General features: G+C 45.3%; 1 protein-coding gene across 1 annotated transcript; it reads left to right on the top strand.

The window, feature by feature from the left end:
* Positions 1 to 34,700: 34,700 nt before the first annotated feature.
* Positions 34,701 to 39,992, top strand: LOC308141089 (protein rogdi homolog; the record flags this gene model as incomplete). The annotated part of the gene is made up of 7 exons (XM_080511092.1): positions 34,701 to 34,709; positions 35,099 to 35,194; positions 35,277 to 35,375; positions 37,555 to 37,665; positions 37,755 to 37,804; positions 38,084 to 38,210; positions 39,972 to 39,992. The coding sequence occupies 7 exons, from the start codon at positions 34,701 to 34,703 to the stop codon at positions 39,990 to 39,992; spliced, it is 513 nt and encodes a 170-aa protein (XP_080367218.1).
* Positions 39,993 to 72,089: the final 32,097 nt, after the last annotated feature.

Below are 72,089 nucleotides of genomic sequence, written 5' to 3'. Positions count from 1 at the left end.
TGCCTCTCGTCTCGTTCATATTTGATTTTGAATGGAACAGCAGCATATGGTGGTGAGTAAAAATGTATGAAAGGTTCTTTGCAACATTATAGTTCTAGTGAAGAAAATGTTCCATTTTAGCATTGATGCCTCCCGTGAAGATGGCTCACTGGGCCGACTGGTTAATGATGACGACAAGTCCCTAAGCTGCAAAATGAAAAAGTTGAGAGTTCAGGGTAAACCTCATCTGTGCCTATTTGCTGTTGAAGACATCCAAGCAGAAAGGGAAATAACATACAACTATGGAGATTCTCAGTGGCCATGGCGAGCTCAGGTAAGACGTTACAACTTTCTTTGACAACAACTGGAGACATTAAAAGTCGTGTACATAGATTTTACATGTGTCCAGTTGTCATGTCCTCATATTGTCTGACCCAATAACTGTACTGTCTCACACACACACTCTACAGTCGTTTGGTCAGACAATACGAGGACATGACGACTGGAATCATAGATTCTACATGAGTCCAGTCCATGTGTTCTCACATTGTCTGGAACACACACTCTACAGCTGTTTGGTCAATGTCGTCATATTCCTGGGTGGCAGATACTGCAATGTAAACACTTCATATAGAGTTGGACGTAATGTGTCCATGTGCTCATTTGATAGATTTTTCCACCAATACATTGAAACAAAACAACAGTGTCCTGTCAGATAACATGTATTATTAGGCCGTAAGGTGAAGCAACAAAAGTCTTTCAGAAATTGAATTCCGTTCCGACGTCTGCGAACTACACAATCTTTGGTTCATAAAAAGAAGGAGTTATGTGAAGCTTACAGCTAAAAGTTCGTCGCAAAAAATCCTGCCGATTATTTACGGCGAGGCATTTTATACAGAACTAGCGTCTTCACGGCGTAATAACATTTTAGTCCGCGAGAGGTGCCACGGTTGACACGTGATTGTTCTAGACCAATAGGAAAGCTGAATTTGATCAACACAAGCCAAGATGGCAGCGTCCGGAGTTTCGTCGAGTAGTACGGAAGAAGAGGAAAACTTACCAGAAAGTGGTAAAAAAGCAAATTCTTCGGGACATAAACGGTGCTATATGCACATAGCATCAGTGAAACATGAAAAAAGTCAGGATTTCACAATCGCACGCTGGGATACTTACAGGAACAGCCTACGACGGTGGCTCGAGTTGAGGGGTGAGTGCCAAGACGTAGCTGAAAACCACAAACATTGCCTTGATTTGGATTTTGAAAACATTCCCGAGGACGCTGCCTTCCACCCTACTTGTTGTCGAAGGTTTATTGACAAGAATGCGATTGTAAAAGTGGAAAGGCGTCTCGCGAGAGAGAGAGAGGAGATGACACGGAAAGCTCCTTAAGAAGCGAGGCCACCCCATCGACATGGAGCAGAACGACTCCGAGCCCTACAAATCCCACAAAAAGACTTAGATCCAGGTCAGACCTCCCCGTCTCCAGCTCTGGCCCCGTCCTTCCTGCCCTGTGCATTATATGCAAGAAGAAGGAAATATACAAAGTCAAAGCAGGAAGACGACAAAGGGAAGTAGTTGAATGACTAGCCTCACTGCTCCTGAACACGAAGCGTGTTATAATCAAACTAAACTATACTACAAACTACACTGCACACAATTATATCTTTGACTTTTGCATTTGGGTAGTATGTATGTTTGTATGGATGGATGTCATAGGGTAGTATGTACTGTATGTTTGTGTGGATGTCATATGTCTGTGCATTGATGTTACTTGATGCTACTGGACGGCTTCATTTCCTTCGGGATAAATAAAGTATATCTATCTATCTATCTATTCATTCTACAAGGCAAGTTGCAGAAAGCTGCTGAGTCAAAGGACGACCACAGCATTCTTATTCACATCAAAGACAAAGACTGTGTGGCTCTGGAGGTGCAGTAGCACAAGAGCTGTTACCTACAGTACACCAGGTTTTTGAGTGAGCCTGCCAGACCAGAGAAAGAACAGTAAGTCATTTATTTTCTTTACATAAATAAACATGGAGTTCAATGTATTTTTCTGTATTTTGTATGTGAACACAATCAATCATAATATGTTGATTGTCTTCAAAATGATTCTTTCTTTCTTTAGGAATGAACCAACGTTTGACATCAGCTACAAGATTTTGTGTGAGAGGATCCTCCGTCAAAGGCTGCTTGTCAACCAGGAGGTGCTGAGAATGGGGCAGCTGAGGAAGACCTTCATTGAACTGGTGAAGACAAGTGAAGGTCTTGATGCTTCAAACTACAGGTCATTTCCAGGCAATTTATTAGTATTTGTAACATGCAAGGCCAATTTGACATGAAAGGTGTGTGACTACTCAGCTTGCTGTCCGTACAGACATGTACTATTTGGCAACAAGGAAAAGAAACAGCTGATGGTGTGGTTTGGGATGTGTGCTTTTCTTGGCCGTCTTTGGTGTGAAATCTGTTACAGCCTGTAATGTTTAGTATCCCCTATACCACTCTGTGTTGTTTTGTGAAAATGGCTATACCAGCCACAACCATCATGAAGCCCACCTTTTGCCTATGTTGTTGATGGTACTCTGGTGTAATTGTTGGTGTTTTGTTGTGTTGTGTTGCAGACAGGATACACTGAAGAGGAGACTGTGCCGTGATTTCCCCCAGCTTGTGTTTCACACCCCCACCAAGCGTAACATCTCTGAACTGGTTTTTGCTGAGACTCTGTAGTTTCAGCACCTGATGGATAAGGTAGCATGTCCAAGAGTGTTTCTGTTGACAGAGTCTAGCGAGATGAGTCAGACGGACAGCGAGACTGAGAAAATGAAAACAACGTTCCAAACATCAGAGGACACAAGGACACTGTATACAGCAGCGCTACGGTTAAAAAGACTGCTAAGTGACACTCCTGGCATGTCGTGCCCATGGCCTCCCACTGCAGGAGATTTAAATGTCACTGAAGCGCAAGCTGTTGTTCCCCTTGAACTCTACAACTTAGTTAGCTGAGTACCTTAAGGCTTTTAAAAATCTGGGTTCTGACTTTAACTTGGACCACTCAACTTTAGCACAACTTTGCAAATATGTATGCCACCTGTATGATCAGCCAGCTGCTGAAAATGTCAATGAGGCCAGGTACAAGGCTTTCTGTATGGCATCATCGGCCTTGCCAGAATGATCTATTCCCCCTACAAGCGATGCCCTCCATCAGCACTGCAAAAGGACAAATGATCAGGCTGCAATCATGAGGTCTTGTGTCAAGCAAAAGACAGGTGCTCCATCACCCGCTGGACATGGTTGGCATCTGGAAGATGGAAACCTACAAGTCACATGGATGACAAGAAATCCAGCCCCTGACAGTGTTTTGCATGTGATACATTGCAGTTGCAAAGAGAGTGCCTGTGAGACGGGCAGATGTTCATGTGTCTCTGCAGGACTCTGTTGCACAGACTTATGCAGGTGTTGCCACTGCTCAAATCAAAAAGAAATGGAGGAGAGGGAAGATGACAACTGTCCTGACACTGACAGTGAGGACTAGCATGTAGGCAATTGTCTGAGAATTGTAGGCTATTGCATTGATTACATTGGTAACATTAGCATTCATTTTCGTATGCTGTTATATATATTGTAAATATGTTTTCCATGCAGATTATTTTATGCTTAATCATTTTTGTATTTAGTTATGAGTGAATAAATGAAGGAATTAATAAATGAATGGTCCTCGTCATTGATCTACAATTATTGCCCTTTATTGATCAAAACGACATGAACATTAAAATTTCACCTTATTGTCTATTTGCCTCATTGTTCTTCTTGGAGGCGGTTATGTATAAAGCACTGTTTAGTATCCATTTGACCCGCTTTAGAAGACTTTTGGTAGAATCCCTCTATATATATATATATATATATATTTAATTTTTTTATTATTGAATACATTTTACAAAACGAACAAGGTATACGTTCCTGTGCAACAGCACATCAAGTACAAAGGGACAGCACAACAATACAGTAATATATCGAATACAGCTTGAAAATAACAAAATAATAACACTACTGTAGTAGTAGGAAGAATAAATAAATAAAAATAAGCCAGCAATAGGTACAACAAGGATGATACATCAAATAAAATAATAGAATTCCTCTATATCGGTGATGTTGACTAAAGCTAGCGACGTCGCCATGTTTCCGGGCTGTGGTCATAATGGAGCTACGCGATTGGTCTAGCACGATCACGTGACGAGTCGTACCACCAAAATCTTATTACGCTCTGAAGAAACTAGTTCCACATGAAATGCCTCACCGTAAATAATCGGCCGGTTTTTTTGCGACGAACTTTTGGTTGTATACTTAACAGAAGTCGTTCTTTTTTATGAGCTAAAGATTGTGTAGTTCGCAGACGTCGGAGCGAGATGAAACGATAACAGGGTTCACCTTACGGCCTATATAGAGCCTAAATAGTTAAGACATGGAGCGACCAGATCCTCATTCAACCATCTGCAGACCAAGAAGTGAGGGAGACCTCATCATACTCACAACAGGTAAATATACATGGACTGTGTCTATTTTGATTGAAACAGGTTTGTCAGTTGGGTCAATAATAACTTTCAGTGTATTCAAATAATAGGTTTGTGTTAAATGTTCACAATATCATCATTACCATTATTTCTGTGTGAATAACTTCGCAGATAGATTTTATGTTTGAAGTGGTAAAAAAAGGTGAAGCTAGTTTCTAAGTATAATCTCCTGAAAGTCCATGCTTTTTGATCATTTGCTGAGGTTTCTGGTCAGAAGGTTAAATGGTCAGTTTGCATGTTTGGTTTTCTGGGAAGTAGATCCAGATAGGCGAGAGTGGGCTTCAGAGCTTTCTTTGACAACAACAGTAGGAGACAGGAACAGATTCTTCATGTGTCCAGTCGCCATGTATTATAATTATATATTCTGATTTTATTTCAGGTATGTCAGCCCTTTGGAGATGTTCCTTTCCATCAGTGACTTACTGCAGAACAGGTAAGACAGCAGACTTCTTCACCTTCATTTCTATTTTTCTATTTCTTTATTTAAAAGGGGACAGTGCAATTTCATATAACACATGGTTAAAATTAAAAACTACAGCCCCCTGTAGTTCATCCAGTAGTTGATGTTCTATGGCAGTGTATGTCTAAAAAAAAAAAAAGTGACGTATTTTACAATTTCAAATAAGACTAAGGTTCTTTATGTGATTTTTTTTTAATTTGGACACTTAAGAGTAATGCGCCGTGTGCAAAATCTGAAGCGGCACCCTCTTAAGTGTCCAAATGAAAAAAATTGTAAGTTGCTAATCCCCAGACAGTACAGGAAATGATGTCACTACTTGGACTTTTCAATTTTCATTGATCACATGTTCCAGACTTTGTGACTCTCACTGACCCACTTAGACAACTCATGGCTACAAAGACTTAAAAGCACCACTAACTTGGACAATGGAAGCTGAATTAGCTTTCATAAAAACAAAAACAGCGATTGGCCAAAGTGCATCATTGGAAACCCCGGACTACTGCAAACCATTCTTCCTGGAAGTTGTTGAACAAAACGGTGTTGTTAACGCAGTTTTGTTTCAACAGAGAGGGAATGGTAAGGCTGTAAATGACAGAGGCTGCCAGTGTCCTACAGGATCCATTTCAAAATTCTGGTTTTAACCTTCAGAGCTTTGCACGGTCAGGCTCCATCTTATATCAGAGACCTGATCCAGCCTTACGCCCCAGCCAGGGCTCTGAGGTCTGTGGATCAGAACCTCCTGATGGTTCCACGTACTCTGTTCCAGACCAGAGGAGACAGGTCCTTCCAGGCTGTTGCTCCCAAGCTTTGGAACGATCTCCCGCTCTCTCTGCGTTCTCTTAAATCTGTTGATTCCTTCAAGGGTCAACTAAAGACCTATTTATTTCTTCAGGCTTTCGCTTAGTTCTTTTAGGGATGTTTTATTTTTATTTATTTTTTGATTTTTTGATTTGACAGGAACAATGTAGTCATACATGAAAGATGCAGCTGATGCGACACATACAGAGTGTGTAGCTAATGCTAATTTTCAACTCCTGTCCCTGGTTGAGCTTTTCCCTGTAGTACATACAAATTATACAGAATGAATAAAATACACAACCCTAAAACACATTTACAACAGTGGTCTCTACGCACACACGCACACACACTACACATTATTTACAGACTCAGAGGTGGGTACATCTTTGGTTTGTTTTAAGCCACAACTTTAGCTTTGATGTGAACTCACACTAGGAGACCCATGATTTTTCAGACTTCCTCTAAGTCAAATGACTATTTACAAAAGAAAGGACATTACCTGAGTGAAAATGAGAATCTGACTTGCAGAGAGAGAGGTCCCAACATGGGGGAGGTGCATTGGAGTTTTTCACACCTTGGATGTTTTGGAGTGTTTGGGGATGGGCAAAGCTCAGAGCTTCTTTTAGCACACTCAATACATCTCAGCAATAAATTGTAGAATATTTGCGTGTGTGATAACCTATAATGTGTCCCAGGAATAACTACAGTCTGAGGTCTAAAGACTTGTTTTTACACACAGTTCCGACCATCCATTATAAACTGGGCAAAAAAGCCTTTATGTATTCTGCTCCATGTTTATGGAATGCTGTACAGAAAAAATTTAAAACTCAGTTTGTCATGCTGGGCGAATTTAGGGCCGTTTTACAGCACATGTAAACACAAACCTAACCTTGTTCTTGTTTTAGCTAACTTATATTTAAGTATTTGGTGGCTTTTATAGTTTTGTCTCTCTGCGACTGTACTTTTTATTGTTTCCATCTATTTGTCTTTTGTGCTATTTATTTGTTTTAAGAATATTTTTGTATTTAGAATTAGTATAAGACACAGCAAACTTTTTATGTACTAAAAGAGGTGAGTAATCTCAATGTGGTTCTCCTGATTTCAATAAAGGCTAATCAAATGGTAACAAAAAAAATGCAGTTTTCTATTGTTTGTGGCTCAATTGACTGATCGCAGCACAAAAAGAGATGGTTGATTAGCCTATTGTATGTGGCTTGCTCTCAAATTAGACCTATCTCAGCATCTTTTGTGTTGAGTTAGATAAATACCTCACTCACAGCCTACCACTTCATTGACCTCAAAACATTTGTGGTGGATGAACCTCCTCTCCAAGGAATAAAGATGCAGAGAAGACTCAACACTCAACAGGCGTTGGAAATGATCCTGAACGGAGCAAAAGATTCTCACTCGGATGAAGACGACGTAATCCTTCAGCCGAGTTCGGACTCTGAGCTGTCAGGTTAGATTTCCCAAACATCCTATTTTCAATTCATATTATTTCCTATTTCAGATTCCATTTCAAACATTTTGCTTCCGAGTGTGGGCCTTCTTCCAGTTGTTTGGTTCTACTTTTCCATCTGAAGCGCAAGATATTTTTTCTGCTGTTGCATCTTTTTATTTAGGAAGACATTTTAGATAATATTCAGATCCAGAAGAAGTGTATTTCAGATGTATTGGAATTATTATTAGCATCTATGCATGAATTTGTGATATCATTTGACTTTCCCATTGCTCATAATTTGAATTTGTTCACAGTGCAGATGAGGAGACTGCTCCGCTACCACAAAAGAGAGCTCGGATGGGGAGTGAGCCGACCGAGACGGCAAAAGACGGCACAGTGTGGCGTGAAGAACAGGTGGGGACACCTCTCAACTTCACCTCAATAAAACCGTACGCTGCAGATGGAGAGCCAACGGCTAAGGCCAGAAAAAGTATCGGGAGCCGCCTTCAGAGCTTCATCTGGTACGAAGCATGTCCAGAGTGATAAAACATTCAAGAATGGACTATTCAGCATGCACGGCAAACAGAGCAGGTGGATTGGTTCATGGCCCTCCCTGAACTAATGGCATTTATTGCCATCATGATTTTGCGGGGGGGTTGACCAAGGTTCCATCACTGTGTGACAGCTGGTCAGCAAACCTGCGAAATCCACGCATCATTGCAATTATGCCCCGAAACCGCTTCCAAGACATCATGCGACCCCTACGCTTTGATGACGTGTTCACGCGGAGTGAACGAGCGGAGACTGATAAGTTTGCTGCAATTTCCAATGTGTGGGGATCGTTTGTCACCAACTGCATAGCATCCTACAACCCTGGTCGACACGTCACTATAGATGAACAACTTTTCCCATCAAAGACTCGCTGCTCTTTTCTGCAGTATATTGCAACAAAACCTGACAAGTTTGGGATCAAATTTTGGGTGGCTTGTGACTTGAAATCCAAGTACATCTGCAATGTCCTCCCATATCTTGGCAAGGACCCCAGTCGACCAAGTGGGGAGAGACTGTCCGAGAGTGTAGTGATGAGGCTGATGGAACCATTCATGGACAAGGGCAGAGCTGTTACCACTGACAATGTCTTTACATCACTGTCACTTGCAAGACGACTGCTTAGCCGGAAAACCACCATCCTCGGCACAGTCAACAAGATTCGCCGGGAAATTCCTCAGTCAGCGAGACAGACGGATCGCAATGAATTCACCACTCAGGTATGTTGCAGGTCTTTGTTTCACCAACACCTCCAAGTGTGTAAAAGTGCTGTGGAAATGACAATTTATTTTTATTTTTAGGTGTTTTCAACCTCTGGTGCCACGCTGACAGTATATGCACCAAAACGGAAGAAGACCGTCTACGTTCTCAGCAGCATGCACAGCATGGTTGAGACTGAGGATACCACCAAAAGGAAGCCAAACACCATCACCCAATACAACACCACAAAGTGCGGCGTGGATGTGATGGACCAGATGGTCAGAGAGTACAGTGTGCGCACAGGAACACGGAGATGGCCAGTCGCCGTGTTCTACAACATGATTGACATGGCTGCACTAAATGCACACGTGCTTTATCAAGAATGCTCCGGGAGGGAGGAGAGACGGGTTGACTTCCTGGTGCAGCTAGCAACAGAGTTGGCTAACTCTCATGTGGGTGCAAAGAAAGCATGCAAGGAGCAACAACCTCCCACACCTAGCCCTGGTAAAAGGGCTCAGTGTCAGGTCAACCATCGATGCAAGAACAATCTCGCCACTGTACGATGTGTTGAATGCTACAAATACACATGTGGCCAATGTAAAAGGGAGATACCATGGCAATGCCAGGTATGTGCCGACCAAGCAGACTCCTGAATGAGTGATGAAATGCCAGTCACGCTCAACACACACACACACACACACACACGATCCAAATAATGCATGCTTTTTAAAATTGTAAATATGTGTGGCATTTATTTTATTTGTTTTGTTTAGCTAAAGTACAATAAAAGCATTGTAAATAAATCAGTTGTTTTTTTGTATATTAGTCATGGCACATACAACAAACCTCAGCAAAGAAAAAAACAAAACATGCCCTACTGATCGGCCCCTGGCTCCCCCTCCTGTGGTGCTCCAGTATTAGCCTTGTTTACATAACAAACAGCTGAGGGTGAGGTGTTAGCTGAAAGTCTGTGAGTCAATTGACTGTTCTTTGGTATCTAGAGGAAGAAAAGTCAAATGACTTCTCCATGGTATTGCATGGTAAAGGAGCAGAGGCCCGTTGTTGCCACCGAGCTGGGCCTGACAGGGAGCGCCGGCAGAAATGCTGAAGTGGGAAAGAGGGTGAGTTGTCTGCTCCTACATGTTGGACATACAAATTCATTACTCATGTGTGTGTGTGTGCTGACAGTGTGTTGTCCTCTGTCCACAGTGGAAGTTGTTATCCAAAGCGCATCAGGAGAGATACTATGAGGCAGCCAGGGCGGAAGCGCAGCTCCATGAGGCTAAATATCCAGGCTGGTCGACCTCAAATAAACATGTATGAACTCTCCTCACCTTAAACTCATTAATGTTCACAAGACGTCACTAAAACTGCTCAAAAGTTTGTTTAAAAAAAAAAAATCAACGTAGTTATTAATGCATTTTCTGTTTTTAGGGGAGGAAAAGACCACGGAAACGAGGTCGGAGCAGGAATGAGGGTCAAAACGCTCCACAGGCCCAAAGCCCACTTGAATACCCCTCCTGTCCCCCCAGACATAGGTCCCTGCCTCTGCCTCACCTGTAAATAAATAAAAATGAAAAAACAAAAATCACTCTCATTCTATCATTTTGTTTAATTACCATATGAGGAGTAGCATTATTTTATATTTTATTGTGGCGAGCACCTGGGCGGAGGTTCTTGCAATGGAGTGGCTGTGTCAGTGACGGGGAGGTGTTAAAAGAGGACGTCCAGTCACGCAGGTGAAAACGTTTGACAGGTGAACCGTCCTGCCGCTGGAGGCAATAAAGGAAAGCAGACTGGACTCCTTCCTTCCTCCTTCCTTCCTCATCTACTTTCCTATTTGCATTTGAATGCAGCATCATTTCTGCTTGGTAAACAACCTTCAATAGATATGGGATGAACCTTGGTCCAGCAGGAAGTGAATTTGAATTCTTTAAATGTTTAAAATTAGTCCGAGGGGGGGTGCTTGAGTGTGGGTACACAGGACCGCATGGAGAGCCTGGTTCTGGACCCGGAGCATGTGGGGGCGTGTGGCTGGAGGCCGTGATCCGAGGGGAGTGTGCAGAGACCAGGTTCAGTTAAGTGAGAAGTCTGGGTGTGAGGATGGAGCTTGAGTGGGTGAGTTTCTGGATGAATTAGTCTGAAAATACAGAGATCACTCTGTATTTTCAGACTAATTCATCCAGAAACTGGGCTTGGTGTGTTTGTGAAAGCAGCATGTGAGTCCGGAGCTCAGAACGGGCTCCAGAGGGGGTTATTATATGTTATTATATATATTATATGTTTGACACCGGTGGCTGAATGCCTCGCCACAAGCACGGTGTTTGTCCTCTGTGTGGTAAGGAGCTCTAGGTTGTCTCGAAGCATCTGCGGGAAACAAAGTAAAGAATCTGAGGGAGCGGGACATTTTAAACAACTTGTCTTCCAGTCGGGTGGTACTCGGTGAAGGCAGGTGCCTGGTTAACGACTAATTTACGGGTCAGGCACATCGAGAAACACTTGAAGACGCACAGGGAATTGACCGAGGAGCAACGGACTGCTTATTTGGGGTCGCTTAAACGGAGCCGGACCCTGGTGCTGCTGGCGGAGCTGAGGGCCACACCTCCCCATCCGCAGATGGTGAGCCTGTTGGACCTGGGCGTGGATGCCTCTGGGCCGGACCAAGACCGGCCGTCACCTGCTCGGCTTGAGGATGCATGTAGCAGCCCCGATGACGATGTACTGCAGGCAAAGCTCCAGCCATTCACTGCGGGCAGAGAGAAAGCCAATGTCATGAAGATGATCACATTCTCGGAATCCATAGGTGCGTACAACCGGGGTTGAGGTTGTTTCTCGGGGCTCGTGGCCGGGGGTAGTGAGAGGGAAGATGGCCATGAACGAAATATAACTTTTTTTCCCTGTCTCCCTCCTCCAACAGACGTTTACCTGGAGGAGTACGGAGCCACGCTGCTTGTCCGCAACGGTACGGAAAAGATGAGGCAGAACAATGTCTCAAAAGTGAGTCGTGTTAAGCTGTACTTGAAGTACATGAGTCTGGGAACCTGTGGAGCGGCAGTTTGGACCTGGGAGTTCCTATGGAATGTCAAGCTCCAGCATTTGTGAGAAATTGTGTAAATCAGTCCCAGAAAAGCTCATCGTCTCGGGCTAAAATGTGTTAATGCTCTCCTTTTTTCCCCTGCACTGTCCAAGGTACCCGCAGGTGCTGGAGAAGCTGGTGTGGGCTCCCACCACGGTGCGCATACACCTGTCCAACGTGGTGTCCTTCCTGAGTATTTCCGGGAGACCCCCCCCCCCAGCACTGCAAGCTGACTGCAACCAGGTTGCTTGCTGTTCACCGCGACACCAAGCGAATTCAGCATGCATCCAGTCGGGCGTTGGTTGGTTATCAGGCCTTGGTGAAAGAGAAGAAGATGGCCGGTCTGGTGACAAAGGACTCCCTGGCTAAGTGCTTGAAGTTGGCTGAGACACGTATCCCTGGTCTACTCGGTGGGTGTGTGTGTGTGTGTGCACATTCATACTAGGTCTGTGCTCACCATTTCTGGGTAATTGCTAATAATTTCCCCCGGTCACATTAGACGACCTGAAGGAGGAGCCCCTGGATGCATACGCCCGAGGCATGTTCTATGGCTACATTGCCGCATATCTGTGTGACATTTACGGCCACAGATCGTGTGTTCTCACAAGGATGGTGGTTGATGAAGTCACATGCGCGAAGGGTGACGACGTGAGCGGTTATCTGGTCAATGTAAAAGAACACAAGACTGAGGAAGTTCCGCCTGGCCCAGGTTTACCTGTATGCCCACGAGTTCGAGTGGTTCCAGCGCTGGCTGGAGATCCGGAAGGAATCCCTTGGCTCAACCAGGTACTTCTTCGGGACCCATGACAACAGAAGCGGAGGGCGGCGTTCTTTACGCCAGTGGAGCAGGAAGTTCTAATGCAGTCATATGGAGAATATAAACATGTTTTAAGAACGAAATGCAGCAGCTGCTAAAGACAGGGAGGCGGCGTGGAAGAAGATTGCTGCTCAAGTGAATGTGTAAGTTCAAACGTCTTTGTCATCGCAATGTTATTGCAATGGAATACTGCTTGATGGGAGCTTATTAATTTATTTCTTTTAGGTTTAGGTGAGGAGAAGCGCTCTTGGCAGCAGCTGAAAGTGAAATATAAAAACATTGTCCAATCGGGTAAGACCGCTGCCAATTTAATTGTTAAATACATTTCTAAACGTAATTTCGATCATGTGTGACATTGTACAGTAAATATCAAGTGGCCATTGGACTGTGAGGTGTTTTATTCCAACATAATGCTGTTTTCAAACACATAAATGTCTCACCCATATCATGTGCTGTCAAATAACTAAGGCTAAACTAACGCAGACTTTACTCCAACAGAAAGAAGGCAGATGTAAAACGGGTGGTGGCCCAGCACCTCCACCTTTCAGAGAGGCAGAGGAGCCCTAAGCCAGAACGTTGGGAGGCCAGTGGCTGAGGGAATCCCTGGAGGAGCTCCTCTTCAGACCTCACCCCTCAAGATACCACTTCCTTCATAATATACAATATGCCGAGGCCTATATAATCTCTTTAAGCTTACTTTTGTTAATCTTTATTTCTCCTCAAATCTCCACTTCAAATAAAATGTTTTAGAGTTTTGAAGACGAAAACTCCACAATGGTGTTTAATCGTAGATGTAACACCGAGCTGTCCAGATCGCTACAGACTGAGGACAGGGGGATTTCCAGAGGGTTCCCCATCATCTACATCCCTAAAGAGAGGTAGGGCGCCATGTCAGTGTGGATAAGGAGAAACGCCCCGTAATTGAAGGCTCTCTACAACTCTTCCCCCCCAGAAGCATAAAGATAAATTGATTCACTGCTCTCCTGACTTTCTGCGAGCTTTCTTATAACCTTCTCAAAGGAAACATCCCTTCATCACCCCCACAATTTAAAAAGCTGAAGTGACCGAAAAAAAAAAAAAACAACGAACTACTCGCGCATAAAAAAAAATGCTATAAACGTCTCGTTCTTAAACACCAGATGGGCGGCTTCATTCTCCCTCTCCTCACAGCAGCCGTCCCGTTGCTCGGGAATATTTTAACCGGCGCCGTCAGTAGATTAAATCTCTGAAGACGGCAGACAAGATGATTTAATGAAAAACCTCATCTGCTTTTAAAAAAGTCCGCCACATGTGTTCAGTTGTTTGTAAATTAGCTGGTTGACGCTTCAACCATCCAAACAGCATAGCTTTAACTCTTTCAGCACAATCTGGGTGTTTATTCATGATTTGTCACTTCCAAAGATCTTGTTTGAAGCACTGATTCCAGAATCGGTATGCGTCTGTCATTACATTTGACTCCATCATAGTTTTCAGATCAGGAGTTGTCCAGTCAACTGGTTTCCAGCTTGATAAGCACTCAGACATGTAGTTCTCATCCCAAGCAGAGAAATGACCAGACGGCTGAGAAGCTCTGCCAAATCCAATAAACAGTCCAGAAATGACCCTTCCACAGGCCAAGGACCTCCAGTTCTCAGAGGAACCAACACAGTGAACGGAACCACATGATGCCATCCTTTAGTTCTACCAATCAGCCCTGAAGACGTGGATCGGCTGCATTTCTTCTCCAAAACCTCCTGTGGATCTGCTGCGTCATTACTGAGTGTGTGTGCGTCATTACTGAGTGTCTTTATGTGACTTATGGGCTGGATTTGAACCCACAACCTTCTCACAGAGGCCAGAGCGCCTTTCAATATATTGTGTAGGTTCATAGTCTTTCCAACCAAAGTTGAACTGTAGAACTTCGTAGAGGATTTGGGCCCAATTTCTCCGTCATGGTTCACAGCAGTTAGAGGCTCTGAGCAGCAACCAGTGTGATCGTCTGCACCTGGTGGCTGCTTGAACTCCTGCACGTCTATCTACACCAGTGGCGTACTTTTGAGCATGTAAAAAACATCCCAATTCCACAATATAAAAGGGTCAACACCAAATGTGCCAGTGTCTTTTCACATGCATAAAATAAGACTCGTTTTCTCATCTTTCCACTCATTTGGATCTTTGCTCCTCATTTTACAAGCTCTGACCAAGTCATGTGGAGACCTTTCAGTAAACCAGAGGTCCGTTTCACGAAGCAGGTTAAGGATTACCCCAGGTTAATGAACACCGAGTTGAGGGAAATGCGGGGTTTTCCGTTTCACGACGGGAGGTAACTCCAACCGGAGGAAGAGGGGTAACTCCAGCCTGTTTCACCAAGCGGTGTAACGTCAACTCTCGGTCAGTTACCGGGGCAACAGACACTCTAGAACTAACCTGGTCGGAAGCAGGTTTTTGTCAGTGAACCTGGAGTTTTGCTCTGGCTCCGCCCCCTTTCCGACAGACACGGGATTTCATTTCCTCATTCAGCGGGGGAGTTTTGGCGAAACAGTTCGCAGTGCCTTATTCCAGAGGCAAATTAGACGTGAACTTTATTCCCTCACTATGGCATGTCCTTTTGTGAACGATCCGGTCGATGAAGGTCGATTACTCCGCCGAGAATGTCATATTCGCCGCCAGATCATCATCAGACATAGATGTACTGGCATATCCAGACACCTTCTTGTTTGAGCGGTACCGTTTTACTGCCGAGACAATTATATACATCGGCAGTTTAATCGGTCCGTACATTGGCAACGTCACCAGCCGCAGCCTTGCCCTGACGTCCCACCAGATACTGTGTGTTGCTCTGCGTTTCCTCACAAATGGCAGTTTTCTGTATAATGTTGGAGACGCAGAGCACCTCAGTAAGGCCACTGTATGCAGGGCAATCAGAAAAGTGTGCCTGGCCCTAAAAAGGTTTTTGCCAACCTTTGTGGTTTTCCCTGGAGTGAATGTGGAGGCCAAGTGGCCTGGGTCTGTACACGACTCACGGATGTACCGCGAGTCACACCTCAGCACCAGACTGCAGCGTGGTAAGTAGCCTCAGGATTTGCACAATATAATTCACCTCTCTCCCTCATGCATATCATTTAATGTGTCCACTTGACATTACAGGAGAGTTTGATGGCCTTCTGCTGGGTGACAGGGGTTACCATGCCAACCCCGGCTGCTGACCCCTGACCCAGACCCTGAACCAGGCCCCCAGCAGAACTTCAACCGGGCTCACTGCAGGACAAGAGCCCGGGTGGAACAGAAAAGCAGTGTGAAATCCAGCGACAGACGGGCCGACCAGAGCACAGACTTGTACAGGAGGTGGACACCGGCTGGAACAGCACATTCTCAATGCTCCAGCGGCGGTATGAGCTGACGGAGCCTCTGGGTGCAGCACTCAGCAGCCTCAACACCCCACTCTTGCCGTTTTCCACAGAGGATTATGAAAGCATGAATCAATGCATCACAGTCCTCTCTTCCTTCCACCAGGCCACAGAAGAAATGTCCACTGAGAAGAGGGTCTCTGGATCAAAAGTCATCCCAAGTGTAAAAATGCTGAAGCACCAGATTTCCAGACAGTGTGCTTCAGTAACACACCACACCGCCAGGAACCTCGTCCAGAACATAAACACAAACCTGCCAGAGAAATGTGCCATGCTGGAAAAAGTTTCTTCACCAACGCTTGCAACATTACTTGACCCTAGACTTAAAGAGGAGGGATTGTGTAGCACATCAAACTGTCAGGCAGCGGTGGAAAGGCTCACCAGGGAATGTGCTAATGTGATGCCTGAGCCAGCTCTGCCACTGCCGCCTGCAGAGGGTCCGTCCAGTCAAAGCAACAGGGACCTGCTGGACGCCACATGGAGGCACAGCGGCCATCAAACTGCACCGCCAGAGGTAAACATTTTTTACTTTTTATATTCATCTCTTGCTGAAATGATACCGTTATATTTGTTCTTTACTTATCCAGATATCTGAAGGACAAACTGCTGCCCAGAGCAGAGGACCCAGTAAAACATTGGCTGCTCCAATAAACTGCACACCCACACCTTTTCACAGTGGCGATGCAATATCTTTCCCCGCCAGCATCCTCAGTGCCATGTGAGAGAATCTTTTCTAAGGCTGGCGAGATCGTCAGCCAAAGAAGAAGCCGCTTAAAGCCGAGCACAATCGAAAAGATTTTGTTTTTGAATAAAAACCAAAAAAAAAGTCCCCAAGCACATTTCCCTTATGCACACATGATAATAATAATTCCCTTGTAGCACAAGCCCATATATTCACCAATGTACATTGTTGCATTTGAAACAAACCCAGTCCCACTTTTAAGTCATTACAGGCGACACATTTAACATTTTATTAGTCAATTGACAATATACAGTAACACTTTCATGTGAGAACAATGATTCTTCGAATGAAGACACAACTGCTTAGTCGTGACTTTATTGCATTTGTGTTGGAACTGGAATCGATGCGTGAATCATTGCTGCTATAATTGTAGTAGACCACTAGATGTCACTGGTTTGGCCTTTGAATCTTTTTTCGGTACAATCAGGAAGAAGCCTCAAAAGGTTCACAAGGCTTCATTTGCCCATCTCGACAAAAACTGAAATGAAAACAGAGGTCAACTTGACATCTGAATGAAAAAGATCAAATACAAACAAAGAGGTCAACTTGACATCTGAATGAAAAAGATAAAATACAAACATAAACAGAGGTCAACTTGACATCTGAATTAAAAAGATAAAATACAAACATAAACAGAGGTCAACTTGACATCTGAATGACAGAAACAGAAAGAACAACCCTCTTTGCCCCATTTCAACACAGTGCAGCAGCCAGAGACGTCGACGCACTGAGAGGCAGTGAAGCAGCAGCAGCTTTTAAAGCCTCCAGCTGCTGAAGAGCTGCAGGTGAGACTGATGAGCCTCAACGAGCAGGACAGTGTGTGTGTGTGTGTGTGTGTGTGTGTGTGTGTGTGTGTGTGTGTGTGTGTGTGTGTGTGTGTGTGTGTGTGTGTGTATGACTTAAAAATATGACTTACCAGGTTCTTCCTGTACGTTACTGCAACATCTTTTATTCAGGAATTTGAAAACTTTTGTTCTATATTGTATTGAATTATTTGTTTTTATTATTTTTTTTTTACAACGAGTTCAATAAATACAATAACTCTGTATTTGATTAAGACCCTGACATATTGCACAGGATTGTGGGAGATGACACACCAAACTATATTGAAAATATTTGACATATTTACCACAACCAACCAAACAACATGAGTTTGGTTTTATTTAAATGTAATGATGATTTATTCAAATCAAACCATGTTATTGGTTTACTCATTTCTGCTGGTTGACTCACCTCCAAAAGCTCCTGCAAACTTTCCCCGTCACAAAATAATATATTAGCATCATCAGCAAATAAGACACATTTTAAGATGTTTGACCCCCTACATATATCATTAATGTACAAAATAAATGTTTTCAGACCCAAAGTATAACAAGTTATATTTAAACATGTTGAATTGCAAAGCCCTATTTGCACAAACTGATTTCTGTTACTTATGGAGCTTCTCATCCACTTCAGTTCAACCCCTCTGATTCCATATCTTTCCAATTTATTTGTTAAATAATGATCGATTGTGTCAAATGCTTTTTTCAAATCTATGAATACACCAACTGCAAATGTCTTATTGTCTCTGGAAGCGATAATTCAGTTAATTCCATTAATGCCATGATGTTTGACCTGAATCCATCCTGACTCTCACCCAGCAGTCCAGACTTCTCTATAAAGTTATCGAATCTATTGACAAACACTTTTTAAAATATTTCAGAGAGCTGGGAGAGTAAAGACACCGGTCTATAATTAGTCAATTGATTTCTGTCTCCATCTTTGTCTAGTGGTATGACTTTAGTGGTTTTCATTTTACACGGAAAAAACACCAGTTTTGAAGGATAAATAAGGAATATAATTGAAGGTTTTACAATTCCACCATTGGCTGCATTAATTAGAGCCATATCAACGTCATCCAGTCGCTCCACCTTTTTGTTCTTACATTTGCTTATAATGTCAATAATTTACATTTCATCAACTGCTTTCATAAACATTGCGTTTGCGTTACTAGCTAATGTTGTGTTTTTTCATTTGTTGTTGTTTTTTTCAATTTGTTGTTATGTTTAGTGATTTGTTGTTGTGTTTTTCAATTTGCAGTTGTGTTTTCCAATTTGTTGTTGTGTTTAGTGATTTGTTGTTGTGGTTTGCACTTCAGGGCCACCGTAGTTTTCAGCTCCGTCTTGTCAAATGCACCACGTACGTTACAAAACAAGTTCACCAAGTAACTGTAAACATCCTAGAAAGCGAAATAGAGGCGAGCTGAAGAAAACCTGAGGAGTACTGAAGAGAGCAAGGTGTGTGAGAGTGGGGCACAGCTCTGGCTGCAGAGACGTGTCGGGGGGCGGCTCTGTGTGTGACTGGCCAATCACAGAGCCTGAAGACACTCACTGACCAAATGAGCATTTTCCTTCAGGACAGCACGATATTGACCAGTTTTACTCGTATCACGCTCGTACTCATCAAAAATGCCTTATCCTTATACTGGTCTGAAAGGAGTATCCTGCACAACACTATGACTTAACTCAGATAATCTTTATTCCATATTATTTGCATGAATTGGAGGACTTACCTCCATTATCAAAATTGATTTCCACAATATTGAGCTTTCACTATTGGCTTATTGGTCTTTTTGTTTTAATCAACTTAGTGACAGATACTTTATTAATCTTAGGAAGATTTAGTTATATTCCCTGACCGGGAATCGAACCTGGGCCACTGTGGTGAAAGCGCAGAATCCTAACCACTAGACAACCAGGGAGCTGTTATGGTATCTTTTCTTGGAGGCCTTACCTCTGTTTTCTTTTTTGGGGGGGGGGGGGGATTTCTACGACTGGACAAGTCGCTCTCTCAGGACAAACACGGAAGTTACGGCTGCAAAATGTAACAGTTAACTAAACAACAAGTGCAAAGTGGAGGATGTAAACAACAACAGAGGATTCATAAGATCCAGATCTGCAGCCAAGCTGAGACGACTGTTGTAACGTCACATATCTGCAGAGCTCTTAAGCCCCGCCCACTTTTAAAGCTCCTCTCTGCAGTGGAAACAGGTACCAGACCCACTGTACTGCTCTGTTCCTGCACTTTAGTGTGGTGGAAATGGGGCTTTAGTGAGAGATTTTTTAAAGTTGTATTCCCTGACCGGGAATCGAACCCGGGCCTCGGCGGTGAGAGCGCCGAATCCTAACCACTAGACAACCAGGGAGCTGTGGTTTGATGGGATTGATAGAACATTCTACAATGTGTATGATTTGGAGGTCTCACTATAGCCCTACCTCAACACTGGTGGTGATGGAAACGTGTGCAGTGAATTTCATTCTGAAGAGACGGTCCCTCCTTCGGAGCACTTCCTGTGACCCACTTCCTGTCGTCTCTGGGCCAATCCCAGTGGAGGATTCCTGACCGCAGTCATCCTCTCTTCAAGGGGGGGCTCAAGAGGCTCTTCCTCTCGGTTCTCATCCTTTAGGTGGACGTCACTCACTGGGTCCATGTTTACGTTACAAAAACCTTTGTGTGAAAACCTGAAGCGAAACGTCAGAGCAGCACATGGAGACGCTCAGGTCACAAGAGCTTCCAATCAAACAAGGAGGACTTGGCATCCCAAATTTCAAATTTCATCATTGGGCTGCACGACTAAAATTCATGGCAGAGTGGGTTAAAAAAAGCCAATTCTGTTTCCCAGATGTAGAAGGTCTAGGTTTGGATAGGGTTCAGTTAGAACACCTTCCGTTTTTATGTTTTACTGAAATATATACCAACATTAAGAAAAATTATATATTGAAAAATATCTGTAGATCTCTCAGTGCTATTTGTAAATATTTTGGGCTTGACAAATATTCATTCTTGGCTCCTGTTGCTAATAATCCAGATTTTAGACATTCCTGTACTGATGCTGGGTTTAACGAGTGGAGAGAAGCTGGCATCATAAGAAGTTTGGATGTTTATGCAGACGATGCTCTTAAGTCTTTTCAACAATTAAAGCACGAGTTTAATATTTCTCAAGCCCACTTCTTTCGATATCTACAAATGAGAAGTTACCTTAGTTCTATTGAATACTACAAACAAGGTGGAAAAACCAATGTGCTAGATAACATCTTATTAAAGGCAGCTGCATTGAAAAGTAAAACAATGACACACATTTATGATCAAATTACAGCAAACAACAAAGGTTTAATAAGTATTAAACAAAGCTGGGAACTTGATCCTGGTGTTCAACTGGAAGACCAGATATGGAGCAAAGTATTAGACCATGCAAGACCAATGACTAAATCAAACCAATCACATGAAGTACAATATAAAATCATTAACAAGCTGCATGTGACTCCTTTAACTCGGAGTAAATATGATGACACATGTACAACATTTTGTTTGAAATGTAAAAAGGACACAGGAACTTACTTCCACTTAATGTGGACTTGTCCTCTAGTTGCATCATTCTGGTCTTCGGTTGTTCAGGAATTGAAAGATCTTTGGGGATTAAAGTGCCACTGGATCCCAAATTGTGTATTCTGGATGTAAATAATTGTGTTCCGGAAACAAAAACAATGTCTACAATGCTGAATGCCGCTCGCCTTTCCATACTCCAAGTCTGGATCAAAGAACACTCTCCTACTTTAACTCTTTGGTGCGAGAAACTCTTGACACTGTTGCATATGAAAGACTGCATAATGCACTGGATGGAACCCTGGACACCTTCGTAAATGACTGGTCTCCCCTTAAAGACTGTTGTGGACGTGAATGTCAGACAATAACATGTCTTAATATGGACTGAAAACAAGCTGTGAACAATTATTGGAGCCCCCCCCCCCCATGAATATGGTCTGTGGTCTGATGATGCTTAAACTGCAAAAAGTGTTCATTAATAACAAGCAAAAACAAAACAAATACAACAAATAATAGATAATTGATGTATTTTAAGCAAAAACAAATAAATAAATAATAAATAATAATAATAATAATAATAAATTAGGCTAAATGACCTTGGGTCCGTTTCACGAAGCAGGTTTAAGGATTACCCCAGGTTAATGAACACCGAGTTGAGGGAAATGCGGGATTTTCCGTTTCACGACGGGAGGTAACTCCAACCAGAGGAAGCGGGGTAACTCAAGCCTGTTTCACGAAGCGGTGTAACGTCAACTCCCGGTCAGTTACCATGGCAACAGACGCTCTAGAACTAACCTGGTCGGGAGCAGGTTTTTGTCAGTGAACCTGGAGTTTTGCTCTGGCTCCGCCCCCTTTCAGACGGACACGGGATTTCATTTCCTCATTCAGCGGGGGAGTTTTGCTCTGGCTCCGCCCCCTTTCAGACGGACACGGGATTTCATTGCCTCATTCAGCGGGGGAGTTTTGCTCTGGCTCCGCCCCCTTTCAGACGGACACGGGATTTCATCTCCTCATTCAGCGGGGGAGTTTTGGTGAAACAGTTCTGCAGTGCCTTATTCCAGAGGCAAATTAGACGTCAACTTTATTCCCTCAATATGGAATGTGCTTTTGATAATGATCCGATTGATGAAGGCGCAGCATTACTTCGCCGAGAATTTAATATTCGCAGATAATATTCGCATCATCAGACCATAGATGTACTGGCATTTGCAGACACCTACCTGTTTGAGCAGTACCGTTTTACTGCCGAGACCATTATGTACATCCACAGTTTAATCGCTCTGTACATTAGCAACATCACCAGCTGAGCCTTGCCCTGACGTCATAGCAGATATTGTGTGTTGTGCTGCGTTTCCTCGTAAATGGCAGAGCTGTCAGAGACACCATATGCCATCATCACTTCGGGGTCTGATCACCACCACCACCACCAACACCACCACCACCACCACCACCACCAAATAAAGACATGATGCACAATTCATTTGGTCTTTTTTATTTCCTACAAATACAAGCGCTAGTTTAGTTAATGTAGTTAGTAGTTAGCATAATTCACCTGGGACTGTACACCCACCCTTAACTTGTGCTCCAGTTTTTTCCATCTTCTGGAGCAGGTGGAGTCTATAGATCTGTTTTACAGATAACTGGGAGGACATAAGGAGGACATTCAATTATTACAGTTGGACATGAATTCCCCAGAATGAACCTCTGGTGTTTACTGAACATCTGTCTCACTGTCAGTCCTTGCAGTGGATGTTGAGGTACCCTCCTGCTGCTGCCCAGCCAGGCCCTGTTAAAAATACTGTGTCAATACTTCAGTGTAGACAAAATATCACTCTTTATTCCACCACAATGTTTCAGAAATGTAAACAGGATGAGAACTATCATACCTCTACAGGCCTTTGTGGATCCTCCTCTGTAAAGGCAGCAGACAGGGTTTCCTGTACTCTTCATCCTACATGAATATGTTTCAGTATATTTAAACTACCATTTAGCAAGATCTTTGGAGTGTTGCCTACTTACAAGGTCTGTTGTGGCATGAGGGGGTCCAGCAGGCAGAGAGCACCATCACAATCTGTTGGGTGACAAAACAAAGACATGATGGGGAAATAAAGATGAACAAAAGGAGGCTTAAAGAGATATATAGGCCTCGGCATATTCTATATTATGAAGGAAGTGGTATCTTGAGGGGTGAGGTCTGAAGAGGAGCTCCTCCAGGGATTCCCTCAGCCACTGGCCTCCCAACATTCTGGCTTAGGGCTCCTCTGCCTCTATTAAAGGTGGAGGTGCTGGGCCACCACCCGTTTTACATCTGCCTTCTTTCTGTTGGAGTAAAGTCTGCGTTAGTTTAGCCTTAGTTATTTGACAACACATGATATGGGTGAGAAGACATTTATGTGTTTGAAAACAGCATTATGTTGGAATAAAACACCTCACAGTCAAATGGCCACTTGATATTTACTGTACAATGTCACACATGATCGAAATTACGTTAAGAAATGTATTGATAAACAATTAAATTAGCAGCGGTCTTACCCGATTGGACAATGTTTTATTTCTGTCAGGAGTCACACACCTCGCTCCAGCACCGGATCCTCTCTGGCACTCCTGCAGGCAATCAGCTAATTGATTGTCAAGCAGTCTTAAGCCCTGCAGGGAGGAGGGTCCGGGGCCAGAGGATTGCTAGTCTTCACTCCGTGTGGAGGTGCGTCGGTGTTGTCTCCCCGGGGGGGTGAGTGTCCTCCCCGGGGTGGTTCCCGTTCCCGTTCCTGTTCCGACGCCGGCTCCAAGAAGTTCCCCGTCCGGGTTCCGTCCCTAGAAGTTCCCCGTCCGGGTCCCGTCCCGGTTCCGTTCCAAGAAGTTCCCCATCCGGGTCCCGTCCCGGCTCCAAGAAGTTCCCCGTCCGGGTCCCGTCCCGGTTCCGTCCCAAGAAGTTCCCCGTCCCGGTTCCATCCCAAGATGTTCCCCGTCCGGGTCCCGTCCCGGTTCCAAGAGGGCCCCCTGAGATTCCCCCCGGGTCCCGTCCCGGTTCCAAGAGGGCCCCCTGAGATTCCCCCCGGGTCCCGTCACCGTTCCAGCTCCCCTTTCCCCGTTTCCTCAATAAACCTGATGTTTGCAAACAACTTTCTGCTTGAGGTCTGCTTCTGGGTTCAGGACACTCCACACGCCGGCGCCCAGCCGTGACAATTTCACTTTCAGCTGCTGCCAAGAGGCTTCTCCCCCGCGGAATTGCACCCAAAAGAAATAAATTAATAAGCTACCATCAAGCAGTATTCCCTTGCAATAATATCGCGATGACAAAGACGTTTGAACTTACACAATCACTTGAGCAGCGATCGTCTTCCACGCCGCCTCCCTCTCTTTAGCAGCCGCTGCGCTGTTGCATTTTTTTTTTTTATATGTTGATATTCACCATATGATGGGATCAATACTTCCTGCTCCACTGGCGTCAAAAACTCCGCCCTCCGCGTCTCAGTTTTTCATGGTGACTCGTTGAATCGGGGCTCCATTGATGCGGTCTTTTTAGAGTCGTGGTGCACGCGCTTAACTCCAGGTGAAACTACACCGAGTTCATCAAACTGATCAAAATCCGGCGTCGTGAAACCGAAAACTCCGCGTTTTCTGTCTCAGTGTAACTCAATTCAGAGCTCGGGGTTAAGCCCATGGCTTCTTAAACCTGCTTCGTGAAACGGACCCCTGGTGCCACTGATAGCTCACCATGTTAAAGTGGGATCTACAATAATAAGTGATGAGTGGCGGGCTTATAGAAATGCTCTACCTCAGCTTGGCTACACCCATTTCACTGTCAATCACAGTGTGTCATATGTCGATGCCCAAACAGGTGCACGTACCCAGCATATAGAGAGGGCCTGGAGAACGGTCAAGGACAATGTGTGGAGACTCGGGGGGGGGGGGGGGGGGGGGGGGGAATCGTACAGAGGAGTTACTGGTAGACCATCTCAAAGTTATTGAATGGCATGTGTGGCTTGTCCGTAAGCATCGCAAAGGGCCTTTAGGACGGATAATCCATGACACTGCTGCAATGTTTGGAGATTAAGTGTCCTATATTATATAACCTATAAGGGCTATATTGTTGTATATTGTTGTATATTGTTCTATATTCTATATTGTTTATTGTTTTTGTTTCAAAACATTAAACACAATTGTTTTATTGATAACAATTTCACTTGTGTTTTTTTTTTTTTGGGGGGGGGGGGTAAATACAGCACACACAAAAGCCAGTGGGTGGAACAAGGCTGAGGTACAATAATGTGATATTTTGCTGTTCCACAAAGTATATTATTATTAGTAGATAGTTAACAAACTATTAATAACTGGTCTGTAAAGTGTGAGTTAATATATTAGTTAAGTATCAGTTAATACTTTATATACATTATTAGGACGTTATTCTAAAGTTGCAACTATTCCTCATTTACTAACTGTTAGTAAATGAGTATTAATGGATGAAATTGGTGAAAGTTGAAACTTTCTGAACAGCGTTCAGAATCAATGAGAAGCTTAATGTGACACTTTCAATAGTGCAATGTCCACATTCCTGTCTGCCAGACAGATACTAAACTAAGATTTCAAATAGATATAAGACAAATAATAATAGCCTTTCATAATCATGGTAGGTCTTTCACAATCTGAATCACTGAGTCATGTTCAATGTAAATAACACTTGAAAACAGATATCTCTGTAAATGCCACTCACTGCTAATACATAACTTGGTGGTTTATTTCATGTGTTTTTATTTTTCAGGAAGATGAGTTAGTCCACATGTTCAGGAAGAAGCAGACTGCCTCTGCTGTCACAATAATATAGTGATAATGTCAATAGTACCTGCTGTGCTTAAACAGTACTTCACAGAAACACTTGTTGCCAGTGTAGGTTTAGCAGCATGACGTCTTTACAAACCGCCTGCGTCTCGTCAAGTTTACCATCTTTCTTGTAAAAGCCAAAGTCCTCCTAAACGCCTGATTTTAAGTGTTTCGGTGCGTCAAAGATCTCATATTTATGCTTTATGCTGTTCTCGTGGACCTCCGTGCTGCGGCACGAGCTTGACGGAGAAAAGTGCGTGCCGGCTGATGGTGCATTCAAGGCACCCCGGAAACACAGGATATCATTAAATACAACGTGGAAAAAAATACAATGTACAAAACAATTTTACACGGTGTATTTTTGGAAAAAGTACAACGTAAAAGAATCGATTTCACAGTATATTGTACCAATGCACAGTGAAGGGATCGATACACTCATATTTCGCACTTTTGTGTCTTGATACCAATTCATATCGATTAATTTACACATGCTTGGTGTAAACCTGAAAAGAAGTTGGGAAGTTCCATTGTTGTTGGGGGCGTGGTTTAATTTGCATATGCTAATGAGAACCTAGTTTGCATATGTCAGAACAAAGGCGATACGCGAGATCAAAGGACAAACTTTGGCTTTGATTGTAACTTGCATATAAATGGTGCTTGTCCCTTCAACCTTTGTCCGTTCAACCCTCTGGCGCGATCGACTCCCTTCTACCTTCACCTGCGTTCTTCCGTCACCTGCGTTCTTCCGAGACTTTCCATACCCACGACATCGCTGGAAATCATGTCATTCACTGACTTTCAGTCCGCTGAATGCTGGTTCCCCCAGGCTGAATTCTGGGCCCCCCAGTCTGAACTCTGGGTCCCCCAGTCTGAATTCTGGGGCCCCCAGCCTGAGTGCTGGGTGCCCCAGTCTGAATTCTGGGTCCCCCAGTGTGAATTCTGGGTCCCCCAGTTTCAATTCTGGGTCCCTGACTCTGAGAGCTGGATGCCCCAGTCTGAATTCTGGGTTCCCCAGTCTGAATTCTGGGTGCCCCAGTCTGAGTACTGGGTGCCCCAGTCTGAATTCTGGGACCCCCAGTTTGAATTCTGGGTTCCTCAGTCTGCTCAGCAGTGGGAGGCGGTTGAAGCTCCTTCTGATGCTCCACAGGTAAGTGCTGTTTAGACTTTTAATAGTAGAGAATAGACAGTCATCAACCCATGACAACCCTGGAAACCATGACTTTCTCTTACTTTCAGTGTGCTGAATACTGGCTACCCCAGTGTGAGTGGTGGGTCCCCCAGTCCGAAGTCTGGGAGTCCCAGTCTGAGTACTGGGTCCCCCAGTCTGAAGTCTGGGTCCCCCAGTCTGCTGAGGGCTCATGCCCAGATTCTGCTCTGCAGTGGATCTCAGAGGAGGCTCAGTCTCGTGTCCCGCAGGTAAGTGCTGTTTAGATGTTTAGTAGTATAGAATAGACAGTCAACAACACATGACAACCCTGGAAACCATGACTTTCTTTTACTTTCAGTGTGTTGAATGCTGGGTCCCCCAGTGTGAGTGGTGGGTCCCCCAGTCCGAAGTCTGGGTGTCCCAGTCTGAGTACTGGGTCCCCCAGTCTGAAGTCTGGGTCCCCCAGTCTGCTGAGGGCTCGTGCGCAGATTCTGGTGAGGAGAGAGTCACAAATGAAGCAGAGTCTCATGTTCCTCAGGTAAGTGCTGTTTAGAATTTCAATAGTATAGAATAGACAGTCAACAACCCATGACAATGTTGGTAACCATGACTTTCTCTTACTTTCAGTCTGCTGAATGCTGCATCCCCGAGTCTGCTGAGCAATTGTCCTCGCATTCCGCTCAGCAGAAGGTCACGGAGGAAGCACAGTCTCCCGCTCCACTGGTAAGTTCTGTTTAGAATTTGAATAATGACCAGGAATTACAACTCATGACAAGTATGTTAGCTCAAGACAGAATGTAGACCAGTATTATAAATGCTTAAATGAACATTTCATACATCCTTAAATAAATGATGGGGTATCATAAAACATGCTGTGCTAATTAGAACTTTATAAAATAAAATGAAGTAAAAAAAAGCCCAAGCCAGGCCTTCCCTTGATTTTGAAGGTGATCGCTGTGACTTCTTCCTCTCTGTGTCCTTCTGTGGACATTAACGGTGTCTTTCCTCTCATTTTCTACCTCAAATAGCAGGAGACGTTCCAGTCATACTCCGTGAAGGACCAGGGGGCCGAGCAGCTTCAAGTGGCCAAAGACAAGAAGGCCGAGGAGCATGAGATCTGTGATCGCGCCAACAACTGCCAGACTGATCAGCATAACCAAGCTGAGCAGCACAGATCGGCTGAGCAGGACGAACAGCAGGGGCTGAACCACAAACTTCGGGTGGCTGACGAGGCGGAGCAGCGCCACCAGGTGGAGCAGCGTCGTCGAGACAAAGAACACAAGTTGTCCGATAATGAACGTTGGCTGGACGAACAAGTACAGAAGCGACGGCGACTCGCGGAGCAGGCCAGACAGCGACGGCTGAACATTGATCGTCGTCTGGATGACCAGGAGGAGAAACAACGTCGGGTGGAGCAGCTTCGTGAAGCTGAGGACCGTCTCCTTGCTGAGCAGGCCGAACAAAGAAGGCTCAACAATCAACGCCGGCTGGCCGATCAGTCAGAGAGGCGGCGGGACAACAGATTCCCATCAGGCAGTGGGAGGCTCCACACCAACTGGAGACGCGTCGCAGGATGAGGAGGTGAGAATCTGTTGCCATATCATGCAGAATATTTACAACAATAGACACTTCTGAGAGTGGCTGCTGAATGAATTCAGACACACTCATTGATAAAAGCTGGTCTTGTTAGTGTTCAAGTCATTGATCATCTCTCGCTTTTTGTTCCCCTGCAGGAAACCATCTCTTCCCCAACCACAACCTCAAGGGTTTTGTTTATTATTATTAAAAAAAAACAAAAAAAAAACAGACTTTTTTGTATTTGGTATTATTGTAGTTTGTGTGTCAAGTGGAGTCAGCATGAGCTGCACTCCCCAGTGGATCCCACTATTTTAGTTCCTGGCTTATTTTCAAGATAAAACGCTGCTGTGAGGAAAACATTGGGACAATTGTTGACGTCCCTGTGTCTCCAGTGTCCACAGGGTTGTCAGAGGTAGCCAAAGTCAAAGGCAACAAAGGTTGAAAGTTGTGGTTTCGCCATATGAAAGCATCAGTGAACAGTCTAATAATGATGGAGCCCCTCCACCGACACAACCACACTCAGGACTGACCATTGGGCCTGCAGCCATTTTATTGTGAAAGAGGGTTGTCCGTCCACAAATTCACTCCAACTGGTATAAAGAGCTCTATCCTAGTGTGAGGCCCAGGATGTGAAGGGTCTGTTTCTTTTCTGTCTGTCTTGCTGCTTCCAATTGTTCACCAGGGAGGAATGAGAACACACAGTCCCACATACAGTGGGTTCAAAGAAAAAGCTTGTTTACGGTTTTGGCAGGACACTGGGCAGGACAACAGACCCTCAACACACGTCAGATACACGTGTCATCAATTATTTGAAAATCTAGCTATCAAAAAAAAAAAAATTCCAGGACAAATAAAATATGTTTTGCATCATATGGTAATGAGTGTAAAATAAATATCATAGGTTTGAATATGAAGCAACACCAAAAACTTTCATTTAGCAGGTGCTGTTTCAACTTAGTAGGAAGAGAATGTAAAGTTATTTTAAGTCGATGTACTGTATGTTGTCTTTTAAATCCCAACCCAGTAGTGTCACAAGGAGTCTCAATGCTTGAAGCTATTGACTTAGCTTTGGTACCAGTGGACAGTCGCTGCATTTCACTGCCACACTTGTATCTGTACACGTATGTACGAGAGCATCAGGTGGCCCCAGCGGGTTTCCAACCAAGTGTTGAGAGCCGCACATGGCAGCTGGCTCGGCCACGTCCTCCAGCGCCATTCTCCAGTTTGACCCAAGGGCCGCAGGTTGGAGACGACCACGAGGTAAACTCCGCCCCCGGTGGCTCCACGCCGCTACGGACGAGTTGCTGTGGAGAACGCAGAGCAGCTCTGGAGAGACCTTGTATCATCTGCTGGGCTGACCAGGTTTGGAATCACTTGGGGCCAATTACAGAGCAGAGCCACAGGGTGGTGCTGTTCGCTCAGTCTTCAGCCGCTAACCACAGTGTGACCCTCTCATTGTTCACAGGAAGCGTCTCTCGTCTCCATTGTGTGATGGTGTTTGGGTACTGTGAGGTGAAAAACCTGCCAGAATGAGAGAAAAGAGACAACCCCAGTATCGAGAGCAATAATAGTCCAAACAATCAAGATTCTTGCGCAAGGGCAGAGAGTGAAGTCACAGCTCGTTCATCAATCTGCGCCGTTCTTCCCTCTGCTGCCCGCTTTTATTCCCAACGTTGAAGTAGGCGGTTACATTCTTATTCCATGATACAACAAAGCAAGGTTAACACTAGTGTATGTGTGTGTGTGTGTGTGTAAGTATGCTTCTATGTGAGCTGAGAAGGTAAGAACGCTATAAGATAAGATATTCCTCCAGAGACCTTGAAGACGTCTCAGAGCGGCGCCGTTAAAATATCTTCTCATCAGTACAAGGTACAATGACTCGTGGCCCGGCAGGCGTAAAGCAGCCAACAACACAAACATGCATGAATCAACGAGAACTTGCAAAATGTTCATTCCCATTATACCAAGTTCTAATATTTAATATGAAGTACAAATTGACTTATCAGGTACAAAATCCCATTTAGAGTTGTGTGACTTCACCGCGACCTGAAGGACGAGGGTTACCAGCGTCCATACGTGTCGGTGATACGAGATCCGGGATCTCCGCCCGGGGAAAACTTCCCTCTGTGTTTTCCAGGAGGAGAAACAAGGGAGGAAGAGGCTGCGATGACGTCCAACGTGTGACCCGATTGAAAGAGACAATGAAACGGCGTGAGAGGAGACAGATTCTCCAATACGCTGCATCTGGGTCGCATGTGTGTCGATGTGCAACGGCGGGGAAACGCGAGACGATAAATATCACACGTCTGCTACACGTTCACGTGGCTCTTTTCACTTCATTGTCGCAGGTGGAACTCACACTTTTCTCATTTTAATGGAATTAAAGTTGCATACCTTTTAAAAATGTTACCCTTTGTTCAGCTTTTGTGTTTATTCCTTTTAAGTTTCACATAAAAAAAACCTGCTGTTGAGGAGGCAAGTAATCACAGTAGTTTTCTATAAAAGTACGTTGCACAAACGTTTCTGGTTTTTTTAACCTTTAATCAAGCAAGTGCCTCATTTTTCTGCAATGATCCTCTTTGATAGTTTATGCAAAAATAGATTTCTCTGTTATTAAACAGAAGTATCTTAATTAAATCCCTTGATTTAGGCATTTTCAGGTAAAACACAGAAATATTAGTGTTGTATGGTGCTTGAAACTTTTTGAAAACCACTCCCAAGGTGGAAATTTGTAGAAAAGCAACGATTCTGTTAAGCAGGGGGGGAAAAAAGCAACTTTTCTGAATCACGGCCGTAGTCTTTGGCGCTCATTTGTATTGGTCCCCGAATAAAACGGAGGGCCTGCCTTCTTACAAAAATCACGTAAATGTGACTATATAGGGTTACTCACTGCTTCTGAACACCTGCTTTTACAAAAGATTTCCTTGTTTTCTAATAATTCTTTATACATAACCAGCGTCGTCACACGCCGTTATTTAAGAAAAAAAAACATTCAAATATGACACCGTTATCCATTGTAATACTGTGAGTACAAGGATCTGCAGCAGGGTTGGGTTTAGTAGTTATGGACTTATTTTAATTCAAATTTCAAAACCAAAACAGATGTAGTTTTTTTAGCGGACAAAACAAAACACTGAGACCCGAGCTGAGAGGTCGTGATGCTGCTGAGAAAGATAACAGCCTCATTGCTATCAAACCTCTTTATTTATTTCCAAACATGTACAAGAATAGAAAGAGAAACAAACATTGGAACAAAATACACTCATCTAAATGAGTAATCAGTCATCACTCGACACACACACTCCAATTTTTACAATATGTGTGTTACATGTTGAAAGGGGGGGGGGGGGGGTTTAAAGGAAGAAGCGTAACTTTTTTAATCCGACTCCTTTACCCTTTTATCGTCGCAAATCACACAGAAGATTTTTTAATTTTTTTGGAATTCACATCAACTAACCTCAAAGCCGTGCTGCCAGAGAGTTAAAAACACCCATAATGCAACAGAATCTGGACATCTCACTGTGTGCGCGCGTGTGTGTGTGCGTGTGTGTGCGTGCGTTCGTTCCCTAACAAAAAGTGAAGTGAAAAACCATTTTTGAGAATTGCAGTTATTCAAATCCTCCCAAAACACACCGAGGGCCGCGGCTGACAGGCGCTGGTTTGAAGACAGTTGGAAAACCAAATGAGACGTAGAAACCACAGCTATCACTCTGCACGCCTCCACCTCTGTCCCACATGGAAAGAACCTATATGAGGATATATGCACATATATGAAACCTATATGCAGCATATATGCACATATATGACAATATATATGCTGTATATATGCACATATATGCACATAAATGCTGCATATATATGTTGCATATATGGAAAGTCCCACATGGACAGAACCTATATAAACATATATGTTTTAATATAGGTTTTGATATAGGTTTTGAATATATGTGACATATATAAAATTGGCCATTTTCCTATATTTTATGCACATATATGGACCTATATGCACAGATAGGTACATATTATATATATATATATATATATATATATATATATATATATATATATATATATATATATATATTTTCTGTTACGGCTGCGATGAACGACTCTGTCCGTTCGTCTGTGCGTGTATAACCGTTGGTCTCCGTTAACTGTATAGATTGTTACGTCTGCAACTAGAGATTGACAAAAGCTTTCTTTTCGCACACATATATGTACATATATGTACATAACATATAGGAAAACGGCCAATTTTATATATGTCACATATATGCCAAACCTATATCAAAACCTATATCAAAACATATATGTTTATATAGGTTCTTTCCATGTGGGGTGTGTGTGTGTGTGTGGGTGTGTGTGTGTGTGTGTGTGTGTGTGGGTGTGTAACCACCGCAGGCGTTGTCAGGAAGGCCTTGCCTCACACACATCCGAGTGTCGTAGCATCACACACACACACACACACACACACACACACACACACACACACACACACACACACACACACACACACACACACACACACACACACACACACACACACACACACACACACACACACACACACACACACCGAGGCCTCACTGGTGCTCACTGCCGTGGCTTTTTGCCCTTATTTGGCTCTACGGAGGCTGAAAGACGAGATGAGAAAATGAGGGGACGACTGGAGGTTCGACCGAGCGCCGTCACCTCCGTCACCTCCGTCTGACGGAGAGAAGAGAAGGACACTGGAAGTTTCTTTGGCTCCTTTTTACAAATGTTTCATGCTGGAGAAAGGGAAGTGAGGGAATGTCCCTCACATGGGGGATTGACATCATTGAAGAACACACACACACACACACACACACACACACACACACACACACACACACACACACACACACACACACACACACACACACACACACACACACACACACACACACACAGATGTGTGATCACACCCAGATGCTGAGAAAAAGCATCCTCTCACCTGAAGCAAACATTTACATGAGCAGCTCTGCTGGTGATTTTGTCATCAGTTTATATTGTTTATTTACATGATTATATTGTGCATTTGAGATTAAATGTGGCTTTAATTGAGATCATGTACAAAAGCTGGGGGAGAAATTGTCATTAAAAAAATAAAAATAAATAAACAACCTGAACCGTCTTATTTTACTTGTGATCCCACAACTGATGGGGGAAAAAAATGTAATGGTTTCATTATATTTATTTCAGCGCCACAATTAGGATAGCCTGCGTGATTAAAGACTTTCAGAAGAAAAGCGACTAAACTTCATCATTGTGTTGATATAAAGAAATGAATGCTGACACGACTGGACAGAAAAAAAGAAAAGAACCAATTTGTTTCCTTAAAGTTTTTTGTCGTCCTGTTGAATCAAAACGTAAAGAATTAGAAGACGACAGAAGACTTGTCTTCTGGAGACGCGACGGTGTTTTGCGTGCAGTCGGAGAAGATATTTAAATTGCAATTTGTCTGCCACGAGCAGCAGAACGCTGAAGGACAAAACAAAGAAAGAAAGAAAAACAAAGGGGAAGAGTCCCTCCCTGCAGTGAAGCTGCAGCTCACCCACAAAGATGAAGAAGACGGCGCAGGAAGCCACGTCCCAGTCGGACTGGAAGAAGTGTTTGGACTGCAGCCTGGAGACAACGTGGTTGAACTGGTCCTCCAGGTCCTGCTGGACGTCTCTGGGAGTCATGGCTGGGAGACACGGGGACATGATGTCACAGCTGGAACTCCTTTGTTTGACATGTAACCCACGGTTACTCATCTCCAGTGCCATTTTATCTGACGTCTTTTTTTACAGTCTTAAAAACTTCAATTGAAATTAAACTGATTGTTACACACCTTGTCACAACTGATAATCAACCACTTCTATCCTCTAGACCAGGGGTGTCAAACATGCGGCCCGGGGGCCAGAAGCGGCCCGCCAGACAATCTAATCCGGCCGCCATGTGATTTTTCTAAAACAAATTTTTAAGTAAAAATATGAAAACTGACAGAGGCTGATCTAAAAACACTAGATTGGCAAAAATGACATTCAAAACCACCCTTGGTCAGAATTAATTAATGCGTCCCCGAACGCCCCCCCCCCCCCCCCCCAGTATAGTTCCTCCATTCTTTACTTCGTACAAACATGGTTTAAGTAAAAACACTCTCAGCTGGATTAAAGCTGAATTTGAACCTAAAACGGCAAAGAATGGTGCTTCTTAGACGGTAATGTTAATACCGTAATGTCTGGACTAGAAGCCACTAAGTTTTTCACGCGCTATGATCCCTGTGGATAATACAATGACGACAGCTACCATTCTGTGGATTTTTAAGGCTTGACAGGCTTATTGCCGCATCATTTTTCACTTTTCACAGCACTCCGTCAGGTTTCTCTTGAATTCCCCGAGAAGATCACATAAATGTGTTGGTTTAGTTTCGGGTCATGTTAGAAAAGAGCCCAGTGTCTTCGAGCAAACCCTCGCAGGACTTTAACCGGCGGTAGTTCCTGATGCACGTTTTGCTCAAAGGCCATTTCCAGTTCCAGAGCTCCTCCCTCCCTCCCTGGTGATATACAAGTTGGTTAATGTTCAGTTGAAAGACCAAATATTTGAGGGCCTTGAAGCGTGGCTACTGCAGGGACCCGGCCCAACACCCACTGACTGTTGTTTCTGGATCAGATCCAGGATGCCTGGAACCACGTGAACCAGGCTCTGCTGCTCCTCAGCAGCCATGACGACAGCGACCACTTCAAGACGGGCGCTGAGGTCAACAAGGTGTGTGTAAGCAGGAGACCCCGTCCCCCCCGCCGGGTTTCTGTGTCTGTCCTCTAAAGTTCTGTCTCTTCTGCTTCTGCAGCTGATGGACGCTGTGATGCTGCAGCTGACGCGAGCGCGAAACCGCCTCACCACGCCGGCCTCCCTCACGCTGCCCGAGCTCGCCACCAGCGGACTGATGGTAACGCGGGAAGGTTGGGGGGGCGGGGCGTCCAGTCCTGGTCCTGGTCCTGGTCCTGGTCCTGGTCCTGGTCCTGGTCCTGGTCCTGGTCCTGGTCCTGGTCCTGGTCCTGGAGGTTTTACAGGTCTCCTGCTTCGGCACGCCTCAATCTAACGTGGGCGTCTCATCGTGTTTGGAAAAAAAACAAAAACAAAAAGCGAGTAAAGAGAATCCCAGAGCCGTCAGCTGGAGAGACCTGAACCATGCAGGAACCTCGAGGACGGTGCACCTGGATAGATAGATGATAGATAGATAGATAGATAGATAGATAGATAGATGATAGATAGATAGATAGATAGATAGATAGATAGATAGATAGATAGATAGATAGATAGATAGATGATAGATAGATAGATGATAGATAGATAGATACATAGATGATAGATAGATAGATAGATAGATAGATGATAGATAGATGATAGATAGATACATAGATGATAGATAGATAGATAGATGATAGATAGATAGATAGATAGATAGATGATAGATAGATGATAGATAGATACATAGATGATAGATAGATAGATAGATGATAGATAGATAGATAGATAGATGATAGATAGATAGATAGATAGATAGATAGATGATAGATAGATAGATAGATGATAGATAGATGGATGGATAGATGGATAGATGGATAGATGGATGGATGGATGGATGGATGGATTGATGGATAGATAGATAGATAGATTATTACTTTATTCATCCCAGAAGGGAAATTGTTTTGTTGCAGCAATCTGGTACATACGAATATTATAAAACACAATAGAATAGTAATAAAAGTAAAAAATAAAAAATAAAAATATCTGGGGATAAGACATAAAGTAAAACACAGAACGGAACATGAGCACTTAGAAATAAGCAGGAGATAAAAGCAAGATAAATAGTAAGGTGCAGTGGCAGAGCCATTAGAAGTAGACATTATACAATAATAATAACAATAATACAGATATAACAATGTGTAATAGTGTATAATACTCGTGTATAGTACTACTAATAATGGTAGCAATAAAATAACAAACAATAAGAATATATATGTATATCAGTATTGCAGTGCAATATGAAATATAGGATATAACATAAGTATCAATGTAATTTAGTCCAGGTGGTGATGATTGAGGCTCTGACGGAGGTAGAAGAGTTAAAAAGTCTTATTGCTGTGGGGAGGAAGGATTTCCTGTTCACCCTAGAGGTTCACCCTAGAGGTTCACCTCTAGTGTGAACCTCTAGTGTGAACCTCTAGGGTGAACCTCTAGGGTGAACCTCTAGTGTGAACCTCTAGTGTGAACCTCTAGTGTGAACCTCTAGGGTGAACCTCTAGGGTGAACCTCTAGGGTGAACCTCTAGTGTGAACCTCTAGGGTGAACCTCTATGGTGAACCTCTAGTGTGAACCTCTAGTGTGAACCTCTAGTGTGAACCTCTAGGGTGAACCTCTATGGTGAACCTCTATGGTGAACCTCTAGTGTGAACCTCTAGTGTGAACCTCTATGGTGAACCTCTAGGGTGAACCTCTAGGGTGAACCTCTAGGGTGAACCTCTATGGTGAACCTCTAGGGTGAACCTCTAGGGTGAACCTCTAGTGTGAACCTCTATGGTGAACCTCTAGGGTGAACCTCTAGTGTGAACCTCTAGTGTGAACCTCTAGTGTGAACCTCTAGGGTGAACCTCTAGGGTGAACCTCTAGGGTGAACCTCTAGTGTGAACCTCTAGGGTGAACCTCTATGGTGAACCTCTAGTGTGAACCTCTAGTGTGAACCTCTAGTGTGAACCTCTAGGGTGAACCTCTATGGTGAACCTCTATGGTGAACCTCTAGTGTGAACCTCTAGTGTGAACCTCTAGGGTGAACCTCTAGGGTGAACCTCTAGGGTGAACCTCTAGGGTGAACCTCTAGGGTGAACCTCTAGGGTGAACCTCTATGGTGAACCTCTAGGGTGAACCTCTATGGTTAACCTCTAGGGTGAACCTCTAGGGTGAACCTCTAGGGTGAACCTCCAGGACCCAGAACCTCCATCAGCTGGTGGACTGAATAAAGTGACTTCGATAAGCTTCGATATCAGAGGCTTCAAACAGCTGGACTTTAAACTGTACCATTGTTCCTCATCGGGCCGTGTTAATCAGTCAAATCCTTTCTCCTCCACAAAATGTTCCCCCCCCATCCCGGGGACGTCATGGTCAACTTCTACATCAACCTGAGTAAACTGTGCCTGACGGTGTACCAGCTGCACACGATGCCCCCGAACACCACCAAGGTCAGATCAGAAAGCATGGAGGAGGTGGTGGGGGGGGGGGGGGGGGGACTAAACTGTGACCAAACTCTTCTTCTGACTGTTCTTTGCAGAACTTCAAACCAGCCGGGAGCTCGGTGCTGCACAACCCTGGAGCCATGTTGTAAGTCCTGAATCCCATGTTTAAACTCAGAGGTCAGAGGTCAGAGGTCAGGGGTCACTAGAGTACTGAAATAAAAATAAATGTTCAGTCCAGACAAATATTGGTGAGAAACCGTCCATGTTTGATCAATTCTTTCACGCTGGTCGCCGCCACACGTCCTTCATGTTTGTTCTGTAGTCAGTGTGGTTCTCCTCCTACAAACAGTGTGAATGTAAGGTTCCCCCTCTGCCGGGCCGTACGCTTCACACCCTGATCCACACCTGGTCTCGCCCCCTGCAGTGAACTGAACAACAACCGCTTCCAGGTGAGCCACGTCCACAAGGTGGAGTGTGTGGTGCCCTGGCTCAACGGCACGCTGGTGTTCTTCACCATCTCCCTGCAGCTGTGCCAGCAGCTCAAAGACAAGGTGACGTGTTCTAGATGCTCACATGTTCTCCACCAACACACATGTTCTCCACCAACACATGTTCTCCACCAACACATGTTCTCCACCAACACACATGTTCTCCACCAACACACGTTCTCCACCAACATGTTCTCCACCAACACACATGTTCTCCACCAATACACATGTTCTCCACCAACATGTTCTCCACCAACATGTTCTCCACCAACACACATGTTCTCCACCAACACACATGTTCTCCACCAACATACATGTTCTCCACCAACACACGTTCTCCACCAACACACATGTTCTCCACCAACATGTTCTCCACCAACACACATGTTCTCCACCAACACACATGTTCTCCACCAACACACATGTTCTCCACCAACACACGTTCTCCACCAACATGTTCTCCACCAACACACATGTTCTCCACCAACACACATGTTCTCCACCAACACATGTTCTCCACCAACACACGTTCTCCACCAACATGTTCTCCACCAACACACATGTTCTCCACCAACACACATGTTCTCCACCAACACACACGTTCTCCACCAACACACGTTCTCCACCAACACATGTTCTCCACCAACACATGTTCTCCACCAACACACATGTTCTCCACCAACACATGTTCTCCACCAACATGTTCTCCATCAACCCTCCAACCTAAACTCCATACAGAACGATCAAAATCAAACTTCTGTACCAAATGACACACACTTCATTCATCTCACCTGATTTTTGTCAAACCAACTACTGGAGTTGGGAATCTTCAACCGGTTCTGACTTATCTACCTAGAACGTATCTAGAACTACACACTGGTCTCAGTCAGTGGCTGTACCGTGGTGTAATGTGGAGGTGCTGTAGGAGACCTCCTGACACTGTCAGGCTAAATGTAAAGCATCTTTAGATATCCGATATCCATATCGGTCAGATATCAGCCAAGAAAACGACTCACATTTTATCGGACTGCATTTAAAAACTGGGATCTAAGCGCTCCGATCGTCCTGGACGACCGGCCCCTCCGTCGGTGGCGAGTAACGTGGGGTTTAAACACATAATTGAGCTCCTCCAGCCTCGCGACATTACTCCTCGCCACCCCGGATACATGAAGAAGTTCTAAAGTCTATTGCCGCACAATGCTTATCTTGTTGGAAAGAAAACAATCACATCATGCTCTGACTGCAGGAAGTGGCGATGGAGGAGTAGCGAGGGTTGTCAGCAGGTTAGTTAAACATTGTTCTGGACACAGTCGGTGGAACTGGAGCAGTGAACTATTCACTTTGAGCAGGTGGACGGTGGACAACGTCGTCTTGTGGGTTTTGTTCCCACCGTGTACTGACAGTAAGAACTTGAATTGTTTTCCACTTTAAAGGTATAATTTGTTACTTTTCAGGGTCTTCTAATTCATTTTTTTGTAGACCAAAAAAAACACACACTCTTTCTAGAAACAGTGGCGTTTAAGACGACTCTATCCAGTTAAAGCAAAATTCCATCACTAGGATTTTTTCTCAGCATTCTAAAGTGATCAGGACTTGACCAGGAGCAGTTTTGAGGTATTACTGGTCACACAGGCAGCCTGCATGAGTGTCGGATGTATTTAACGTGAGGCAAATTGTAATTGGCCTGTAACCCTGGTGTGTGAAACCAACACTGTCATTAACAAACCACCTGGCACTGCACCAAAACCACATCTTGTACGTTAAGCAGCCGTTTTCCACTCAGATGTCTTCATGACGCCTGATCAAGGAGGATTTGTCTCCCAGTCCCTGGAGAAGAAGGTGTAGCGAAGACCAGGCAGGATTCCAACCAGTGTTTTAAAGTGTCTTCATCCACCTTCAGGACAAATAGTTTGGTGTTGGTGGAGCTGCTGTCTGCTTATTGAATCATGAATATTTGTCCCACTACTGTCCTCCAATGCGATGTCTCTGTCTCTCTTTCTAATGTGGCCTTTTAGACTTTCTGGAGGACTTGTGACGGCACCAGCATGGGCTTGTTTGGAATGAATATGAAGGCTTTATTAATGCTTGGTGATCATTTATCTCCTGTCCTGTTGGATCTCAACTGAGAAGGTGTCTGTTTGTGTTCCAACAAAATGATGTGGTTTCCAAATAGAAGCATGAGAAAACAGCTCAGGAGCCGAACAGTAAGAATCAAACTGAGTGAAAACGTGTTTTTTTAAATTTTTATTTATACCTAAAGAAGGTTCCGAGTTTACACTGCAACGTTTTGAAAACGACGTCTGTTTGCATGGAAACGGGAGAAACACTGAAAACATTGTGGTTTTTTTGACGCTGTTGTTAGTTTTTGTAATGAAACCAGACTAAACATCAACAAACAATCGCTTCAGGATTGAGTCATATGAAGACATTTATTTGAATTTGAATTTGCCGCCCTCTCCGTCACCCTCCTTCCATCTCGTGGGCGGGGGTTAATGCTGGACGTGAGCGGGGGATCCCGTCCTGGAGGACCCTGGTGTCTCCTCTCTCCTCTGGCCTGGTGAAGCAGCCCCACCTCCAACCAGCTTGACCGGCTTCCGGTTTGCGCCGTTGTCCTGCGCCCTCCTCTGGAAGCTGGAAAACATTTTTGAAAAAGGGTCATTGAGGGGGATCTTAAAACCCATAAACTTTCATCTGCAACTCGTCATTTCAAGCAACAAGGTGAAACGCTGGAAATCAAACAAAAGTGGGGAAACTGGATCTCTACCTTGAGGATGTTGGGCAGATTCCCCCCGTTGGTCTGGGTCGTTGAGGCCTCCTCCTCCTCCTGAAGCCCCCAGTCCCCAGACTGGGCCTCGGTGGTCCGGGCTGGTTTGAGGCTTCTGGAGAGAGCCTCCTTCTCGGCCTTCAGCCGGGCCACTTGCTGCCGGTGTTTCTGGACCAGCTCCTCCTCCTTCGCGGCCGCCTCCTTCTCCCTCATGTGCCAGCGCACTTCCCAGTGCTTGTTGCTGTCGGCCCTCAGCTTCTCGCCGACGGCCTTCAGCTGGACGCAGCGTCTCTCTTTCAAGTCTTTCGCCGCCAGAGCTTCTTTCAGCTGGAGCTCTTTGTCATGCAGGGCCGCTTGGACGGTGTTCAGCTCTGCACTGAGCCGGGACACTTGCAGCTGGTGGTTTTGCAGGAGAGCTTCCACCTTCACAGCCGCCTCCCTCTCCCTCATGTCCCAGCGCACCTCCCAGTGCTTGTTGCTGTCCGCCCTCAGCTTCTCGCTCAGAGCCTTCATCTGGCCGTAGCGCTTCACCTGCGTGTCTCTGGCTGCCAGGGCGTCTTTCAGCTGGCGGTCCTTCTCCTCCAGCTGGGAGGCCATGAGCCGTTGTTTTGCCTCCATGGCGCTCAGCTGACTGTCCTTCTCCTTGTGCAGTCTGGTGAAGTCCACCATCTGCTGCATGCAGGCGTCTCTGTAGTAGAAGAGCGCCTGGCGCAGGGACTTGATCCTCGGGGAAGTCTCACTGGCTTGGTTGTTCTCCATTTTTGAAAAACAAGAACTGTCCAAAACTGGGAAGCTGTATCAGATGCTGGGAAATGGCTGTGATCTCGCTCGTGTCTCTGAAGGACTGAGTGCAGATAGACGTCTGCAGGCTGCTCTCACTGGTCTCGGGTCAAAGGATCAAAGGATCAAAGGATCAAAGGACAGGTTTACCTCGAATTCCCATTGGAATTCCCCTAATGCAGATAGGCGAACAAACTGTTCTGGGGTCAGATTGAATATCTCCATCACCCACTTTGTTGTTTTTCCTGCACCTGAAGCTTTGACAGCAGGAATATCTCAGTGGAATACTTGAGTGAAATAATTTTTAAAAAATGACAAAATGTTATCTATTTTAAAAATATAGATACTAAAGACAAAATAGATAAAGTGTCAATAAAATAACTGTTACAAATTCCCTGTGAAGTGTATTGTGTGTTGTGTTAGAATAGGGGTTTTTCGTCAGGCATTATTTTGGACAACCCAGTCAGGTGATGGGGTCCTCGTGTTACGTCCCGGCGAACAGAGTTTTTCTGGTATTAATAAGACGGTCCTGAACCCCTCGTTACATGTTGAATGCGTTTGTGAAGAAGTAAGTCTTTAATAGTCATCAAGCATGCCTACAAGTGTTCATATTCAGTGTATAGGTCGGTAGATGTGTGTTTGGTAACAGTTCTGTGTCAATTAGCTCGGATGTAAATGACGCTAATGCTAATCGGCTAGCTCTGTCTGCACGTGTGTGACACTATAAGGGATTTAATTCAGTTTATGGAGTATTCTTACCACTGGTTATTGATTTGTACGTTCTTTATGTGTTACAGAAAACCATTCTACATTCTACATTCATCATCATTCTACATTAATCATCGTTCATTCGTTATACATTCACTTATTTATCATTTGTCGGGAATCCACGTTCTGTACTGCCAGCTGATTCTATTAAAAGGGATAAAGTCAACACCCGGTGTCCATATCTGCTCTCTGACCGGAGTAGTCGTCCTGGATAAAGTGGTCCCAGCATCATAAGCCCCGTCTCCACCGCACAAAAGCCCCGTCTCCACCGCACAAAAAGTACCAGCCTAGACCGGTCTAAACCGCTCCGGTTCGCGTCTCACGACAGGAATGCAGTCTAAACCGCTCCAGACCTCTCCAAAGGCGACCGCTTTTCCGTTACCCTTCCGTTGGGGTGCCGGGGACCATGGAACGGGTCTGAGCTTGAGCTGCTGTCTGCTGATTGGTCAGTGATTTACGTCATTCTCGGAAGTCCCGCCTCTACACACGGCAACACGGGTTTCATTTCACAAGATGTCGAAAGAAAATACGTGGACCGGTGCGGAGGTCCAGCTCTTCCTCTCCATTATAGGAGAGGAGGGGGTCCAGCAGGAGCTTGACGGGGCGGTGCGGAATGAGAAGGTGTTTCGAGTGGTGGTGGAACGGATGGCGGCACATGGCTTCGTCCGCACGCCAGTGCAATGTCGCTGCAAGCTAAAGAAGCTGCGCAGCGACTACCGCCGGCTGAAGGACCACAACGGCAGGAGTGGATCCCAGCGGAAGCACTGACGGTGGTACGAAGCCATGGATGCTATTTATGGCCACCGACCGGCGAGTCAGGGACGTGAAGGTGGCGTGGACACAGCAACGGCGCTGCTGGAGTCGCTGATGGAGGAGAATGGTGAGTTGAATGCTCCAAAATGTGCTGACAACCTCTGCTCACTGTAGTAAATAAACCCTGTGACTATGCATTCATCCGCGGCTTTCCTCAGAGCCTTTCTTTTAACAATTGCATTGAAAACAATGCCAAATGCTGTTTGTTTTGGTTAGCTTCAGCCGCTAGTGCGGTCTTAACGCTAGCCTGTCGTGTTTTTAGCATGTGGGCTATGCTACATTTCAGGAAGTGGGAGAGGCAGCTTCCACCTCCTCCGGCACCAGTGCCGCGCCACAGTTCCCTCTGTCCCCGACGCCGTCAGCTCCATCACCCTCCCCGTCTGCTCCATCACCCTCCCCGTCTGCTCCATCACCACCACCACCCCTGACTGAAGCAGCCAGTTGTAAATATTGTAAATAGTTGTTATTGTAAATAGTTGTTATTGTGTTCTGTTAATACAATTTTGATTTTCCATACGTGTTTGTGTTCATTTCATCAATATCAGCACAGAAGTAGCAACTTTCCATATCATGCCATTAATACAGATATGGCACTGTGCCAACAGGGAAACTGACATGTCCTTTATTTGTGATGCTGAATATGTTAAGTAAAGGTAAGTGTATTAATTTAATCAAATTTTGCACTTTGCTCCATAAGATATTGTCCCCCCCCCCATTATGTGAAACACATTTATTATAATTATATTGACTATACATACCAAGTCCGAATGTGCAGAATCAAATGAACTCCCTAATAATGGCTCCTGAGCATGGTGTTAGCCAGTGTCAATGTAAATATTGGAATATTCTGTGTAGTAGCTATAAGCTGAAATATTACAAGATGTCTTCAGAAAGGATAAACACTTTAAATAAGGAGGGACAACAAGGAGGCAACTGTGGTTGGAACATATATTTACAGGAACTATGTAACATTGCAGGAGGTCTTTATGTATTTAAATACTGCATTACAGCCTCTCTGACGTCCTGCCATCCTCATCTGCACCCGGAGCCAGTGCCTCTGCAGGTTGGTCTGCTGCAGCTGCTGGTGTGTCCCACTGGTCGCTGTAGTCCTCTCCATGGGACTCACACAGGTGGTGCAGAGCACAACACACCACCTCCATCGACTTCACCAGGCTGATGTCACTGCGTTCCTCTTAAGAAGGCAGCGCCAACGACCCTTCAGCCTGCCAAAGGCGTTCTCCACCACCACCCCAGCTCGTGGAATCTTCCGGTTGTACACCTGCTGTTCTGCAGTCAGATGGATGGATGAACCCAGGGACAATCATGTCCCACCACTCCTGGCTTCGGTTCACACTCCACACTGCAGGTCCTCTGCGGCGACTCCGGAGCAACAACATGAGCTGAAACACATACAGAGCACATATTTTCATATCATAACAACATATTATAAGCTACACAATCATGCAAAATGTCTGAACACGCAACTACTCCAATTTGCTTTGTACAATTACAATACAACAAACACAAGGTCGAATGATGTGGAGGACAACACGCGAAATGGACAAAACACGTGAAAATGACGCTGATGCACGGACATGACTACAAAGAAACATGAAACAACACAAACATGCACAACTTGTGGACGAGCCACAATGGTCATAACAACCTCATTCTTTAGATTATCAGGTAATGACTGTAAAAACAGGAGCCAACGTGCTATAATCAGGTAATGAAACTAGTCACATGTCATGAAGATTTCACTTTTGTGAATTGTAGCGGCAACTCTATGAACTCACTACGTTTATCACGAGGTCATATTACACTTCATAAGCTGTGTCTGGCTCACATTAAAGGTTAAACATGTATTATAGCAGCAGTTACATTGTTGGAAAGTCACAGAGAATGTTTGTTTGTCGTGAGGCTGCTTACCCTGTTGCGTCTCCTTCTTCTTCTCCTGTCCACCGCGTGTGTCGGGAACGCTATCGACCGCAACAATGACATTCTTCTCCTGTGTGCACGCAGCACTGCTTCCTCCAGCAAAACGTGTTCTTGCACGTAAAACAACAACCATGCAAGCACAACAACGACCACCACTTATCCTCCATGTTGCTCCGAGCTTCTCCCACAATCCTTTTCCACGCTTCGTTCTTGCGTGATGACGTCACCCCCTGCGTCGTTACGCGGCGCTCAACATCCCGCCCACTTTTTACGCTCCTCTCTGCAGTGGAGACGGTCGGGGTTAGTGCTTCCGAACCGCTCCGAACCGCTCCGCTCCGGCCCGGCACTTGTGTGCGCTGGAGACGGGGCTTAACAGAACCACATCATCTGCAAAAAGCAGAGAGGAGATCCTGTGGTGGTCAAACCAGACCCCCTCCGGCCCCTGGCTGTGTCTAGAGATTCTGTCCATAAAAGTAATGAACAGAACCGGTGACAGAGGACAGCCCTGCCGAGGCCAACGTGCACTGGGAACAGGTCTGACTGACTGCCGGCAATGTGAACCAAACTCCTGCTCTGGGCGTCCAGGGACTGGACAAGTCGCTCTCTCAGGACAAACACGGAAGTTACAGCTGCAAAATGTAACAGTTAACTAAACAACAAGTGCAAAGTGGAGGATGTAAACAACAACAGAGGATTCATAAGATCCAGATCTGCAGCCAAGCTGAGACGACTGTTGTAACGTCACATATCTGCAGAGCTCTTAAGCCCCGCCCACTTTTAAAGCTCCTCTCTGTGGTGGAAACAGGTACCAGACCCACTGTACTGCTCTGTTCCTGCACTTTAGTGTGGTGGAAATGGGGCTTTAGTGAGAGATTTTTTAAAGTTGTATTCCCTGACCGGGAATCGAACCCGGGCCTCGGCGGTGAGAGCGCCGAATCCTAACCACTAGACAACCAGGGAGCTGTGGTTTGATGGGATTGATAGAACATTCTACAATGTGTATGATTTGGAGGTCTCACTATAGCCCTACCTCAACACTGGTGGTGATGGAAACGTGTGCAGTGAATTTCATTCTGAAGAGACGGTCCCTCCTTCGGAGCACTTCCTGTGACCCACTTCCTGTCGTCTCTGGGCCAATCCCAGTGGAGGATTCCTGACTGCAGTCATCCTCTCTTCAAGGGGGGGCTCAAGAGGCTCTTCCTCTCGGTTCTCATCCTTTAGGTGGACGTCACTCACTGGGTCCATGTTTACGTTACAAAAACCTTTGTGTGAAAACCTGAAGCGAAACGTCAGAGCAGCACATGGAGACGCTCAGGTCACAATAGCTTCCAATCAAACAAGGAGGACTTGGCATCCCAAATTTCAAATTTCATCATTGGGCTGCACGACTAAAATTCATGGCAGAGTGGGTTAAAAAAAGCCAATTCTGTTTCCCAGATTTAGAAGGTGTAGGTTTGGATAGGGTTCAGTTAGAACACCTTCCGTTTTTATGTTTTACTGAAATATATACCAACATTAAGAAAAATTATATATTGAAAAATATCTGTAGATCTCTCAGTGCTATTTGTAAATATTTTGGGCTTGACAAATATTCATTCTTGGCTCCTGTTGCTAATAATCCAGATTTTAGACATTCCTGTACTGATGCTGGGTTTAACGAGTGGAGAGAAGCTGGCATCATAAGAAGTTTGGATGTTTATGCAGACGATGCTCTTAAGTCTTTTCAACAATTAAAGCACGAGTTTAATATTTCTCAAGCCCACTTCTTTCGATATCTACAAATGAGAAGTTACCTTAGTTCTATTGAATACTACAAACAAGGTGGAAAAACCAATGTGCTAGATAACATCTTATTAAAGGCAGCTGCATTGAAAAGTAAAACAATGACACACATTTATGATCAAATTACAGCAAACAACAAAGGTTTAATAAGTATTAAACAAAGCTGGGAACTTGATTCTGGTGTTCAACTGGAAGACCAGATATGGAGCAAAGTATTAGACCATGCAAGACGAATGACTAAATCAAACCAATCACATGAAGTACAATATAAAATCATTAACAAGCTGCATGTGACTCCTTTATCCTTGCGAGAATAGAGAAACTGGAACTTGGAGAAACTGGGAGATTTGTCTCTGGAGTTCATCTGGGAGGAAACTGCAGCTTGATGAGGTTTCCTCAGAGATGAAAGATGGCGCTGACCGCTCAGCTGCTAGTTGCTTCGGCTCCGGACACTCTCTTACTTCTTCTGTTACTTTCTATAATTTCTAGACGTGCTTTTACTTTTTATTTTAAAGTAGGCAGAACGGTGTGCAATTGGGCACATGGGAAGCTACTTTTGTCGCACTTTTGCTCGGATTCCTACTGTTTTCGGTACTTTGGGACTCCGCGGCGGGGAACCCCCACAGCGGCGCACGGGATCCCTTTGTTTACACACAGGATCCCTTTGTTTACACACGGGATCAGCTGTTTGGACTCAGAGACGCCGCTCACCTGCACGCGGAGAAGCCTGTTATCCCCTTTTCCGCGGAGCTCCGGAGAAAGCGCAGGGGCTGCAGAGGTGGACGTACGAAGCGGAGGAGGCAGTTTTTCCCCGGTATCGTCATGGGTAACGTACGCTCCATCTCCAACAAGATGGAGGAGCTGGCTGCGCTGACCCGCCACCAAAGGGCTTACCGGGAGTGCGCACTCATGTGCTTCACGGAGACATGGCTTAATGGACAGACGCCGGACGCTGTGGTCTCCGTGGACGGATTTAAACTTGTGCGCGCAGACCGGTGTGTGGCGGGGAGCGGAAAGAGGAAAGGCGGGGGACTCGTGGTCTTTGTGAACGAACATTGGTGTAACTCGGACCACGTGCACGTGAAAGAACAAGTCTGTTCCCCGGACCTGGAGTTAATGGTGGTCAGCATGAGGTCCTATTATTTGCCTAGGGAGATGTCACACGTGGTGGTTTTGTGCATATATATTCCTCCCTCTGCTGATGCGGCAGCAGCATGTGAACGTATCGGCGCCACCGTGACTCAGATCCAGACGCAGCACCCCCGCACGCCCTTCTGCTTCTCAGCGGGGACTTTAACCACGCCCCTCTCTCAGCCACTCTACCTACTTTCACACAGTACGTGAAGTGCCGCACAAGAGACAATAGGACTCTGGACTTAATGTATGCGAATGTGAAGGACGCCTACACGTCTGCCCCCCTCCCCCCGCTCGGGCGCTCAGACCATAACCTGGTTCACCTGAGACCGGTGTCCACACCCAAGGTGAGGAGACAGCCAGCGCAGAAGAGGACTGTGACAGTGTGGAGTGAAGAGGCCATGAGAGGCTTAAAGACTGTTTTCAGACCACAGACTGGGACATGATTTGTGACTCTCATGGGGACGACATCGATGGCCTCACCCACTGTGTCACGGACTACATTAACTTCTGTGGGGAGAACACCGTGCCGACCCGGAAGGTCCGGAATTTCTCCAACAACCACCCCTGGGTGACCCCTGAGCTTAAAGCCCTCCTGAACCAGAAGAAAAGGGCTTTCAACTCAGGGGACAGAGGAGCAGAGGAGAGTCCAGCACGAGCTCCAGGAGGATCAGGAAGGCCAAGAAGGACTCTGGGCAGAAGCTGGAGCAGAAACTGGACCAGGGCAACGCGTGACGTGTGGAGGGTCTAGAGAACGTCTCCGGATTTGGACGGAGTGCCAGAGGGACAGCTGATGGAGACCAGCGCCGGGCGGACCAATTCAACCAATATTTCAACCGTTTTGATTCTCCCCCCGCTCCCTCCGCCCCCGCTCCCTCCCCTCCCCCTGCCCCCCGTCCTGCTCCCTCCACCCCCCGTCCTGCTCCCTCCGCCCCCCTCCCTCCCCTCCCCCGCTCCCTCCGCCCCCCTCCCTCCCCTCCCCCTGCCCCCCGTCCTGCTCCCTCCACCCCCCGTCCTGCTCCCTCCGCCCCCCTCCCTCCCCTCCCCCGCTCCCTCCGCCCCCCTCCCTCCCCTCCCCCCGCTCCCTCTGCCCCCCCCCCGTCCTGCTCCTATCTCTTCACACGTCTCCAGCTCAGTGGACACTGGCCCCCTCCCCCGACCATCCTCACCTGCCTCCTGCCCCCCCGCACCCACGTCTCCAGCCCCCACCATACGGACTTCCTCAATCACCTGCCCTACCCCCAGCAGTCTACCCCCGTCCCCCCCTGACTCCCCCCTCTCCATCACACCGGACCAGGTGAGGAGAGCTGAGGCGACTGAAGCAGAGGAAAGCTACAGGACCAGATGGCATCAGTCCCAGGCTGCTGAGGACCTGTGCAGACCAGCTCTCCCAGGTCCTGGGCCTCAGCCTGGAGAAGGTCCCAGTCCTGTGGAAGACCTCCTGTGTGATCCCGGTTCCTAAAACAGCCCACGCCAGGGAACCGGCCCACTACAGACCAGTCGCCCTGACCTCCCACCTGATGAAGACCATGGAGCGGCTCGTCCTCACCCACCTCCGCACTGTGGTGAGCTCCACCCTGGACCCGCTGCAGTTTGCCTACAGGCCTAACATCGGAGTAGAGGACGCCGTCATCTACCTGCAGCAGGGGGCCTCACCCACCTGGAGCCCGGCGGGAGCCCGAGCGCTGTGAGGGTCATGTTCTTTGATTTCTCCAGCGCTTTCAACACCATCAGGCCGGCGCTGCTGCGAGGGAAGCTGGAGGACGTGGGAGTGGATGAACATCTCACTGCATGGACCATTGACTACCTCACGGACCGACCACAGTATGTGAGTTTGAGGTGGTAGTCTGCAGCACCGGGGCCCCTCAGGGCCCCTCAGGGCACCATCCTCTCACCGTTCCTCTTCACCATCTACACGTCGGACTTCACCTACAACACGGACAGCTGTCATCTGCAGAAGTTCTCCGACGACTCAGCCATCGTGGGCCGGGTGTCCGAGGGGAACGAACTGGAGAACCGGTCAGTCATCATGGACTTTGTGGACTGGTGTGATCCAACCACTTGTGCTTGAACACCAGTAAGACGAAGGAGATGGTGATGGACTTCAGGAGGAAGAGACCACCACACCCACCGGTGAATATCCAGGGGGAGGACATTGAGGAGGTGGACAGTTTCAAGTACCTGGGTGTTCACCTCAACAATAAACTGGACTGGTCCCACAACACCGACGCCCTGTACAAGAAGGGCCAAAGTGGCCCCCACCTTCTGAGGAGACTGAGGTCCTTCGGAGTGAGCAGGCCTCTGCTCAGGACTTTTTATGACTCTGTGGTGGCCTCTGCTCTCCACTACGCTGCCGTGTGCTGGGCCCCTGGGCCCCCTGGCCCCCTGAGCCCCAGGCCCCGGGCAGCACAGAGCGGGACAAGAACAGACTGGACAAGCTGGTCAGGAGGGCCAGCTCCGTCCTGGGCTGCCCCCTGGACTCTGTGAAGGAGGTAAGTGACAGGAGGGTGGCAGTTAAGGCTCCTCCATCATGGACAACACCACCCACCCACTGCACGGGACTGTAGAGGAGCTGAGGAGCTCTCAGTGGCAGACTGAGACACCCTCAGTGTAGGACGGAGCAAGTCCTTCATCCCCACTGCTGTCAGACTGGACAACAGGACTGTGTAGTAACAGTGACAGTATGTGCAACAATCCTGCACCTAGGACACTTTATCTAAGTCACTTTAATTTGTAAAATTGTATATAAGATACCTCTATTCCACTAACTGTGTGCACTTTCCTTGCCCTTTCTACTAACAGTTTGCATTCCTCTCCTTTCCTCATGTGTCCTCAAGAGCTGTATGGAACAAGTAAATTTCTCCACTGTGAGATTAATAAAGGCGATCTTATCTTATCTTATCTTATCTTATCTTATCTTATCTTGATCATCAGTTTCACAGAGAAATAAAGGTTCCTCACATCTGCTGTACCAGCTCTAGATCTGTTTACAGAAGGTTTGTTAATTTGAGGGAAAAAATATTTGAAAGTGAATGTTTAAGATTTGTTTTTTTTGGTTTTTTTTAATCTGTAGGAAAAACCTTTAATGGGCTGTATGCTGTATAATGTTTTCTGGGGGATTTTTTTTTTATTAAAAAAAGACATTTTTAAATACATTACAGTCATTCCAATGTGCTTTCATAGAGAAAATAGAAAAGCCCAACATTTCCACATGAGCAGCAGGTGTGTTTGTGACTGGAAAGGAAAAACTCCCCAACAGGGAGAAACTTTGTAGAAACCAGACTCAGAGGTGGAGGAATTCTGCGGACCGGTTGGGGTGAAAGGATGGAGGAGAGGAAAGATGGAGAGCTAGGAGGGAAGGAGGGACCGTCTCTTCAGAATGAAATTCACTGCACACGTTTCCATCACCACCAGTGTTGAGGTAGGGCTATAGTGAGACCTCCAAATCATACACATTGTAGAATGTTCTATCAATCCCATCAAACCACAGCTCCCTGGTTGTCTAGTGGTTAGGATTCGGCGCTCTCACCGCCGAGGCCCGGGTTCGATTCCCGGTCAGGGAATACAACTTTAAAAAATCTCTCACTAAAGCCCCATTTCCACCACACTAAAGTGCAGGAACAGAGCAGTACAGTGGGTCTGGTACCTGTTTCCACTGCAGAGAGGAGCTTTAAAAGTGGGCGGGGCTTAAGAGCTCTGCAGATATGTGACGTTACAACAGTCGTCTCAGCTTGGCTGCAGATCTGGATCTTATGAATCCTCTGTTGTTGTTTACATCCTCCACTTTGCACTTGTTGTTTAGTTAACTGTTACATTTTGCAGCCGTAACTTCCGTGTTTGTCCTGAGAGAGCGACTTGTCCAGTCCCTGGACGCCCAGAGCAGGAGTTTGGTTCACATTGCCGGCAGTCAGTCAGACCTGTTCCCAGTGCACGTTGGCCTCGGCAGGGCTGTCCTCTGTCACCGGTTCTGTTCATTACTTTTATGGACAGAATCTCGAGACACAGCCAGGGGCCGGAGGGGGTCTGGTTTGACCACCACAGGATCTCCTCTCTGCTTTTTGCAGATGATGTGGTTCTGTTAGCTTCATCAAACCTGGACCTTCAGCGTGCACTGGGGCAGTTCACAGCCGAGTGTGAAGAAACTGGGATCTCCAAATCATGTAAATTGCAGAAATCCCCCCTCAGGGAATATAACTTAATCTCCCAAAGATTAATAAAGTATCTGTCACTAAGTTCATTAAAACAAAAAGACCAATAAGCCTATAGTAAAGGATTAATTTTGTGGAAATGGATTTTGACAATGGAGGTAAGTCCTCCAATTCATGAAAAAAATATGGAATAAAGATTCTCTGAGTTAAGTCATAGTGTCGTGCAGGATACTCCTTTCAGACGAGTATAAGTATGATGCATTTTTGATGAGTACGAGCGTGATACCCAGAGGTAACATATAGTAAGACCTCCAAATCATTAAACATACAGAATTTTCTATCCGCCCCCACCAGCAATGTGACAGCCCCCTGGTTGTCCCTGGGTGTGGATATGGTTTTTGATGATGAACAATGGAGGTAAGGCCTCCAGATCATGAAAAATAAACAATATTTTCCAACAAAACGGAGGTAAGATCACCAAATCGTGAAATCTGAAGAACCCCCCCCCCCCCAACAACCACAAATAGAAGCTCCCTGGTTGTCTAGTGATTAGGATTCAGCGCTCCCACAGCCGTGGCTGGAGTTCGATTCCCGAGAATGCAACTGTGATGTCCCCATCTGCCAGGCAGAACTCCACATCACCTGGTGGTCAACGTGTCCTCATTGGAGATGATACTTGGGCTCTAGAAAGACAACAAGAGACTTGAAACCTCTCCTCTCCACCACAGAGAAAGGCTCAAGATCACTGCACATCATTTCCAGAGAATGGCTGCTTTGCTGCAAATGCAGTGAGTATTGATGAAGAGGAGGAAGAAGGTGAGCCCTTAGCAGCACCCAGCTGAACACCAGTGTCCTGAGAAGGAATGCTGCCAGGAGAGGTGGAGGAGGTGGAGGAGGAGGTGCTGATACAGCAGGTTTTCTCATGTGATGAACATTTAACACATGGTTTTGTAGAGATGTTGTATTGTGTTGCTTATTTTGGACTTGCAAAGCTTAAACCTGGCTTTGGAGGGATCATTTTCACAAACAGAATTGTTTTCCCTCCTCCACCAAAAACCAAAAGGACTTCTGCAGTATGGGACTATTTCACTGACAAAAATGGAGGGAAGGCAATAGTAAAACATATTCTAAATCATGAAAATTGCCCCAAAAAATCTTTTGATGACATATAACAGATTTAACATCTCCAAATCATGTAAAGAAAAAACAGAGGTAAGGCGCCAGTAAGGCTCCAAATCATAAAAGACAGAATTTTCTACCACCCAATGTAACAGCTCCCTGGTTGTCTAGTGGTTAGGCTTCGGTGCGCTCACTGCCGCGGCCCGGGTTCGATTCCCGGTGAGGGAATACAACTTTAAATAATAATAAAGTATTTCTGTCACTAAACTGAGAGAATACCAATAAGCCTGTAATAAAAGCTCAATATTGTGGAAAGAGTTTTTGACGATGATCAATGGAGGTAAGGCCTCCAAATCATAGAAACAAGATGTTCACACAAACTATATACTGTTTAATAACACAGATTTACCTTTTCATTTGCATTTTCACTACACACACTGACACACACATACACACACACACGCACATATATATATGTTGTGATATTAATATACAAATTAAGACTTTGATTATGTGCTTTATAAAAAAAAAACATTTTTCATCTTTACTTTTTATCACACAATAAGTGAAGACATTTTTAATAAATAGCATTTCCTCATGGGGGGGGGGGGGGGTCTCAACAAGCTACTGCAGCTGTATAAACCTGAACAACAGACTCCAGTACTTTAGTTACTTTTCTGCACTAAGAACCGCTGAAGGAAACCAGAACTGAACCATATTCACATTTCTTCACACTGTACAAATGTGTCTGTTCTGTCAGCCACTCAAGTATTTCTAGTATTCCAAACTTCCTGAAATGTTCCAGAGGAGGAAGAACTTTGTCTGGAGGTGTGATGTGCTGTCCTTTCAACGTGCACTCAGGGGCTTCAGAAGCTTTTCTTTCCATGGACAGTTCTTTGTTTTGGTCCTTGGACTGTTGTATTTGGTTGTCCTGTGTCCATGTTTGGTTGTAGCAGCCTCCCTCCTCTAAATCCCTTGATTCACCATCGTCTGAATCCCCACTCTCACTGCGCTCACGGCTCCTCACTCCGGGTGTCCTCAGTGTGCCTCCTCCTGGTGAAGAGCGCCTCCTCCTGGTGCAGTGGACCTCCTCCTGGTGCAGTGCTCCTCCTCCTGGTGCAGTGGACCTCCTCCTGGTGAAGAGCGCCTCCTCCTGGTGCAGTGCTCCTCCCCCCAGTCCAGTGGACCTCCTCCTGGTGCAGTGCTCCTCCTCACTGCGCCTCCTCCCGGTGCAGTGCTCCTCCTCCCGGTGCAGTGCTCCTCCTCACTGCACCTCCTCCTGGTGCAGCGCGCCTCCTCAGTGCGCCTCTTCCCGGCTGCGGTCCTCTACCCTGCGCCTCTTCCTGGTGCAGAGCGCCTCCTCCTGGTGCAGTCCGCCTCCTCCCGGTGCAGTGCTCCTCCTCCCGGCTGCGGTCCTCTCCCCTGCACCTCCTCCCGGTGCAGAGCGCCTCCTCCCGATGCAGTGCTCCTCCTCCCGGTCCAGTGCACCTCCTCACTGCGCCTCCTCCCAGTGCAGAGCTCCTCCTCCCGGTGCAGTGCTCCTCCTCCCGGTGCAGTGCTCCTCCTCCCGGCTCCTCCTCCTCCCGGTGCAGTGCTCCTCCTCCCGGTGCAGTGCTCCTCCTCCCGGCGCCTCCTCCTGGTGCAGTGCTCCTCCTCCTGGTGCAGTGCTCCTCCTCCCGGCTCCTCCTCTCCCCGGTGCACTCTGCATCCCGGAGTCTCCGCTCCTCATCTCCCAGGTCTTGCAATCTCAGTAAATGTTTGCTAGTTGCAGCTGCTCTGCCTCCTGGTCTGCTTCTGGGTTTCAGAACTCCACACACCGGCTCCAAGCTCGAACATGTTGACTTTCTTTATCAACCTGTATGCATCTTCTTAAGAAAATGCTGAATCACTTTTCAATTACAAATTTGAAATAGTCCCATACTGCAGGAGTCCTTTTGGTTTTTGGTGGAGGAGGACCTCCATCACCAGGTGGGGGGAAGGTGGGTGCTACCACTACTGCTATTGTGAGTGATATTACCTGCTCAGTGTCAGCTGAAGTATCCTCTATCACTGAGAGAGAGAGAGAGAGAGAGAGAGAGAGAGAGAGAGAGAGAGAGAGAGAGAGAGAGAGAGAGAGAGAGAGAGAGAGAGAGAGAGAGAGAGAGAGAGAGAGAGAGTTTTGGAAAAGATGGGCACATTTTCATGAATGGAAATTAAAAGCTGTATTTGTATTGTAGTTTTGATTCTTTAAACAAAATCAGTGTTCGACACCTGATTGGTTACTGAGTTTTCATAGTTCAAAACTTGTGAAGTGAAATGTGTATCTGCTGTGTTTAAGACGTGTCAATACACTGAGCAGACACATTCTATTCTTTCTGGTCTTTATTCTTTATGTTTGCTGTGGTGAAGTAATCAAAAAGTAACTAAAAGTACTCTGGGATGTTACTTTTTATTTTAGTACTTAGAGTGAGCTATTGATTACATTTTTTAGACAAGTAACTTGTAATTGTAACAGACTACAGTTTTCAAGTAACCTAATCAACCCTGGTGTCAAACGATTAGAACAGCAAAGTCTTGGTTGAAGGGCCATGTACTGTGTTACACAATGTCCATCACCCAGATGTTGCTGTCCAGGATTTCATTGAATTCAGTAGGAGAATCTGGGAACTTTTCATAGCACTCTGCTAGCTCTAGAAACATTCCACATGTTGGTCTTGTGACTTCAGACATTACTATGAACTCCATCATGATACAGTCTGACAGTCAAATCACATCCTGAGCAGAATCTTAAGAATTCCCCCACTTTTGCCTCATCCAGTTCCTTCACATACCATTTGAGATGATGTTCCACCTCTTTTTGCTTTGCTGTCATATCTGCTGGGAACTTCAACAGCCTGGACGTCTTCTGAGTTGTAGGTTCAAGGTCAGCGTACAACAGCGCCAATGGCTTTCCAGGTGTCCGCCTTGAAATGGTGTCTGATGAAGGGTACTTTCAGCGTTGCTCCAAGTGGGCAGGCCTCATAGAAATCCTGGCAAAATGCACTAAAGACATCTCTGAGAAGGCCTGACCCACTACCAGTGTCCTCAGAGTTCTCCGGTAGTAATCGCCTAATGTCCAGTGGCCTGGTCAGAATCTGAGGGTCAGAAAACGCTTCAATCATGTCACTGAAGCAATTTGCATGATGTATTGCAATTACTTTTGGTAAAGTTGAATGATCAGGTGTTTCAGGCTGATAAATCAGTGTCGTCTTGATAGAACTCAGCGTCTGTGTGGACCAAATGTAATTTCAGGGTCAGAATGGTCCTACATCATGTCTCCTTCTAAAAGGAGGTTGATCTCTGAGAAAGCTGGGTGGTCTGCGATGACTGGAGGATTTGCAGCAGGTGACAACAGGGTGATAAAGGCTGCTTGCCTGATCTTGGTCTTGATCTGTGTCGTTGGATGACAGAGATACAGACGGGGTGTCAGACATTTCAATAACTTCATCGTGGCCCTCAAAGCTCAAATCACTGACTTCAGCATTTTCACCTGATTGTGGTTTTGGCTGTGTGGTGATGTAGAATCTCAGCTTTGGAAGTTTGACAGCATCACATACAGTTCCAATTGAAACCTCATCAGAGAAAGTATTTTGTTTAAAGTCCAATACATCAAATGCGAAGTCTGACTCATGTCTTTTACTTGACACACCTTTTGGGAAAAAAAACTCTTCCCTTCTTTTATTAAATCCAGCATTGATGTCCATAACAACCTTTCTAGTTCCTGCTCTTTGTGGTTGGGTTTGAGCTTTGTTAAAAATAATAACCAAAGGTGAAGCAAACAGGTTAGATCCAAACAGAGAAATTTTCTGGAAAGTTGAATAATACTGGCCTCGGCCCCCGGGGTGGTACTGCGGGCCCCCCCCACAACAGTTCCATTCACATCCAGAGGACAGAGGACATTGTTTTGGTTTTTGCTCTGTTGTTGCTCAGGCTGGTTTAATCTCATGGCAGCTGGAAAATATTTGGATCACTGTGATTATTGTATTATAATGAAAAAACAATGTAGTAGCACTAACAAGGGTATTGTATGTATCTCCCCACCCAGTCTAGCTCTCCATCTTTCATCTCCTCCATCCTTTCACCCCAACCGGTCCGCAGAATTCCTCCACCTCTGAGTCTGGTTTCTACAAAGTTTCTCCCTGTTGGGGAGTTTTTCCTTTCCAGTCACAAACACACCTGCTGCTCATGTGGAAATGTTGGGCTTTTCTATTTTCTCTAGAAAAGCACATTGGAATGACTTTAATGTATTTGAAAAACATCTTTTTTTAATAAAAACACTCAGGAGATGGAGAAAGAAATGTAGATTTATTAGCTAGTAACGCAAACGCAATGTTTATGAAAGCAGTTGATGAAATGTAAATTATTGACATTATAAGCAAATGTAAGAATAAAAAGGTGGAGCGACTGGATGACGTTGATATGGCTCTAATTAATGCAGCCAATGGTGGAATTGTAAAACCTTCAATTATATTCGTTATTTATCCTTCAAAACTGGTGTTTAACTGATTTATCGCTTCCAGAGACAATTAGAAATTTGCAGTTGGTGTAGGCACTTGGACATTTTTTTCAAAATGGTTTAAAGGCATTGATATGGGGATGGCTGAATAAAGCATTCTGAAATGGAAAAGATTACACCTCATTTGTTGAAATCGGACAATCCAAACCAGAGTTATGGTATTTTCAAGACGCAATTATCGCTAATTAGTGGTCACAGAAACAAAAGGAAAATGCATTAGAGCAATTATAGAAAACTGTGATCTGAGTTTATTGTAGTATTTGCACAGCTGTTAATCTGGAAATAATAAAGATAAATTGATAACATTTTCAGGGCATCTTCAGATTAAGAATGACCTTTAGTAGGAGGAACCTCATCACCATGACTTCTCCGTGACCTTGAGAACAGAAGGTCAAATTCAAGGTCAAGGTCACGGATCCAAACCTCTTAGTAACACAACTGGACTGCTGTAAAAGAAGCTGAAACTATGGTTTAGCATGGCATTCAATGAAAGGGGCAATCCTGACCTCAACTGTGGACACTAGATACCCCTAAAGGTCAAAGGTCAAGGTCAATTGACGCCCGGGCGACCTCTGTAACAAGAAATGTATACATTAGAATTAGATTCGAAGCTTTTTATTGTCATTGTACAATAAATTGCACAACGAAATTACGGTGTAGCTAAAAAAAAACAACCAAAAAAACACACACACAGTAGACATACAATAAACACAGGCAGCCATTCTCACATTCAGCATTCATTCATCTCAGCAGACGCACCATATATACAGAATAACCTAAACATTCACACACACATTCAGCTCTCACACAGTCCCGCTCACACACACCCAAGGACATAGTGCAGTGATGTAAAAAGTTAAAAACCGATAATAAGTTATGTAAAATACCAATTTAACTGCCTGAGGTACCTTGGCTAATAAGTATGTGCGGTTGAGCACAAGGTACCTGTTATTGCACAGAGTAATGGAGTATGATGTATTGCACACAGTATGAGATAGATGGTCTGAGGTAGTAGTGTTGAACTGTTCAGTGCCGTGATAGCTAGTAATACATCACTTAAAGCATGGCATGTATGGTATCAAAATGAACGTGAAGACCTAAAGAAATCAAATATGCAGCAATATATCACCTTCTCCTACCTATCAAGGAAAACATATCATTCAGGATATAACCTGTCAAGAGTTCAGGTAGTTTCACATCGAAATCTTCAGCGTCTGCCTCGCGTTCATCCATTGTCCAGTATCCGATAGTCAGGAGAGGGGGCTGTGGGTGCTTGGTCCTCTTTGTCATCTCCACTTCAAGAATCCTGCCATGGTACTGAGCATCGGTCCCTTCCTCATACCAAAAGTGATCAATGGTCTTATCTTTCAGTGTCTCTGGAGATGCCAGTGTCCTCTTCAGCGTTTGCAGTGTGGTGGCTGGGATGTTCTTAACACCACATTGAGCAAGTTCAGTTGCCAAGTCTGTCTCAGCAGTTCCATTCGACAGAGAGAAAGATCAAGTCTGTCTTGCTATCTTTCCCCTAAAGGCTTTGTCCTTTTTCTGGTTCTTCTCCTTCTGCCGCTTATGATAAATCTTGTTCATGTGATCCACCCTTTGCTTTTTGATTGCTCGCACCTGCCTGGCTCTGAGGATCGAAAATGATATCAACCATTCCTGTTCTACAGCAGACTTTGAGTTCAACCAGTCCAATGTCTTATTCTTGGCAGATCTGACCTTACCATCAATAAATCCCATCGTTGCGTTTGGGGCTCTGCGATATTGATGGTCTGTCATGCCAAGAACTCTCTCACTTACAATGTTGTGAACAGGGGCGCTCTTTGTTGCAAGGATCAAATCATCTGTTGGGGCTGATAGTTTTCCCTCCAAGTATGGCTGTAGCTGATGTTCCAAGACTATCAAACATCCTTCAAACAGCTGTTTCAACATGTCCTGGAATTCTTTCGCCTCAGCTTCATCACTAACAGGTGCCAGAACTTCTGTCAGGACGGCGTCTTCATCTGGACAAAGCTTTTGCCCAAACATATCTTCCTTCGTGTCCAATATTGCATGAGGGTGTTCCTTGAAATAGTTGAGTCTTTCAACACATTTCTTGAGAGATTGGCACTGACTCGAGGTTGCTCATTTTGTCTTTGTTTCCGTACATTATTGTCATCCAGGGACCAGTGACAAGCTTCCCAATGATGCCTAAAGCTTTCAGTTGACTATGGATATATGGGGTGGGGAGGTCTATGACCAGACTGGTTTTCAGGCCAGAATTGCAGTTACAGTACGTTTTAAGGTAGGTTAGCAATTTGTCCCTCAGACTGTAGAAGGACCCAGCTAGGTGGAATAGTATATGCATTCTATTGCCAACATATCTAGGGATCATCTTGGTGGATATGCTATTTTGGGCCAGAAAACTTTTGAATCCTTTAGGGTCACCACATCCGTTCTTGTGCCGCATTTTACTAAGAGCATAGATCACATTGACCACAGCACTTTCACGCCCAAAGAGAGTTCCCTTGAAACCACTTAATTTGTCAATCTCTTGACACGTTTTCCGTGACTTGCTCGCTAGTCCATCCAGAGGATGCACATTACACTTGAGTTCATGGAGTTCAATGTCAAGTCTGGCCTCCAACTCCACATTAACACAGTGATTTACCACCACGCGGTCACTAATTGTACTGGTGAGTTTACCAACAACAGACCTGTGCAGGTTAACAAAGTTTACATCACTATATTCTGCATATGTCTGTGTGATGTCAGTAAAACTTTGACAAATATGATTCGTATAGTCAGAAGTTGTGCCACCTGGCAGTACATCAATTTGTAAGACTAAACTTTCATCACTTGAGAAGTTGATGTGAACCTCGTTCACATGTTCGGCGTCAAGTGATGTGGCGTCCCAAGCTAAGTTCAAGTCCTTTCTCTCCAGCATTCTTTCAGTAACCTGAATGTCATTTAGCACCCCCAGCTCATATGCAAACTGGCTCACAGTAGAGGGATCTGCTTGCTCTTCCATGGTCAACCCAGTCACCTCTTTCACCACAGTAGTGATGACAGAAGCAACCGAGTACACTGGAATTTGTTCCAGGAGACACCTGTAGGCAGCCTTCCTATACCCGACACTGAAAGTCTTTTTATCTTTTTTCGCTGAAATCGTCATGTCCTTGTGGTTATTTTCATTGTCCTCGTCAACAATTCCATGAAGGCTTTCATTCTCACGTGCAAGACTGTTATTGACTTTCTTCAAATCTGCAAGTTCTTTCTGTAAAGTAGCTAGTTTTTCCTTGGATACCACCTTACGTTTTCTAATCTTTTTCTTTTTCTTTTCTCCAGCAGAATTCACATCACCAGATGATTTACTGTTTCGCTTTTTACGATCCTTTTGCTGAATTGCCATAAGCTGACGCTTCAATTGCCTGCGTTCTGCTCTCAAAGTTGCCTCGATTTCTTGCTTCCTTGCCAAAGCCTGTGTCAGAGACCTTTTCTCCTTATTATCAAGTAAACTGTCATCCAACGTATGTTTTCTTTTCTTATTCAGGTTCACTAATCGTTTCACAGTTTTCCTACGATTTGGACATTCAACACAGTCTGTCTTGAGCTTTTTGGGTGATGGCAGTACTGGGCTGGTCCTGGGACCAGGGCGTTTGGAACCTCCTCCCTTGCTAACGGTAGCTGAAGTGCTAGCAGTACCAGCACTACCTTGACTTGAATCAGAAACAGTGTTTGTGGCACAAGGAATCACAAAGAACTCATTTAGAAATTTAGCGAGATTTTGTCCATTGCGCTTCAGGTTGCTACGTTTTTTGTTGTCAATGTCCTTAACAAGTCTCTGAGTTGCACGGGTTAAAGCGCTGACCTTCACACTGTGTTCCTCGACAATGCCGCATCCAGAAGCAATGCCAATTAGACGACTGATGAATTGCTTCTTGGGTGTGTTCGAGTCAAGGAAATAAACGAGACCGTTCTTGATCTGGGGAGGCGTAGCCGTATTTGTGAATTTGTCATTATCTAGTTCTTCTTCAAAGGTCTGGATGTAGGCGTGGAATTGGGCAACAGTCTCCATATCATCCTGAAAAGAATACTGACCTTAAAATAATGAAATATTATTTAAAACAAAGCCGTGTACGGAGTTGACCAAATGTGTGCGGAGTTGGCTCCGTACATACATATATATGACATTATCTCACAATTAAACATATTCTAGAATAATTTATAGCATGTCAGTATCTCTCTTTTCATTACAGAGTTACCAGGCTGAATGAGTGGATGTTATTTACAGTATGAATAATATTATTTCAAGCTCTATTACTATCCCTTACTATACTATTTCCGTATTCAGTGCGCAGCCTTCAAAGAGATATATCCACTTATGTTTTACTGTAGTAACAGAACACACACACACACACACACACACACACACACACACACACACACACACACACACACACACACACACACACACACACACACACACACACACACACACACACACACACACACACACACAGAATCTGGACATTTCATTGGACATTTCACTGTTGCATTATGGGTATTTTTAAGACTGGAAGGCACGGCTTTGAGGTTAGTTGGTGTGAATTAAAAACAAAAGATAATAATAAAACTCTTCTGTGTGATTTGCGACAATAAAAGTGTAAAGGAGTAGGATTAAAAAAGTCATGCTTCTTCCAACCACCAACCCCCCCTTTTGAACATGGAACACACATGTAAAATTGGAGTGTGTGTGTCGAGTGATGACTGGATTACTCATTTAGATGAGTGTATTTTGTTAAAATGTTTATTTCTCTTTCTTTTTTTGTACATGTTTGGAAATAAATAAATAAATAGGTTCGATAGCAATAAGGCTGTTATCTTTCATAGCAGCATCACCTCTCAGCTCGGGTCTCAGTGTTTTGTTCTCTTTCACAAAAATGGCTGCAGGCCCAATGGTCAGTCCTGAGTGTGGTTGTGTCGGTGGAGGGGCTCCATCATTATTAGACTGTTCACTGATGCTTTCATATGGCGAAACCACAACTTTTAACCTTTGTTGCCTTTGACTTTGGCTACCTCTGACAACCCTGTGGACACTGGAGACACAGGGACGTCAACAATTGTCCCAATGTTTTCCTCACAGCAGCCCTTTATCTTGAAAATAAGCCAGGAACTAAAATAGTGGGATCCACTGGGGAGTGCAGCTCATGCTGACTCCACTTGACACACAAACTACAATAATACAAAATACAAAAAGTGAGTTTTTTTTAATTTTTTTTAATAATAATAAACAAAACCCTTGAGGTATGGGTTGGGGAAGAGATGGTTTCCTGCAGGGGAACAAAAAGCGAGAGATGATCAATGACTTGAACACTAACAAGACCAGCTTTTATCAATGAGTGTGTCTGAATTCATTCAGCAGCCACTCTCAGAAGTGTCTATTGTTGTAAATATTCTGCATGATATGGCAACAGATTCTCACCTCCTCATCCTGCGACGCGTCTCCAGTTGGTGTGGAGCCTCCCACTGCCTGATGGGAATCTGTTGTCCCGCCGCCTCTCTGACTGATGGGCCAGCCGGCGTTGATTGTTGAGCCTTCTTTGTTCGGCCTGCTCAGCAAGGAGACGGTCCTCAGCTTCACGAAGCTGCTCCACCCGACGTTGTTTCTCCTCCTGGTCATCCAGACGACGATCAATGTTCAGCCGTCGCTGTCTGGCCTGCTCCGCGAGTCGCCGTCGCTTCTGTACTTGTTCGTCCAGCCAACGTTCATTATCGGACAACTTGTGTTCTTTGTCTCGACGACGCTGCTCCACCTGGTGGCGCTGCTCCGCCTCGTCAGCCACCCGAAGTTTGTGGTTCAGCCCCTGCTGTTCGTCCTGCTCAGCCGATCTGTGCTGCTCAGCTTGGTTATGCTGATCAGTCTGGCAGTTGTTGGCGCGATCACAGATCACATGCTCCTCGGCCTTCTTGTCTTTGGCCACTTGAAGCTGCTCGGCCCCCTGGTCCTTCACGGAGTATGACTGGAACGTCTCCTGCTATTTGAGGTAGAAAATGAGAGGAAAGACACCGTTAATGTCCACAGAAGGACACAGAGAGGAAGAAGTCACAGCGATCACCTTCAAAATCAAGGGCAGGCCTGGCTTGGGCTTTTTTTTACTTCATTTTATTTTATAAAGTTCTAATTAGCACAGCATGTTTTATGATACCCCATCATTTATTTAAGGATGTATGAAATGTTCATTTAAGCATTTATAATACTGGTCTACATTCTGTCTTGAGCCAACATACTTGTCATGAGTTGTAATTCCTGGTCATTATTCAAATTCTAAACAGAACTTACCAGTGGAGCGGGAGACTGAGCTTCCTCCGTGACCTTCTGCTGAGCGGAATGCGAGGACAATTGCTCAGCAGACTCGGGGATGCAGCATTCAGCAGACTGAAAGTAAGAGAAAGTCATGGTTACCAACATTGTCATGGGTTGTTGACTGTCTATTCTATACTATTGAAATTCTAAACAGCACTCACCTGAGGAACATGAGACTCTGCTTCATTTGTGACTGTCTCCTCACCAGAATCTGCGCACGAGCCCTCAGCAGACTGGGGGACCCAGACTTCAGACTGGGAGCCCCAGTACTCAGACTGGGACTCCCAGACTTCGGACTGGGGGACCCACCACTCACACTGGGGGACCCAGCATTCAACACACTGAAAGTAAAAGAAAGTCATGGTTTCCAGGGTTGTCATGGGGTTGTTGACTGTCTATTCTATACTACTAAACATCTAAACAGCACTTACCTGCGGGACACGAGACTGAGCCTCCTCTGAGATCCACTGCAGAGCAGAATCTGGGCATGAGCCCTCAGCAGACTGGGGGACCCAGACTTCAGGCTGGGGGACCCAGTACTCAGACTGGGACTCCCAGACTTCGGACTGGGGGACCCACCACTCACACTGGGGTAGCCAGTATTCAGCACACTGAAAGTAAGAGAAAGTCATGGTTTCCAGGGTTGTCATGGGTTGATGACTGTCTATTCTCTACTATTAAAAGTCTAAACAGCACTTACCTGTGGAGCATCAGAAGGAGCTTCAACCGCCTCCCACTGCTGAGCAGACTGAGGAACCCAGAATTCAAACTGGGGGTCCCAGAATTCAGACTGGGGCACCCAGTACTCAGACTGGGGCACCCAGAATTCAGACTGGGGAACCCAGAATTCAGACTGGGGCATCCAGCTCTCAGAGTCAGGGACCCAGAATTGAAACTGGGGGACCCAGAATTCACACTGGGGGACCCAGAATTCAGACTGGGGCACCCAGCACTCAGGCTGGGGGCCCCAGAATTCAGACTGGGGGACCCAGAGTTCAGACTGGGGGGCCCAGAATTCAGCCTGGGGGAACCAGCATTCAGCGGACTGAAAGTCAGTGAATGACATGATTTCCAGCGATGTCGTGGGTATGGAAAGTCTCGGAAGAACGCAGGTGAAGGAAGAACGCAGGTGAAGGAAGAACGCAGGTGAAAGAAGAACGCAGGTGAAGGTAGAAGGGAGTCGATCGCGCCAGAGGGTTGAACGGACAAAGGTTGAAGGGACAAGCACCATTTATATGCAAGTTACAATCAAAGCCAAACGTTGTCCTTTGATCTAGCATCTCGCCTTTGTTCTGACATATGCAAATTAGGTTCTCATTAGCATATGCAAATTAAACCACGCCCCCAACAACAATGGAACTTCCCAACTTCTTTTCAGGTTTACACCAAGCATGTGTAAATTAATTGATATGAATTGGTATCAAGACACAAAAGTGCGAAATATGAGTGTATCGATCCCTTCACTGTGCATTGGTACAATATACTGTGAAATCGATTTTTTTACGTTGTACTTTTTCCAAAAATACGTGTAAAATTGTTTTGTACATTGTATTTTTTTCCACGTTGTATTTAATGATATCCTGTGTTTCCGGGATGCCTTGAATGCACCATCAGCCGGCACGCACTTTTCTCCGTCAAGCTCGTGCCGCAGCACGGAGGTCCACGAGAACAGCATAAAGCATAAATATGAGATCTTTGACGCACCGAAACACTTAAAATCAGGCGTTTAGGAGGACTTTGGCTTTTACAAAAAAGATGGTAAACTTGACGAGACGCAGGCGGTTTGTAAAGACGTCATGCTGCTAAACCTACACTGGCAACAAGTGTTTCTCTGTAGTACTGTTTAAGCACAGCAGGTACTATTGACATTATCACTACATTATTGTGACAGCAGAGGCAGTCTGCTTCTTCCTGAACATGTGGACTAACTCATCTTCCTGAAAAATAAAAACACACATGAAATAAACCACCAAGTTATGTATTAGCAGTGAGTGGCATTGACAGAGATATCTGTTTTCAAGTGTTATTTACATTGAACATGACTCAGTGATTCAGATTGTGAAAGACCTACCATGATTATGAAAGGCTATTATTATTTGTCTTATATCTATTTGAAATCTTAGTTTAGTATCTGTCTGGCAGACAGGAATGTGGACATTGCACTATTGAAAGTGTCACATTAAGCTTCTCATTGATTCTGAACGCTGTTCAGAAAGTTTCAACTTTCACCAATTTCATCCATTAATACTCTACAAATGTAAATTCATTAATAATAAACAAGTCATTCAAAATGCTTTTCACTACTTCTTCATCCTATCATCAGACATTCAGACCAACGAGTAACTCCATCATCTCTTCGTCGTACAGCCAAACATCACCTCTTCATCGAATTTCTGGAAGGACAAATCAATTCAAATACTTTCTTCTTTGGCTCTTTTTAAAGCTAAATAAACGATCTGGTGTCCAAACAGCAACCCACTGATTCTGAGTTGATGTGTTTTGATCACTTTTATTTCATTCTTTTAGGTTTTTGTTTTGAATATATTTTCATGACAGTAATGTTTATTGATGTGGAGGATATCATATCAACTTGCTGGACTTCGTTCCTCTCCTTTGTTTTGGTTTTAGCTCTACTAATTATTAATATGTTCTTTTTTTGGATGAATAAAAGATTAAGAGTTTTTAGTGAAACTTGTGTTTCACAACGAGGATGCGGGCAGACTGTGTCCATGCATTTTGTATATTCTAGAACTATACTTGTCTACTTGTATGAAGGCTGCTGTACATGATAGACATGATAGATGCTCAGAATCACGTAGCAAACACAAAGTTTGTTTTGCTATAAAAGTGACGTTTATTTTCATTTGCCCAAAGAAGTAAGAAATATTGATGCTAAGGATTCTAATCTCAACAGAAATGAAGAAGACAGGACATGACAGCCGGGAAGCAGCGGCCTCTGCAGCTTCACGTCTTCACTGCCGTGTCTCTGGATTTGTAGATGACTCCTCGGCTCTTCAGCTCTCTCACCACACCTTCGGGGGGGGCGATCAAACACACAACAGGTCAGTAAACACAACAAAAAGAGACACTTAATATTCACTGCTATGCTATATTTAGGGACCTGGAGGGAGTCTGCCGGACACAGATACTGCGTATACGCCGGGTTGGAAGTTTGCTGTGTGACGAAGCAGAGAAACAATCAAGGATGTGAATGATCACAGTGATGTGTACTTTAATTGAAGAGTTTAACATGATACAGTTGGAAAAAATGGTGCTGCAGTCCCTGAAATAAAGTGAGTTTAACACCCTTGATGTAAAGTAGAAATCACACTATATTTAGAAACAGGCAGTAGTTGGGGCACCTGAACATTCAGAGGAAAGGCAAATGTATTTCTATAGCGTAAAGGTGTTAAAATGGACAAAATGTATTGTTTAGTGAAAAGTCTGAGCAACCTCTTCTGGTGTGGATGTTTCCACAAATACATCTGAGATGCATTTTGAGGCAGTTTGCGCCACTTTGGAGGAAACAAATGAAGAAAAAACCCTCCTGTGTTTCACTCTGGATTTTAAAACTGGGAGAAGATGTTGGACAGCTGACCTGAGAAAACCAGACTGTCCTTGAGGTGGAACCAAATCAGACCAAACAAGAGAACATTTCAGATTATAGAGCCTCTTTCTCCCTACTAACATCCAGATTATAGAGCATCTTCCTCTTACATGAGATTATAGAGCATCTTCCTCCTCTAACATGAGATTATAGAGCATCTTCCTCTTACATGAGATTATAGAGCATCTTCCTCCTCTAACATGAGATTATAGAGCATCTTCCTCCTACTAACATCCAGTTTATAGAGCATCTTCCTCTTACATGAGATTATAGAGCATCTTCCTCCTCTAACATGAGATCATAGAGCATCTTCCTCTTACATGAGATTATAGAGCATCTTCCTCCTCTTACATGAGATTATAGAGCATCTTCCTCCTCTAACATGAGATTATAGAGCATCTTCCTCCTCTAACATTAGATCATAGAGCATCTTCCTCCTACTAACATCCACTTTATAGAGCATCTTCCTCCTCCTAACATCAGTTTATAGAGCATCTTCCTCCTCTAACATGAGATCATAGAGCATCTTCCTCCTACTAACATCCAGTTTATAGAGCATCTTCCTCCTCTAACATGAGATCATAGAGCATCTTCCTCCTACTAACACCAGTTTATAGAGCATCTTCCTCCTCCTAACATCCATCTTATAGAGCATCTTCCTCCTCTAACATGAGATCATAGAGCATCTTCCTCCTACTAACATCCACTTTATAGAGCATCTTCCTCCTCCTAACATCAGTTTATAGAGCATCTTCCTCATTCTAACATCCAGCTTATAGAGCATCTTCCTCCTCCTAACATCCAGATTATAGAGCATCTTCCTCCTCCTAACATCCAGCTTATAGAGCATCTTCCTCCTACTAACATTCAGATCATAGAGCATCTTCCTCCTACTAACATTCAGATCATAGAGCATCTTCCTCTTCTAACATGAGATTATAGAGCATCTTCCTCCTACTAACATCCAGTTAATAGAGCATCTTCCTCCTACTAACATCCACTTTATAGAGCATCTTCCTCCTCCTAACATCAGTTTATAGAGCATCTTCCTCCTCCTAACATCCATTTTATAGAGCATCTTCCTCCTCCTAACATCCATCTTATAGAGCATCTTCCTCCTCTAACATGAGATCATAGAGCATCTTCCTCCTCCTAACATCCATCTTATAGAGCATCTTCCTCCTCTAACATGAGATCATAGAGCATCTTCCTCCTACTTACATCCAGTTTATAGAGCATCTTCCTCCTCTAACATCCAGTTTATAGAGCATCTTCCTCCTCCTAACATCCAGCTTATAGAGCATCTTCCTCCTCCTAACATCCAGATTATAGAGCATCTTCCTCCTCCTAACATCCAGTTTATAGAGCATCTTCCTCCTCCTAACATCCACTTTATAGAGCATCTTCCTCCTTCTAACATCAGTTTATAGAGCATCTTCCTCCTCCTAACATCCATCTTATAGAGCATCTTCCTCCTCCTAACATCAGTTTATAGAGCATCTTCCTCCTCCTAACATCAGTTTATAGAGCATCTTCCTCCTCCTAACATCCATCTTATAGAGCATCTTCCTCCTCCTAACATCCATCTTATAGAGCATCTTCCTCCTCTAACATGAGATCATAGAGCATCTTCCTCCTACTAACATCCAGTTTATAGAGCATCTTCCTCCTCTAACACCCAGTTTATAGAGCATCTTCCTCCTCCTAACATCCAGCTTATAGAGCATCTTCCTCCTCCTAGCATTCAGATTATAGAGCATCTTCCTCCTACTAACATCCACTTTATAGAGCATCTTCCTCCTACTAACATCCACTTTATAGAGCATCTTCCTCCTTCTAACATCAGTTTATAGAGCATCTTCCTCCTCCTAACATCCATCTTATAGAGCATCTTCCTCTTATAGAGCATCTAACAGAGTCTGGGGAGATCCGGAGGGCAGCAGCCGAGTTCTACACCGATCTCTATGAGAGCCAGTACCAGGAGGACCAGGCCCTGTTTGACACCCTCTGTGGTGGACTCCAGAGGACTTGTACTGAGGAGACCCCTGACCTCGGAGACCCCCTGACACAGGAAGAACTGCTTGCTGCTCTGCAGAGCATGCAGGGGGGCAAATCTCCGGGGATCGATGGGCTCCCAGTGGAGTTTTACAGGGCTTTCTGGAAGGAGCTCGGGGGGGGGGGGGGGGGACCTCCTGGAGGTCCTGACGGAGAGCCTCAGGGACGAGACGCTGCCCCCGAGCTGCAGGAGGGCGGTGATCACGCTGCTGCCCAAGAAAGGAGACCTGAGAGACATGAAGAGCTGGAGGCCGTCTCCCTCCTGTGTACCGATTATAAGATCCTCTCCAAGGCCCTGGCCAACAGGCTCAGAGGGGTGCTGGACGACGTCCTCCATCTAGACCAGACCTACTGTGTGCCCGGCAGGTCCATCAGAGACAATGTGTCTCTAATTCCTGATGTTTTGGACGTCTCTAGTTTTTTGGGAGCAGATGTTGGTCTCATTTCGTTGGACCAAGAAAAAGCTTTTGACCGGGTTGAGCTCCTCTATCTGTGGAACGTTCTGGCCCAGTTTGGTCTCAACCCAGGTCTGATAGCAATGATCAAAGTGTTGTACCAGGACATTGAGAGTGTACTGAAGATCAACGGGGGGCTGAGTGCTACTTTTAAGGTCAGGAGGGGGGTCCGGCAGGGCTGTGCTCTCTCAGGTATGCTCTACGCCCCGTCTATTGAACCTCTGCTCCACAACATCCGGTCCACTGTCAGCGGCTTCAGTCCTCCAGGTTTTAAAAAGGTTTTATCTGCGTATGCTGATGACATCATTGTTTTAATATCCACTCAAGAAGACGTTGACCTTTTAGATAAGTGTGTGTGTTCTTTTAATTTACTGACGGGGGCAAAGGTCAACTGGGGAAAGAGCTTCTTGGCAGTGGGGGGGTGGACCGGAGGTCTGCCAATATTACCAGCCGGATTATTGTGGAGGGGAGGAGGGATTAGATATTTGGGGGTGTACCTGGGAGAGGACGCTTTTATGGAGAAGAACTGGGAGGGGTAATTGGACAAGGTGCGGGGCAAACTAAACAAGTGGAGGTGGGTGCTGCCCAAGATGTCTTTCAGGGGGAGAGCCTTGGTGATCAATAACCTGGTGGCCTCCACTTTGTGGCACCGGGTGGCCTGCATGGCGCCCCCCCCTGGACTGATAAAGGAGACACAAAGGGTTTTATTAGACTTTTTTTGGGACAAACTGCACTGGGTCCCCCAATCTGTTCTCTTCCTCCCTAAAGAGGAGGGGGGTCACGGCCTGGTGCACATCGAGAGCCGAGTGGCAGCATTCCGGCTGCAACACATCCAACAATATTTATTGACTGCGAGTAGTTTTTTACTTTGGAAGGATGTGATGAGCACGGTTTTACAGAGTCAACGCTCTTAATCTTGATGCCTCTTTGTTTTTAATGGATTTTAATTTTTTAAACCTTCGCAATATGTCGTTGTTTTATAAAAGTGTTTTTAGAGTCTGGGACTATTTTCGATGCACTGTGTTGCCCCCTGCTGTGTCTCTACACTGGCTGCTGGCAGAGCCTCTGGTGGGGGGGTCCAGGCTGGACATCCAGGACCAGTCCACACCAGGCCTCACCAGCGCACTGTACACCAGGGGGGGGTCACCCTCAAGACCCTGATCCACAAAGTCGGGTGGAGGCTGGTGGATGGAGGTGCTGCTGCTCAACTTCTTGGCCTGCAGTCGAATCGCCATGCGGGCCAGCTTCTGAGGAAGTGGGCAGAGCGGCTCTCTGAGCAGGAGACAAGCCTCCTGAAGATGTACGTGGTGGGGGAGGAGGTGCCGGATCCGGAGGACCCCTTCCCGGATCTGAAGATCTACCCCAACCTCAGGAACTGCTCTGGACCACTACTAAAGGGGGGTGACCACCAACCCATTGATTTTTACTCCCAAACTGGGAAAACTTTGTACAACTGTTGTGTTAAAGTGATGAACTGCAGAGACCTGGACGGGAGGATGGACTGTGTGTGGAGGGGGGGATGGACCCTGGGCTCTGGTTGTGGACCTTCATGGAGGGTCCTCTACAAACTCCCCTCCAAAAAGAGAACTGGTGATCTGCAGTGGAAGATCCTCCATGGTGCGTGGCTGTCAACAGCTTGGTGAACAAAATGAATCCCACTGTGTCCGCGGCCTGTCCTTTCTGCGGTGAGGAAGAGACTCTT

This window comes from Blennius ocellaris (assembly GCF_963422515.1).
Source record: "Blennius ocellaris genome assembly, chromosome: 16".
NCBI classification, from domain to species: domain Eukaryota; kingdom Metazoa; phylum Chordata; class Actinopteri; order Blenniiformes; family Blenniidae; genus Blennius; species Blennius ocellaris.
Note: the sequence above shows the minus strand (reverse complement) of the source record. Positions and strands in the feature narration are given on the sequence as shown.